This window comes from Strigops habroptila, chromosome 6 (assembly GCF_004027225.2).
Source record: "Strigops habroptila isolate Jane chromosome 6, bStrHab1.2.pri, whole genome shotgun sequence".
In the NCBI taxonomy this organism is placed as follows: Eukaryota; Metazoa; Chordata; class Aves; order Psittaciformes; family Psittacidae; genus Strigops; species Strigops habroptila.
Genome location: NC_044282.2, coordinates 29,868,925 through 29,941,013, shown reverse-complemented (window position 1 = coordinate 29,941,013; position 72,089 = coordinate 29,868,925). Strand labels below are relative to the sequence as shown.

The 72,089-nt window shown below is 39.7% G+C and overlaps 1 long non-coding RNA gene across 1 annotated transcript; it reads right to left on the bottom strand.

The window, feature by feature from the left end:
• Positions 1-38,479: 38,479 nt before the first annotated feature.
• Positions 38,480-64,707, bottom strand: LOC115609684. Its single transcript, XR_003991967.1, has 3 exons — positions 64,695-64,707; positions 53,695-53,704; positions 38,480-38,576 (listed from the first exon to the last, which is right to left on the bottom strand). It is a non-coding gene; the product is annotated as an uncharacterized LOC115609684 (long non-coding RNA).
• Between the last annotated feature and the right edge of the window lie 7,382 nt (positions 64,708-72,089).

Genomic DNA, 72,089 nt, shown 5'->3' with positions numbered 1-72,089 from the left:
AACACTGTTAGTGTTTCCTTGAACAAATATTTAGGAACTCTGATTACTATGAATTTTTACAGGAAAACTTCTACAAATGAGGAGGTCAGAATTTTAGAATTATGACTCAACCATGAATTGCCATGAGTCTATGGCCTAAAGTATTATTAATTTGATACATCTTCTGCTTATTCTCACTCTCATTGAGCAGAATGAATTAATTGCCTTGATATGTGATTTTCACAATTGTTTTTCTTATGGCAGTATTTAAATTGGAAGTCTGGATTTTGCTTTGCATTTAATCACTGACTGCATTTAATCACTTCCCTCTTATACCTTCAGGGAAGGTAGGGAACTGAAGCATTTATAGTGGGAACAATTATGCTGTTGTAGATTTATTGAATTATGCATATTTTTAGTTAAATTGAAAATAATAATGGCCATTTTAATATGGATTGTTCCCTTAATTGCTTTTCAAACAAACCTGGAACAAACCGGTTTTTAAAGGCCAGAAGATTCTTCCTCATGACATCGGTGGAAAAAGAAACAAAAAATCCTTCAGCATAGTCTTTCACTGGAATAATTTTTGTAACATAATTTTCACTGGAATAATGTTTGTTGTTTTGTTGTTTGTTTTGGAGGTATTTTTTGTTTGGTTGGTTAGTTTTCTTTTTGGGTTTTTTTTTGTTTTTAATGTACATTGTACCTTAATATGGAAAGGAATAAAAGGAAAAGAGGGTATTAGAATAATGTAGCAGGTTATATGTCTTTCTTTTATTTTATTTATTTCTGTCTCTTTTTCTCTCTTTCTCTCATGCTACGGAAATTACTCTTTGGCTACACTTCGTACCCAAACTTGCCTTACCTCAGTGTACCTTGCCTGAGCTGTTCCTTAAAATTTACAGAAAAGTAAATTTTTATTAAGCTGATTTTTTTTTTTCCACTTCACGTATAGTTGTGGTGGCATAGAGGTTGGCATGATAAGTACTCTCATCTAGATGTTTAGCAATTGGCTAAACTGACTGCTCTCATTTTTATTGCATGAAAGCATCCATAATTGCTGCTTCATTAGCTGAAGAGAAATGCCAAAAATCACTTCTGGGGCAGAATTTCTATTTGGCCAAAGAATTCAAAAGCTGATGTTCAACAACACTTCAGTCCTATGTAAATTTTGAAGAAGACAGAATATTCTACACTGAAAATGCTGCTGCCTTATAATTTGTGAAATTCAGATTTTTTTTCAACAAAACAAAATTAAGAGCTAAAATTAATCCATAGTAAAACCAGCATGTGGACATACATATTTCAATAACTACAGTGTAAGTATGTCTTTATGAACAAAATTTTAGGAATGAAAAAGAATTGTTTTTCAAAAATTAATGGGTAAAAATGGGCAGAGCTGCAAAAATAACCTTCCTTGAATTGGTGAGTTTACAGATTTTTAGACCTGCAGTTATGCTGGTATTCCCTTGTTCTGTATACTGAATTCAATGTAAACTAATGTGTGTTGGCTGACCTTGTAATATGATTTTCAATTGTTCCAATTCTTACATGACTATCAGTGTAAAACCATGTGGCAAGAGGCTGATTTTGTCACATTCATGCATTCAAACTATTTAACTTGCTCAACAAGGTTAAATTCTGATGTGCACTGGACATCTATGAAGCCCTGAGGACTTGCAGACCTTGAGACCACGGCCTATTTGCAAAGCCTATCCAGAGCTTTAAATAGTTAGTTTGAAAAGCACTTATTATGATTTCAGTATCTGAAAGCACTTAAGCATTTGATATTGTAATCATTTTCTCCTAAAGAAATATTGGTAAGTACTTATATGCAAAAATGTACATTTATGTGGCTTGAAGATTTTTTTCAGAGCAAATCACAAAAATTGGCAGTTGAAAGATGGACGATTGTAGCAATAGCCCGAATTCAGCTTCACTGCATGTATTTACTGGTTTTATTTTGTTTAGATATGGTATGCAAATTAGGTAACCTGGTGCCAAAATTTTAGGTTTCTATTTATTTGATTTTAAGCCTTGATAATGCCATGTGGGGTTGTATTTGAACACACTACATATACTGCAAATTACTTTAATGGTTTTACAAGGTCAGAGTGATTGAAAATAGGTACATGGTCATATTTATAATCAGATTATTATCTCTCAGATAATATGATGCACAGGGAAAAAGAAAGGTCAAATAATCTAATATACTCTTGTACCACTTGTAAATGTCCTCTCTAAACTATGCTACCCTAGGTCTTTTATTCTGGCTTTATTTTAGGAATATTCATTGCAATGTGATATACTGAAAAAAAACCTTCAGAATTTTTTCCTTTCTGTTGTGAAAAGGTACTTATGGAAATAATCTAAATTTAGATTGAATAAAAGTATGCTTACTTCAATTTATAATCTCGTATCTGTGTAAATGGATTTTGTCACATTTTCCAGATGTTATTTATGTACGTAGTGGAAAATCACTGCTTCAGCAAGGTTTATGAAATCGTTCTTGACTATGTGCAAAGGGAAGAATGTTATAGGTACATAGGAAGATCTGAAGTCTACACTTCTGCTGAGCTGTGCAGATCACATCTTCGAACACAACTAAAACTATCTAATATATGATACAGGAAAGTCCAGATTTCTTACAGCAGCTCCCACTCTATTTAAAGTGTGTCCTTTGTACTTTTTGAATATAAAAACTTTAGTGTGAAACAAAAGCTTCAAGGGAGGGTGTATTCCTGAAGCTGTGTGTCTGTGGCTCCCCACACAAGTCCTAGAACTTGTACATCAGTATTTTACCACCTGCACTCATTTACTGCTTCAGCAGTGACTAATTAATTGCAAATGTCATTTGCTTTTTGGTTCTACCATTATCTCGGTTTTCAGTCTTGCTCATTCTTCCTAAGCTTTCTGGAAAAGTTTCCTTTCCTCCTTTCAATTTTACTCTCCTCCTGCATTTCCAGTCAGTTGGCATCATTTCACATTCCAGTTTAAGAAAGAGGGTGCGGTAGGTTAAAGCTAGACTGGAGATATAAGGAAACAAATTACTTCTGTTCAATGTCCCCAAACTTTTGTTCCAGCAAAGCTTGCAGGAGCCAACAGCAGCCCAGAGTTGCAATGGTACAGAAGGTCCTGAGGAATCCTGGTTTGCAGAGTGACAAATTTATGTAGAACCTTCACTAGCAGCTGATACTTATGAGGAGGAAAAGTGAGATGTGAACTGAATCTGTAACTTGGGCGATCTACTGAAACATTTCTAAAATCATCTTAAACTACCTATAAATGGTAGGTGAAATTCTACCCCAGTTCAACTTGGCTGAAAGGAAGGTTTTGGAATAGGGGTCAAAATGAATACAAATGATATAAAATCCTGCCACATTATATTCTGAGTTTGTCAGAAAAAGCAGGATATTAAGCATTGTATAGTGCTGAGACAGAAGGGGCTCCGATTCTAGAGCTTGTAAGTAACAGCAAAATACAGATAACCAGAAGGAGAACAGGAGTAAGAATTGAGACACATGAAGTGACTGCAATTCTTAAGAAAATAAGTTTGTTCAACCCGTAAAAGAAATACTGGAACAATTACATGCTGGGGTCTGACTGGAGAAATAAAAATTCGATCCTAATTGGTAGAACTATGCCTCTAAAAATTACATTTTATTCAGTCTTTATGAAGAGATGTGTGATCATACCCTATATATTTAGGCAACCAATTTGGATTTATTCAGAGGAAAGGAGAGGGGAGCTAAAACAGATAAATTAAAAAAACATAACCAATATGAAGACATGCAAATTGGGCTGTAGAAGCATGCATCAAAAGTAGTACAGAGAAAAGAGGTTGGTTGTTGCACTGAGAACATTTTCCCCAAAAACTTGTTTTCAGAATTTGTCATGGGTGAATAATGCTTCTGTTCTATTGAAAAATCAACTTTTAAAAGATATCTGGAATTTTTTCAGAGGAAATAAATACAAAAATAAAATTCAGGCATTTCCTGAGCTTTTACTGATGTTTCAAGGCTAGATACATTAAGCATTCTTCTCTTCATATATGCATATATATGTCCCCGTAGACAATTTCAAGTTGCACAGTCAGTTAATGACCCAGTTTCTTATAGACAAACCTTCTTTTAAAGTAGCTTTATTTTGTATTCATTGAAGTCACCCTCTGTCTCTCACCTCTGCAAGCAGCTCTCATTCATGTCATAGGCAGTTTAACAAGCTTAAGCTCCATAGCATCTTCTGGTCCCAAATGTCTTCTGAGCACAGTATCTACAAAGCTACCCAGCTCTGCTGCATATGAAATTAGAAATACACAACACAGTAGGTAATTCTATAGAAAGAGACAATAATTGCAGTTGTACAGTAACAGTGGAAAATTGATGAAGGAACTGGGAATATGGACTCATGTGGTACCATCTCCTTAATGGTCTCTTCCTGTTTTGGATAGTTCTGTTTTTCTCAAATCACAAAAGTGAAAACATAGTTCAACCAATAGATGTAAATAGATTTAGGGCTTCGAACATGTCTTCTTGCATGTTACTTTGGAAGCAGGAGACATTACCTATCAGGTTTATTGAGTATTCGTGGCACCTAGTGTTACCTTCACTACAAAGAACACAAGAAAGGAGAGAGTAATCCTTCTTCTGTGATGCTCCTTTCTTCTGCACTTTACATGATCAAGCCATCTGTTAACTTTAATGAGAGTCTTTAATATGCAGGTGTTATCATCTTGAATGTGGGATGAAGGGTATTATAGATTCTGTTGAATTTTAGTCAGAGATGGATGGAGAGATCCTGCAAAGAAGACTGACTGCCAGTTTAATTTTTTCAGGCTTTGGGATATGACATTTTTCAAGAGTTTTTTGAGATTTCTAATATTTGCTAGATGTGTTTGGTGTCTATGCATCCAAAATAATTTATATTAAAAAATTATATTTAGCTGCAAAATCAAGTGGCTGGGAATGAGGAAGTGCCTGAAAGGATGTTTTCTGCACAACCTAAATCTTTTCTACTCTTCTGCCTATCTGCCCTCCCTTCAGCACCTGTAATAAGTGCTTGGAGAGATGTAGAGATGTTCCAGCTGCCCCAGCCATTGAGTCAGCTTCATTTGGAGCTCGGCTAAGGTGCCTCTATACAAACGCCCGTAGTATGGGGAACAAGCAAGAGGAATTAGAGATGTGTGCAAGGCTACGGGAATATGATGTCATTGGTATCACAGAAACATGGTGGGATGGCTCCTATGACTGGAATGTCGGAATGGAAGGTTACAGGCTGTTTAGAAAAGACAGGCCAGGCAGACGGGGAGGGGGCGTTGCTATCTATGTCAGTGATAGGCTAGAGAGTATGGAACTCTGTCTGGGGATGGGTGATGAGGTAACAGAGTGTTTGTGGGTCAGGATCAAAGGGAAAACAGCAACGGGGGACATTACGGTGGGGATCTGTTACAGGCCGCCTGATCAAGAGGACTCTGTGGATGAAGCGCTCTACAGACAGATAGGAGCAGCCTCACGCTCGCAGGCCCTGGTCCTCATGGGGGACTTCAACCATCCTGACATCTGTTGGAGGGACGGTACGGCCCGGCACAAGCAATCCAGGAGGTTCCTTAATTGTGTGTAAGACAACTTCCTCTTTCAAGCAGTAGAGGAGCCGACGAGGAGAGGTGCCATGCTGGACCTTGTTGTGCTCACCAACAGGGAGGGACTGGTTGGAAATGTAACGCTCCAGGGCAGCCTTGGCTCTAGTGATCACAAGATGGTTGAGTTTGAGATCCTCAGGACGGTGAGAAGAGCGTGCAGCAAGCTCACTGCCCTGGACTTCAAGAAAGCAGACTTTGGCCTCTTCAGGAACCTCCTTAGTAAGGTTTCATGGGATACAGTCCTAGAGGGCAGGGGGGCCCAAGACTGCTGGCTGATATTCAAGGATCACCTGCTACGTGCTCAAGAGTGTTGCATCCCGACTAGAAGAAAGTGCAGCAGGAGGGCCAGGAGACCTCCATGGATGGACAAGGAGCTGCTGAGGAAACTTAGAGGGAAAAAAGAAGCTTATAGAAGGTGGAAGCAAGGACAGGCGGCCTGGGAAGAATACAGGAGCATTGCCCGAGAAGCTAGGGACCAGGTTAGGAAAGCTAAGGCCCAGCTAGAATTAAGTTTGGCAAGGGATGTAAAAGATAACAGGAAAGGATTCTATAGATACGTAGCAAATAAAAGACAGGCTAGGGACAATGTAGGCCCTCTCCAGAAGCTATCAGGAGAACTGGCTACCATGGATTTGGAGAAGGCTGAGGTTCTTAATGACTTCTTTGCCTCAGTCTTCACCAGCAAATGCTCTGACCACACAACCCAAGTCTTGGAAAGCAAATGCAGGGACTGTGAGAATGAAGACCTTAGGCCCACTGTAGGAGAGGATCAGGTTCGAGACCATCTTAAGAACCTGAACGTGCACAAGTCCATGGGACCTGATGAAATCCATCTACGGGTCCTGAAGGAGCTGGCGAATGAAGTTGCTAAGCCACTGTCCATCATATTCGAAAAATCCTGGCAGTCAGGTGAAGTTCCCGATGACTGGAAGAAGGGTAATATAACCCCCATTTTCAAGAAGGGGAAGGTGGAAGACCCAGGGAACTACAGACCAGTCAGCCTCACCTCTGTGCCTGGCAAAATCTTGGAACAGTTTCTCCTGGAAAACATGCTAAGGCACATGAAAAACAACGAGGTGGTTGGTGACAAGCCAACATGGCTTCACTAAGGGGAAATCCTGCCTGACCAATTTGGTGGCCTTCTATGATGGAGCCACGGAACTGATGGACAGCGGCAGAGCAGTTGATGTCATCTACCTGGACTTGTGCAAAGCGTTCGACACTGTCCCACATGACATCCTTGTCTCTAAATTGGAGAGACATCAATTTGATAGATGGACCACTCGGTGGATAAAAAACTGGCTCGATGGCCGCACGCAAAGAGTTGTGGTAAATGGCTCGATGTCCAGTTGGAAACCTGTAACGAGTGGTGTCCCTCAGGGATCGGTGTTGGGACCGGTCCTGTTCAACATCTTTGTCGGTGACATGGACAGTGGGATTGAGTGCGCCCTCAGCAAGTTTGCCGATGACACCAAGCTGTGTGGTTCGGTTGATACGCTGGAGGGAAGGGATGCCATCCAGAGGGACCTTGACATGCTTGTGAGGTGGGCCGATGCCAACCTTATGAAGTTTAATCAAGCCAAGTGCAAGGTCCTACACCTGGGTCGGGGCAATCCCAGGCACTGCTACAGGTTGGGCAGAGAAGAGATTCAGAGCAGCCCTGTAGAAAAGGACTTGGGGGTGTGGGTTGACGAAAAGCTTAACATGAGCCGGCAGTGTGCACTTGCAGCCCAGAAAGCCAACCGTATCCTGGGCTGCATCAAAAGAAGCGTGACCAGCAGGTCGAAGGAGGTGATCCTGCCCCTCTACTCTGCTCTTGTGAGACCCCACTTGGAGTACTGCGTACAGTTCTGGTGTCCTCAACATAAAAAGGACATGGAGCTGTTGGAGCGAGTCCAGAGGAGGGCCACGAGGATGATAAGAGGGCTGGAGCACCTCCCATATGAAGACAGGCTGAGAAAGTTGGGGCTGTTCAGCCTGGAGAAGAGAAGGCTGCGTGGTGACCTCATAGCAGCCTTCCAGTGTCTGAAGGGGGTCTATAAGGATGCTGGGGAGGGACTCTTCCTTAGGGACTGTAGTGGTAGGACAAGGGGTAATGGGTTCAAACTTAAACAGAGGAAGTTTAGATTAGATATAAGGAAGAAGTTCTTTACAGTGAGGGTGGTGAAGCACTGGAATGGGTTGCCCAGGGAGGTTGTGGATGCTCCATCCCTGGCGGTGTTCAAGGCCAGGTTGGACAGAGCCTTGAGCCACATGGTTTAGTGCAAGGTGTCCCTGCCCATGGCAGGGGGGTTGGAACTAGATGATCTTAAGGTCCTTTCCAACCCTTACGATTCTGTGATTCTATGATTCTGGATATGTATGTGGAGGTAAGGTCAGCACTGGGCACGGGAAAAGTACGTTGCTACCTATAGTGGAAAAATTGCAATGAAATATCCCTTGGAAAGGCTATATTGGGACACTGTGAAGGGTCTTCAGTTTTGTCATTCTTCTCCAAGGAAGCTGGGACCAGCTATGAGAGCAGCATTTGCTGCTGAGCAGGCATGCTCTGCCTCTTGGCTTCACAGCCTCACGGAGCCACGCTTGCTGCTACTTCTGCTAAGGGAGCATAAAGCAGTGCTGTGTGTTTCTGGGAAAGGGGAGATTGCTCCCCCAGTGGCATTTGCCCTTTCTTCCCCCATCCTGTTTCACATCCTGTGGGAGGGTTTGTCCTGGTCCCTACAGAGTCAGTACTTTCTGCTGCAAAAGTAGCCTAGGGGGGGCAGGCAAGTCAGTCTATGGGGACAGGAGAACATCAAAGATCAGATCAGCTAGAATGGTAGATTGAAGGTTTATGGGAGATCTTAAAAAGGGAATTGAACACCTTCATTCACAGCTCACCAGAAGTTTCCCTACACTCTTTCCTTTTCATACTCTTTTCTTTATCTCACTGCCAAAACTCTGCTGACATATTCCAGCCGTTTGCTTTGCACAGAGCTCCTTATCCCTCTAAAACAAATAGACAAGCAAGTCCAAATCTCACTAATATTTTTTGGCCTCCCCCAGTCCTTCTTTCCATGGGTAATTAGCCTACAAGATTAACTGTGCTTTAGAAATTAATCAGGTTTGTGTAGTGCATTATGCTTTGGTTTAGTCCTTTTTAAAAGCAAAGCAAATTCAAACAGAGCCAAGAGCAAAACCTCAGCTCTTTCACAGTTGGCCACTAACTGTGAGTTAGTTTTATGTTTCTGTGTGCTCAGCATGAGATATCCAGGAGCAGATCTGTAGAAGCCTTGAGCACACAGCTGTGGCTGAAATCACTTAAAGTTGTGCTTTGAACATAGAAGGTTGTATGAAATGTTAAGTGTTCAGGAGGATGATGCTCTAATGCTGTTAAATTAGGTGTCCCCCACTAGTGAATGTTTTTGACGGCTTCGGATTTTACTTCTTTGTGCCTTACTTCCTAGTGGGTAAAGAAAAAGTAAGACCAGGTAATTGGGAATGCTGTCAAATTGAAATAATTAAGGTCTCTGAAACACTAGGTGTAGGATGGAGAAGTCAAAGCAAAACCCATGCTGAGAGCTTTGGTTTAGTGTTCAAACACTAGCTGGCTTTTTTTTTTTTTTTTTTTTTTAGAAGGATAAAGTATTATTTCTCCATTAAAAAAAAAAATCTTTCTTTTCATGATCTGGAAGGTGTTTTCTTCCCTGAGATCTGCGAAGTCAATTTAAACTTTCGTTCTTGAATCTTGCTTGGAGCAAACATGTAGTATAGTTGGTTCAGGTTTGGAAAAATTATAAGGAATGGGAAACTGGATGGGACAGGCAAGTGTCAGAGAATGCCAGCTGTACTTGTCATGCATGGGTTGGACTAGATGATCTTTAAGATCCTTTTCAACACAAACCATTCTATGATTCTGTGAAATGTTGCTATGCTGCCTTGCATACTTTTGTACAAATGCCGTTATTGCAGATTACAAAACCTGTGTACCTGTGAGTTTATAAATTCACCATTCCTAATCCTTTGTTACACTAAAACTGGGATCTTCGCAGAAGTGGAATCTGGACACTCAGAAACGGCTTCATATGGGTGAAATTCGCTGTGATGCAGAAGCACTGGCTTTGAATCCAGGCTCTTGCCAAACTGCTCATCTTCCTCTGCTGACCTTGTGCCAGAGCAAGTTCCAGGTTGCGTGCAGTGCAAGGTCTCAACAGATGGAGAGATGAACTCTTCGTCCTCTAATTACCATAAAATATTTACTTGTTACATTCTACCAACACGCCCAGCCCTGATATGAGTATTCTCATATTAACACAACTAACAACTTTTAGTCATTTGACTGTAGTCAGTATATTGACAGTGACTCTGGGATTTTCACTTATCTAATTTTCAAGCTCACCTAATTACCAGCTTTATTTCTGAGAAGCCTGCCATTTGGTTAGCACTGTAAGATATATATGCTTTACCTGACAGTCCAGAGGCATAAAACAATAGGATCTTCACTGCTCTGTTTTATTTCTGGAAGAGAGGTTAAACTTCTTTACATGAATTTGAGTTGTCAGAGCTACATACAATAGAGAGCACTAAAATTTTATGGCCTTGAAATTGTCATTCAGCAGTTTTGCTAATCTTAACAACCACTCACAACAGATAATAAAATACGATATGCTCAGAAAAAACTATGAAAAAATATGCCAACTCAAGAAACAAATTTTGGTTAAATCCTAGCACCTGATCTGAGAACTTTTCGTACTGAGTGTGTTGCTCATTATCAGGGGGCTTCTGGAAGCTTTGCAGAACTAATCCTGGTATTGAGAAATTGTTCCTGTCAACACTGAATTCTCTGTAAATCCACTGATACTGACAAAGGGGAGGATTTGTATTGCTGTAATGAAACATAACAATTGTTAGCTGTGGGGGGAAAACATTGCTGACCTTTAGTACTTTAAAATTGTAAATGCATCTAGAATTAACAACAGAACGGTCAATTCCAATCATATCAATTACCCATGTCTTTCACCTGAAGCAGCAACAACTACTATTGCGTTCTGCTTGTGGTGTGCCTTAATCAAAGAAATTTTAAAAAATATTCATCCAAATCTGGTTCCAAATGTTGAACAAATTGCCTAATTACTTCATAAAATGACCTCTGATCAGGTAGCCATTTTAAAAAAGCATGTTATGCTGGATAAATTGCAGAAATTCTTTTTAAAAGTGCAAAACTAGACCACAAAACCTGTAACTCTCTTGAGGCTAACAGCATGTGCTCCCTGAATAGCATTTACGCAGTTTTTTGAGATTTAAAAAAAAAAAAAAAAAGCAGCTGATGAAAAACCCCACATTCTTTATTCAGTGTTCTCTGATTTTATCCATTGTTCCAGGTGACTTAGATTGTAAACAGGATTTGTTATGACCATAGCTTGATAGCTTTTTTTCTTGCTAGCGGTAAAGTCTAGCACAGTTTAATGCACTGCTGCTTTGTAAAAGAGCTTCTGAATTAATTTGTAAAGCCTTAGGGCATCTGTGTTGTACTATTTAAAAAACAATTTTTAAGGAATAGCATGGCTCTAGCGTGGAAAATCCGGTTGTACTCTAGCGGAAATTACTAGGTTTCTTACACTTAATTTTCATCACCCAGAAAAATTAGTAGCTCAAATTCCAGCTAGAAATAAAAAAAAAAAATGAAGTAATGTTAATCTTTTATCTTGGATTTAACCTCTCATCAACAACATTGTTGCTAGACCCATGACAGATCCAGAAGCAGAATAATCACATTCACTGGGCATTGGGTCTAAGCTAAGTGAGTTTAAGTCACTTACGCCTTGCTGACCTGGACCCAGCTGAGTTTGTCATCTACACATAGTTTACCCACACACCATAAACATTACCTGCATGTAATAGGGAGCTGACTGTGTTTTCAGAGTTGTATCTCCCTTTTTTTTAAGAATAAAATGATATTGTTCTGGTCTTGTGGAAATCTCAGAGATTTTTTTCTCGTGCTTCTATTATAGAGATACTTTGCATGTGTTCGCAGTGAACAATGTTGACAGACTGTTGGAGCCTGACCTCCTTTTCAGAGCAACCCCATCACTGTGCCTGTCTCAGTAAGAAACTTCTTCTTATTGCCCACAGGGACTATAAGCGAAGAGTGCTGTGATTAACTGAGCACAGGGTTTTTACCAGCTGGTGGCTTGTGCCGTATCCACTAGAAGCCCACAAGCTTGTGTTCTTGGAAAGTATAGTAGGACATGTAATCTACTTTTCTGAAATGCCTTAACTTCAGCTTCTGAGGGATGCTTCCCTTTACACTCCTAACTCACTTTAGTTTCAAAGGAAATTATTCTCTGGTGTCCACAGGCTAGGTGATGAGTTGTAGACCATGCATGAAAGTGCTTTAGTTGATCTCTGCTGTTGTGTTAGAGCTCAAAGAGAGCAATTTTTTCGAGATGATGGTAATCTCATGGGATTCTCTAAAGGAGAGCAAATGTACTTCAAACTGCATTTAAAAGCATATTAAAGTTCTGATGTGTCACCACACAGTTGAACTTGACAGAAGTCACTTCATCAAGTGCACCACCAAACAGTTGCTATGGCTTCTGGGACATCTTAGAATGTCAAGTTGCATCTGTTCTAGTAATCTAATCCAGAGGATATAAAAGCACAGTGACCCACCAAGGTTTATAAACTCTACAGCTTCAACAATACAAAATAACATTTAGAAATTAAATGCATGTTATAACCAACACTGTAAGAAATAGGTGGGAAGTGCAGATACACAGAAGGGTTCTCTGACCTGTTGATGCCAAAGAAAATTATAAACAGATGCAATGAAATTTTGTGCCTTATTCAGAAGCTCAATACAGCACCCAACTGTTGCTGGGTTTTGTCCATGAATTGGTAAAACCAGATTTCTCATTCTAGAAATTAAGAAATTTCTAGAAAAAAAAAATTGCCTTAAGGAGAAGTTTGGGATACCCTAAGAGGGTGAAAATTCTGAAGCACTTCATTCAAAAGAAGTTTGAATGTTTTGTAATGAAAGTTTTTTGGGGGTATGATGTCAGGTTCGAAGTACTAGACAATGAGCATGGGCGACTGACCTTATTTTTAATCTTTCAATATAAATATATTATGCCAACAAAATAGAATGATACATAAGAAAATTGAGGTAGTCTGCCTTTTATGACCTAAACCAACTGTCCAATATAGGAACCCCTCTCTTAAAAGTTCTGAAAAACTGTTTTCTAATACTTTTTTCTCTGTTGTAATTTTTCTTCTATGAAGATATGTACAGATCTTGGTCGTCAAGAAAAACTGTGAATGAATCATTGAAAAATGGTGAAATATTAAATATTAGCCTTGTTGAAAATGCATTTTATTGATGTTTTAGTGTTTATATACATATATTAGCAGTTTTGGTTTATAGCCAGTTGGATAGGAATTTATGTCAATGCTCTGACCTTGGTTTAGTATGGATGGAAGCTTGCATGACTCACTGATTTTCAGGGAAGTTCAAAATTGTGACCTTTCTCTTGGCTGAGAAAATGCCTTTCAGCAAATTAAATACTTAAAACTGATCCCTTATACTGGAATTCAGCACAGTTTTCACAAAATATTTTGTCATGGTTGTATTCAACATTTCTACTAAAGAACTCATTTACACTACTTTCTTTGTTGGGTGGCTTTTCAGTTTTCTCAAGTTTTCTTAGTTTCAGGCTTTGGAAAGCCTGTGTAATTTTGCAGTGACATATTCAAGGAAAATAACTCAGATTAGGACAGATTTAAAAAAGAACTTCTGAACTGCTCATATCACTGAACATTCTACTTTACACATATGATGCGGTATAGGCTTGCTTGCAAGCAGTCAAGTCACTTTGGCATATTAAATTAGAACTCTTCAGCTGATTTATCAGGTGGGTTTTGTGAGAATCCAAAGAAAAGCTGAATACTCAGAATAGCAAAACAAAGCTTTTCTTGAGCCGCATAACCAGCATGATGTTGGGGAGAGGATGAATTCTGGTTTTAGTTTCCATTTTACTAAGAAAAATTATTAAGGTTTTAGCTGAAATGACAGCTTTTTGTGTTTGCAGGAATGGGTTCTTAAGATTAATTTTAGTCAAATTTAATGATAAAACAGCATTTGAAAATGAAAAAAGAGAAAGAAATTCCTTTTGCTTTAGGATTTAAATTTTATGTATGTGTATATATATACGATTTACATTATACATTATATACTTTATATACATGTATACTATATATTATATAGATACATAATTTAAATCCTGCAGCAGTAGGTATTTTCTGATGTTACAGACATATAAAGTCTAAATTTTTTGTGGTTTACACTTTTTTTTTTCATGTGAAGCAAGGGTACATCTTTTTAATGAGTTTTGAGGAGTGTCTCTTTTTAAATGGAACAACAGTTTTTGTATGTTATTGTATGAGTATTCAGCAGCAGGTTAACAGCAGTTTGTTATTTTTGCAAAACTCAATTATGAGAGTGATTGTCTTAGAACATCTGCAGGAATACCAATGATACAGTCCCTGGAAAGCACCGTTCATTGCATTGCCATGGGTGAAAAACACTGAAGCAGCAGGAATATGGATGGCATGAAGCAACATTGTCTGTAGTATAAATCATATTAGAGTCAGCCACGGTCTATTCATGGTTTCTAACCCCACTTGTAGGGCTATGATTTAAATAAACATTTTATTCCTGTTTTCACATTTAAAAAAACCTGTGGCTTTGATTACTAAGAATATATGTTCCGATATATTGCTTATCGGAAGAAGCAATATCAACGTAAACAGCTAAGATGTGTCCCCCTGTTAAAATCTGTATGACAAGCTGTAAAAAAATCCCTTCATTTCAGTACAATAATTGTCATTGCTTTAATGATGGACTCAGCATTTGCTCACCTCTGAGTCAATATTTAAGGTCTTAAATAAATGAGTCTACTGAACAACAGAAGTGACAAAACTGAACCTGATGCGGGTTTCTGCTGAAAGTCACAAGGGACCTGGATGGCTGATGCTGGAAATTGAATTGTGAAACTGTGGCTAGTGCTTTTACAAATTAAATGAATCCTAATGTATAAAAGTTGTATTTAGATGAACAGGCGTGAGAACTGCAGCCTTAGACTTTCTTTCTGAGCCATGATAACTGAGGAAGTGGCATGCAGGTGCAGGGTTGAGAGTAGATAGGTGAGGGTTAATGCTAGTTTTGTCCCACAGTCATCCTCTGCAGCCACTCTTGGCCTATCTTGCTGGTTTAGTTCTCCAGCTGTAGAAGTGTGAGTAGTACATCCTTTATAGAGTTGTGGCATTCTTACTCTGTTTCTGCACATCACTTATCACAGTAAGATACAGATATCAGATGAGAATTGTAAGCACAGATGGAGAACAAAGCTTAATAAATACAGTTTTTATGGCAAAATTCAGGTTTAGGTTATTGAACTTCTCTTGGTTGAAACTTTGAAGATTTGAGAAAACTGAAAAGCCATCCAACAAAGAAAGTAATGTAAATGAGATACTTGTGGTTGTCAAATGGCAGCACAAGGGCAGAATCTAGTTTAAAAGGTGGTTTAATCCACTCCTGAGAAGTCTATACATGGATCTTGCATCCTGATCTGCCACAGGAGCCTGCTGTAGGCAAACTCTTCTATTTTATTTATAAATTATTTTAATAGAATAGCTAAAACAGAATTGCTCCTTGATGCTTTTTGTTTGAAATGGGAAGGAAAATGGGTGAGATGGAGTAAAGATAAATGTTTGTTATTGACCACCCAGTTGCTTCTTCTTTTCTTATGACTGTTTTGCATCAGTGTTAGAGGACAACAGGTAGGCACTGAGAATGTAAGTGCTGGGGGGGGAGGGGAGGGGGGTGTCAGTGGGCATCAAAGGAAAGCAGGGACAGGGAGTGGTCACTTGTGATCTCCCCATCCCTGCTCAAGTCCAAACTCTGCAGCAGATTCTGGGGACGGAGCCAGTGTGTGGTTATTGTGTTTTACAGCAGGACAGGGGTTGGGAGCTGATGTGGAGAGCAGGTTGGAGAACCAGGGAGAGAAGAGAGCACCACACGTGGCCTCCTTCATGCAAAGCTGCTGGCTCTGGGGCTAGCAAGGAGGGAGATGGGGTGGTCACAATGGTGATACCTGTAGCTGCAGGAAGGAAGCAAGTCAGCCTGTGAGTACATGAGATTATGTCTTTCTATATTAAATCCTGTGCTGGCTCAGAGGGTTTGGGATCCAGTGTTGGTGGCAAGGACAAGCAGCTGAAAGCGGTGAAGACAGGTTCCTTCTCAAGACCTAAGCGATCACCATGAGCACAGAGGAGTTAATATTTAGTTCATGGCAACTCCATTTTTCAGCACAGAAGACATGAGACCTTGTGGATAAACTCCATAGCAAACCTCCTTTAATAATCTATTAAACTCGCAAGAGTTTCCTCTGTGCTTGCACGTGTGTGTGTTTGAGTGTGCATTTTCATTGCTTGCAGCCTCTGGAAATTATAAGGAAGTGTAATTAAGCATCACAGTACTGTCACTAGAACTCACAGTTTCCCTGGTGCCATTTTTTTATTACCCTTTTTTCCCACAGTCTTCGGTTCATTTAGATTACACAGACAGAGCACTGGAGGAGAAAATATCTGTGTCTCTTGGCTGTCTCTGGAATTAGTATGGCATCCCACACACAGCACCTCTGGAGGAGCTTCATGTCAAGTGCTTGACTTGAATAACATGCAGCATAACAGTGTGGGTACTATTAGGATGACAAAGACTATGCTGTGACATTGAACCTTCACAGAAAATGCCAGCAGTGAGGGTTAGCATCGTAAGTGTTCCAGATGTATAACGATCAGAATTAGTGCATTGCTGAGAAAGGTGATTAAAAACATAAGGTTGATTCACTCGCATCTGTAGAAAATTTTGGGTTGTGTTATGAAAAAGTTCGACTGTGACTAACCTTTTTCAGAGAACAAGGACCAAAACCAGAGAATGCCTTTTTTTTAAAAATGTCAGGTGGATTGTTTGTGTGGTTTTTGTTTTCTTATAGGTGTTTTTAAACTCTAGCTACTAACCTTTAGTGATGAATAGCATCTTGTAACAGTTACAGAAGAAAAGCCAGGACATCACTCAGGTGTTACAGAACAGGTTGATAACCTTAAATACTTCAGAAAAGAACATTGTGAGATAATCTTCCGGCTGACATGTGTAAAGGGGCATTTTCTGATTTTGGGAGAGCTGTTCCCTGCAGATCTGATCCCTTCCTTGCTAACTCCAGCTGTAAAATGTGGCCTCCTGCTTTCTTGCAGCATAGCATCTCTGCTATAGTGATGGATGAGGAAGAAGGTGCCCCTGTGGGTAGTTTATACTATAATAGTCCACTCCAGCATCCATTGTGACAGTTGTTTCAGAGAACAATGCTAATTTTAGTCTGAGAAGGGACAAAGAAAGGAAAACCTGGGTGTGACCTGTACCTATCATTATAAATCCAGTTAGTGGGTCACTATGCTGTACAAGAGATCTCATGATAGTGGGTCACTATGCTGTGCAAGAGATCTCATGATCTCTCTACATAGCACCAGGTGAAAAAGGTAGTATTGTTTCTAGGATGTTGTATTTGGCACACTGCAGGGGTGTAAACCAGAGCTGATAGATAACCTGAGTACAGGCATACATATAAAGCTCAGTGTGATTCATTGTGGTTATTTTGGGGTGTTATGAAATGTACTATGGCTATATACTGCACTCTGAATACTGTGCTGAGGATAAGCAGGTCATCTGTTGCTCTGAGGGGAAATTTTTATCTCTTCAAACTCCCATCTTTCTACTGTGGCATTTCCTGAGCACTGTTTGTGTTGCATTTGTCCTTTACTGTCCCCACTTTCCGTGCTCCTCTGGGACACGTTGTGTGTGGAACTAGTTATGACTCCTGTAATCTCTAAAGTCTTTGAGTTTTGCAATAGACTCTCATATCATTAAAGACATCCTTTCAGTAGCCTTCTGCCATGCTTTGCAAGGAAGCACAAAGGTGAGAAAGGTTAGTACTTCGGTATGAATAATAGCTAAGTGTGTCTGAAAGGAACTGAAAATTTTATGCCTCTGCACAATGGTTATGTCCTTCCTCTGTTAGAGTAGCAGTGCTCTTGCATTCTGATATCCCAGAAGCCTGCAGCAGGCAAGCTTCTCTACTTTATTTATAAATCCTTTTTGAATCCAAGATAGCTGGAATCACAGGATTTGCTTCATGGACTTTAAATAATTTCTGGTTGCCCCACAATCGTAGTTCTCAGTCTCCTCATTTGCTTGCTGCCTTATTCTTGCAGCACAATCTAGTTCTTTACCTAGAAGAACAACATATTACTCCTGACACTACCTGACTTTAGTCAGGTGTTCTAATTATGCCAGTTCCTTCAGCCAAGTCAGCCAAAAACCTGAGACCTTGCCAGAACACATATGAGCGGACCGTCTTTTTCATAATGTGCATTTCCTGAGGATTCATTGTATTCCTTGAGTCAGGATAATTAGTGCTTTTTATCAACTGAATCTCCAGTCTGTTTTGTGATTCAGAAAAAGGACTAAAAATATTATATTTGTTTTACTCTTTACAGAACTATTATTTGACTCTGTTTCTATTTGGCTGCATTTTATTATCATTTTTGTGACACACAGTTAGCTGTGCTTTTTAGAGAGCTTTGACTATAGGAATGGTATTGAAATGTTCATTAAAATGTTTGTTCCTAGGGACACATACTGCCAACCCTACTCAACTTTGAATCTCTGCATTTCTGTTTTACTTGGCAAGCCCTATCCTGAGGGCTTGCCAAGAGACAGAGATCATACCTCAGGATGAAGCCAAAGGCCACTAAAAATTACCAGTGGTCAATTCCTGACATTTCTTTTCAGCAGTTGGGAGCAACTCTGACATCCACAGCCATGAAACCTTGATTTTTTTAGTGCCTTCAGTTACCAGCCTTTAACTTTGTTCTTTACTTTTCCCTACTGAACTTTTTTTCTTTGCTAGGAAGAAGCCATATGAAGGAACAAGTTTTGAGTCAATAAAAGACCTCAGTTAAGCTTATCTCCATTGAGCTAAATCCTCTACACCAAAGATAAAAAGGTCAGGTCTTTGTGCAGCTCAGGTTGAACGAAACTGTATCCCCTACCTACATTATATTACAGGAGTTAATACTTTCTTGAAAGTTCATGCTCTCTGCAGGTGTCCTCAGCTTAGAATGGTCAGTTGGCATACTGGAAGACTTATTCCTACCCATATGCCAAATTTCTTGTTGAAATTCAAGAGGAAAACAATTCCTACATGAACTTCAAAGGGGAAATACGCTTTTCTTGAGGATCCTTGTTGCAGTGATTCGTGATCTGAAAGTGAGAAGGGGGGGAATCACAGAAGTTGAGTGTGATCTCAAGGCTGAAAGAAGTGGCAGCTACTGCTCTGTGGGAGACTTTTTATCCTATTCCTAGTGGAGTCTATAATTATTTCTCTCAGACAGCTCTCCTCTCTTGAAGGTGCTCAATCTGATTAGCCCAAGATCTTGTGGTCCCTAAAAAGAATTGCTTTCTTGTTTCCTTTCTATGTTGGATGTTTCCTCAGAAGTGTTAGTCCTTCAGCATTCTGACCATGTTGTCACCTTTCCAACCTCTTTCTCCAGCTTCTTTTTATGTTGGCAGAAAATGGCTGCATCAATATCTGACTTTGGTGTCTAACTTGTATTTCCTGACAGAATTTATTGTAAATGTGATGCCTCCTACAGTGTCATCAGTTTCAGCAGTGGTGTTCACTGTACATGCCCTCTGGCACTACTCCTCATCAGGCAGCCATCTCTGCTTCAAAAGCTAGGATATTCAAGGACAACTTGGGTTTTCTTGTATAATGTAAAATCTAAGCCTTGTAAAATCTAAAGTAAAATCCTTAACATGTTTCCTTAGTCTAAACCGAAGTGGAATAACTTCAACTTTGTTGATTCCCAAGTTGTGAAAGTTATCATCCAAAACTGATGCTTATTTCCCATTGTGTTTCTTATATCGTCACCTATGTTACGCATCTTCAATTTGCGTAGCCTTACAGTGAGTCTCTTAGTGAGGAAAAGGAAACATACATAAATTCCTCCTAGAATCATCTCTGGTTTGCTCTGTAGCTTTTCTAATTAATTTTGTACTCCTAAAAATAAAAACAAAAAAGGAATTTTAGCCTTTGTTGAGCTTCCAAAATTCTACTTTTTACATGGTAAATCTAATGATTCCCATCAAGTTAAATACAGGAGTATTTGTTGGGGTTTTTTTGGGGGGTTTTGTTTTGTTTTTTTTTTTTTTTAGGAAGGCAAGAAGGAGGACTTGCTCAGCAAATGATTAACCATTTAAAGATTTTTTTCACATTCTACTAAGATAAGGTCTTTTTCTGCCTAGGTACAACGCATATCTTATCAAATAATTTTTGTAAACTCAAAGTATCCTAAAAATTTGGAAGTGGAAGGCTGATTCAGGGAAGCTGATAGTATATAACTTCCAAAGGAGCCAGAGGTCTGACACGTTAGGTCTGTCTGATATTATCTATTCTTTCTTCCTCATGAACAACTCTGCCATCGTCAATTCTCAGTGTCTACCACAGTCCAGTTCTGTGTTTCCTAGACACTTTCTGTGGCAACAGTGGCAGGTCAGCTATCACAGGTAGGAAGCTGTGAGAGCCTTAAAACTGAGCTTGTCCCAAACACCACTTCTCAAACACCACGGACAAAGCAAACAATAAGGATGTTAACTTTCGATACTGCATAGGCAAGATCGTTCTGATCCCCTTGTTTGAAGCTGATAAGCCTACACAGGACAGTGAAAATATGCTGATTCAAAGGACAGGCACAATATGAGGGACCACCCAGAGGACCCTCGTGGAACCCCAACTTTCGAACTGTATATATGTTCACTAAAACATGCAAATTATGGAGAACACCCCAAAGAACGTGAACGTAAGAGGCAGGTCTCAGGTTAAAAGGTGAGCTCCTACCACTGGCAACACCCTGGATGAAGAGGACCAACAAGAAGTCATTGGATCCATGGGCGGTGACTATCTGCTGGCACGTCTTCTTATCTTTGTCCCCTCCCCCTTCTCTCTCTCACTGCTTTGATCTCTCCAGGAATAAACACTTAAGTTTGTTACAGAGTTTCAGCATCTGGCTTCGTTTGTGCCTCAATTCCAACCAGGCAACAAATATATGGACTTTGACCAGGTCTGAGTCACATATGTCTTTTGACCAGGTTGAGAGAGAAGCCCACTCTAAGTTTCAATGCCAAGTATGGTCCATCAGGCAACAATTTGAAATAGGTTTTTATAACTTTGCATTAGTGAGTATTCACCCTCTTCTCCCAACACATGTGCTCTAGTCTGACAGCTGAGGGGCTGATGGAAGGAAATGAAATATGTCCACTTTTTGAATGTATGCCATGTACCCACATCAGATACTCTAAGCAAAGATCTTACCATCTTACCTAGGACTCCACTGTGGTCTTTCATCTCAATGGGAAGGAAAAAGGCACAGCACATCTACTTTTAACAAGAGGTTAAGAACAGTCACAAGTCCAATATGACCGCTGTCCTGTCCACAGTCTGTCTGGAAGGTTGTTGCAAGGTCTCATGTGTGCTTGTGGCAGAGAGCCATTCACCAGCTGCTATACTGCTGCCTTAATAGCGTCCTGTCCTGAAAGTGTCTTGCCTAATTGATAATCCAGTGCTATAGTTCTCATAGGAATGATATTTAAAATTGTTTGCCCTTTGGGGGATTCAATCTTTATCTTCTACATTTTGATTTTTCTTAACTGATGAAATCAAGCTGTTCTGTCTCAATAAAAAAATCAGCTTTGCCTTAGACCACTAGTAGATAGGAAAGGTGATTCTCTGTGTGTCTGATTACCATATACTTATCCTTTTACTGCCAAAACTGCCTTTGGCAAAGGGCTAACAAGTCAACTAAAAGTAGTCAAGGCCTGTAGGGATCCTGAGTTGACATGGGTAGTTTTGTCTATGTTTTTACTTTGAGGAAATCACACAAAAATAGAAAACTAACTTTTTTTAGTGGATATGAACTAGATGAATGAAGAACTAATTAAACCAGCACTAAGGGCAATGACTAGAGCAAAGACAAGAGTTTGTACATCAGTCCATTGTTAGAAATCTTCTTTCTCCTTAGGGTTTCTCTTAGCAACTCCCAAGGACTTGCACATGCAGTGAATTCTTCATAGTTGCCTGTGCATTCTAAGGACAAGTCTTTCTTTCCGCCTTTTCTAGAGGGCCAGCTCTAGTTTCCTCCCTGCCAGTGGCCTCCACCTCCATGTTTGCTTGGCACCTCTCTCTCTTCTGCCTGTCTCTGTCCCTGGGAAGCTGCTTGCTCTTGGAATGCTTTGTTATTTTCACAGTAGGCAAACTCTTGTACTCTGTTCAGGGGGATCAACTTGATTAAAAGCACAACTGCCAGGACAAGACTTCCTTCCTGCTGTTCAGTTGCACCACTGCAGAACAGTATAGGACACAGTAGATGATGATCCAATTAACAAAATGCCATTCATGACAAATCCTGAGGACCCAATCTAGAAGATTTACATAGGTTAAAAACCCCATTGGTTACAAGTTGCATTATGTGACGGTCTGAAACCTTCTTTTGAAGTAGTATCTGTCTGGAGAAATACCGTACGTATTCCTACCTGCAATGAATGTTTATACAGAAAAAAGAACAAAACAAAATCCCTGCAAGAAGTAAATTAATATGTAATTTTCCTCTGTGTTGTTAAAGTAACTTAAAACCACACCAGTGATAAGATCTATTATCTATTTTTTACTTTTTAAGCAGATCATTTGCTTCTTGAGAGATAAAAAATGCATTCTTTTTAAGAGTTTTTCAAGGCTGCAGTCTTCAAACCATCTGTGTCATGCTGCAGTGCTCCTGGACAAGCCATGATTTGGCAAAAAAAACCAACCCAAAAGATACATCCCTTACTGGTCACCAATCAGAATACTTGGCAATTAAGAAGTTGCCAATAAATCTGAAAGCAGGTGTTTGTTATAAGATCTTCCTAGCTGACACCATCCAGCATAAAATGGGTTTCTATTAGAAAGGAAAATGCAGGGTAGGTAGATTGCGTAATGCTGTTTTTCTCTCTCTTGTTCAATGTTTGTTATTGATTTCATTTTGAAAAGAAGCTGTGAATATTTTGAAAATGGTAAATCCTCATTGAAATATCTATTGACAAAAGGCTTCAGAAAGCGAACAAACGAAATTCAGAAGATGCAGACTGTATGGTGCCAAAGGTTTAAAACAAACTAGACAATAATTTTTTCCAAACCACTGAAGATTTTTTTTTTTTTTCCTAAGTAATAGCCTATTAGAGATGCACTAAAGCACTGAAGCATTGGACAACTAATCATACTGACTGACGAGGCAAAGTATATGGTTGACAACTACCATTCAGTAAATACAGCTTAAAGTTAAATTATGTGTTTTGAAAAACAGTGTTTCCTTTCAGGAACTTTTAATCTATTAAACTCTTTGTCACAAAGTATCATTGATGCCAAGAATTTACTAGGTATCAAAAATGGTGAAGCATTTATGTGGATAGAGAGACACCCATAGACAGGACTAAAATTTTTCTTTTTTTTTTTTTTTTTTTTTTTTTTGTTAGGAATGTGATATTTGATCTTCTAGTTAAATCAGTGAGAATGGCTTAGGACTATAACTCATGTTCAGAGAATAAACTAGCCACCAAATTTATGGAGAAGAGTAAAAAAGAATCAAGCTATTCTGCAGGTCTTTATTGTAGGATTTCATGTGACTTCCTGTCAAGCACCTAGCACTAGCCAAGTTTAAGAAAAAAGTGATGCATCATTTGAAAGCCATTTCAGTAAGCATAAAGTTATAAGTATTGCACCTTGATTTTCATCCCTCTCTCAACAGGTTCTATTATGAAGATTTGCGATTTTCTTCTTTTCTGTTCCCATCCCACAATTTTCCTTCATTAGTTTCTCTTAGCACTGTGTTGAAACTATTTTGAAATATATTCGTGTTTTTCTTACCTGTAATATGTGAAATTGCTGTCACTTCTTGTTTTCTTTGTTTTATCATTTGCTCAAATCTTGTTTTTTCTAATCCTAAGTCTACTTTTTCAAATATCTTAAACATTTACTAATTTTAGGTTTTTGGATTTTAGACTAGCTCTCCCTTTTTCTCAGAAAATTCATGTTTTTTTTCTGTCACTGCTCTAGGCAAAGATGTTATTCAACTGTTAGTCTTGAAAGGATTTAGCAAAGGAGAAATTAAACTAAACATGCGTAATTTTTCCCCCTAAATAATGGTATAATGTCTTTCCACAATGTTGTTCTCATGTAGCATCCTTGCATTGACAACAGTAATAACACCTGTTAGTACTCAATGTTCCTGTAAGCTTATGATGGTTAATAAACTACAGTTTTATGGCTAACACATAGAGTGTCTATATGGTTCCTGTGGGTTATTCAAGCCTCTACTTTCACACACACGAAGAACAGAAGACGCCTGTCTTTTCCTAATAGATGAATTTTCTTCTGTTGTCATCTTTCATTTTTCCGAATCTCTTCAAAATAGCCATTAATAGGATGAGTTTTGTTTACTATCCTTGCTCCTGGAAACTGCAGTAATGCTAGTATAAGTGCCCCAAAACACTGATCTGAAATAATGGGATTTGCTGTCAGAAATGGAAAGGAATTGCAACTGGCCCTTATATTGGCTTTTCAGTTTACCCTTCCAGGGTTTGCCATTTTGCCTTTGTTTCCATGTTTAAAGTTCACTTTAGAGAACATAAATGGGGCCTTCTGGCATGGATGTCACAGTAAAGAAGAAACTAATGTGTTTCTCCCACTACAAGAATGAGAAGGCGTCTAAAGGTATCTGGCAACAGGTTTATAAACTCAAACTTGACACACAGGTAATTGCAGTATCACAGGATATTGCAGATGGCCAAAATATGAAGAGATTCCCATTTAGCATTATACGAATTTATCATAATACAGTCACCAATGACTTTTTAAGATATGTCTGAGTACACCCTCTGGTTCAGGAAATCTCTGTGCTATGGGAAGTATTAACCATGAGGTGGATCATAGAATCATATAATTGTCAGGGTTGGAAAGGACCTTAAGATCATCTAATTCCAACCCCCCTGCCATGGGCAGGGACACCTCGCGCCAAACCATGTCACCCAAGGCTCTGTCCAACCTGGCCTTGAACGCTGCCAGGGATGGAGCATTCACAGCTTCTTTGGGCAACCCATTCCAGTGCCTCACCACCCTCACTGTAAAGAACTTCTTCCTTATATCTAATCTAAACTTCCCCTGTATAAATTTGAACCTATTACCCCTTGTCCTACCACTACAGTGCCTAACAAAGAGTCCTTCCCCAGCATCCTTATAGGTCCCCTTCAGATACTGGAAGGCTGCTATGAGGTCACCACACAGCCTTCTCTTCTCCAGGCTGAACAGCCCCAACTTTCTCAGCCTGTCTTCATACGGGAGGTGCTCCAGCCCTCTTCTCATCCTCATGGCCCTCCTCTGGACTGACTCCAACAGCTCCATGACCTTTTTATGTTGAGGACACCAGAACTGTACACAATACTCCAAGTGAGGTCTCACGAGAGCAGAGTAGAGGGGCAGGATCACCTCCTTCGACCTGCTGGTCACGCTTCTTTTGATGCAGCCCAGGATGCTGTTGGCTTTCTGGGCTGCGAGTGCACACTGCTGGCTCATGTTCAGCTTCTCATCAACCAACACCCCCAAGTCCTTCTCCACAGGGCTGCTCTGAATCATTCTCTGCCCAACCTGTAGCAGTGCCTGGGATTGCCCCGACCCAGGTGTAGGACCTGGCACTTGGCTTGGTTAAACTTCATAAGGTTGGTGTTGGCCCACCTCACAATCATGTCAAGGTCCCTCTGGATGGCATCCCTTCCCTCCAGTGTATCAACTGAACTGCACAGCTTGGTGTCATTGTCAAATTTGCTGAGGGCGCACTCAATCCCACTGCCTATGTTGCTGGCAAAGATGTTGAACAAGACAGGTCCCAACACCAATCCCTGAGAGACACAACTCGTTACAGGTTTCCAACTGGACATTGAGCCGTTGACCTCTTTGCGTGCGGCCAGCCAGCCATTTCTTTATCCACCGAGTGGTCCATCTATCAAATTGATGTCTCTCCAATTTGGAGACAAGGATGTCGTGTGGGACAGTGTCGAACACTTTGCACAAGTCCAGGTAGACGATGTCAACTGTTCTGCCCCGTCCATCAGTTCCATAGCCCCATCATAGAAGGCCACCAAATTGGTCAGGCAGGATTTCCCCTTAGTGAAGCCATGTTGGCTGTCACCAGCCAGCTCATTGTTTTTCATGTGCCTTAGCATGCTTTCCAGGAGAATCTGCTCCAAGATTTTGCCAGGCAGAGATAGATAGCTCTATACCTCTGCTTGCTTCATCTCTATCTCCCTGTAGCTGGCCGCACTCAAAAGCAGTAGACTGGATGCATGAGCCTTTGGAGTAACAGTTGTTACAGCATGTTTGGAAACTTTCATGTTGATGTTCTTTCTGACCTTCTTCCTTAATCAATACGTGTCCTCTCTTCCTGGTTGTTCTTTTTCTGAATACAGACAAAATGACTGTTGTAAGTGCGGAATAAGAGATGTGAACTCTTTTCACTGAACAGAAGTTTTGTAGTTGGCGTCAGTAATCATGTCTGTAAATTGGAAAACCCTGATACTTAGGGGAGAATGTATCATTACTATTTACTTTCATTAAAGGACATTCAGTTACTTTTGTATACCTACAAATCTATGTTACTTCGCACTACTCAAACGGCTTCTGAACCTGTTAGTGAAAAAATACTGTCTAGCAAAAATGACCGCATTCTCCCTCTTGCAAAGACTGTGCTCCTTCCTTCCTTATGCTCTTTTAATTTGGTACTGCCCATCTTCTAGTTTTCGAATATTTTGACATATGCAGAAATACTTTATTTCGTTTGTTACCATGCATCAAGTAATCATAGGGAGAGTGTTCTCAGAAGGCTGAGGAGTTGCAGTTTTGTGAAAAATGGTCCATGACTATCATAAAAGTATCCCCTATATTAATTACAGGCTACTCCACTGTTAAAACACTAAAATAAACAATACTGACATGTATAAGGCTGGGACTTACAAAGGATATCCATAGACAGAGTGAGAATACAATATTCAATAACAGAATGCAGTCATGAAATTCATATTCTACACTTACAGTACAAAATATCACCTTCTAAACTTAGACACAAAAAAAACCCCAAAACAAAAAACCAAAAATGTAATCTGAAAAAGAGATTTAAATTTCAAAATACTGCAAGAAAGTTGCCAGAGAGAGATTATCAACTAAACTGCATGTTGCATAAAGTTCTGATTGAAAGACTAGTAAAACATCAAATGGTTGTGGAAAATAGTTTAAACCCATACTTTTGCCAACCAATCATATTTATTTGGTGTTATGCCTGTTCAAAATGAAGTATAAAATTAAAGCAGTAATTTGTGTGTTTCATAATGCACAGATGGGCCCACATTTGAAGCAGCATGTAATTATTTTGGCCTTATGAGAAGAATAGTTGAGCAACTGAAGTGAGCCACTGAAGAAATATCAAATATATCTGTGTTATAAGCCCCCATGAAACTTAGATTTCTTTGTGAAGCCTACCACCCAAATAAAGTGATCGTGCAGTAGCATCGAATACAGGTTGACTTTACATTAGGTACAGAAATTCAGGGTACTTTTTCTAGTTGAATGAAATCACTACCAAATTGTTTTGCAGTAAGATATTTGTCCTAACTGTTCTTGTTGAGAAAATTCCCATGACACGTACTTTTTACCCCCTTTCTTAGGGGATTGGACTGGATGAGGGGGTTGGACTAGATGTCCTTTAAAGGTTCCTTCCAGCCCAAACTATTCTATGATTCTATGATACCCTGATCTCAATGGGTGCATAAATTTGCTGACCACATGCAGAGCACCCTGCAGAGACAGCGTGTCCCACAAAGTTAAGACACAAAGAATTTTTCTTGGCCAGTTTGATTCAAGCTTGACCGGGTGACTGGTCAAGTACATAGTGTTGTATGCCAAGCCATCATATTCAGACATGAAATGGCTGAGATGCTGCCATGAAGAAAAGCCCTGATGGTTTGTATGTGGGGAGTTCACACTGCAGGGGTGGATGGTGGGATGTGAGGTGGTGGAGACTCTTCTTCCTTGTCAGGGACCCACCTTTCAGAGGCAATTGATGCTACTGGGCTGACCTACACACACAAAGCTATTGAATGGGAAATCCTCGGCACATCCTCAGCCTGCCTTACCTTGGTGCATGAAGCAGAATCCTGCAAAGCAAGGAGCTGCCAAAGAGCCTGCTGTACCTCAGCTGGACAATAGAAGGTGAATCCTGACTTTTTGGCACAAGGACAAGGACCTCAGTGCCAGTGGCACATCAGCATAGCACAGCCTGGCATCATGTTTTGCTCTCTAAAGGCTAAAAGGGGCATAACACAAGCACCTCCCTGTCAGCCCTTGTGGAGTACAGCAGAGCATGTCCAGCTCCACTGTTCCTTGGAAACTCATTTCATGCCAAGTGGAAAGGTGAAGTTGTTTTATTTAGCTTCCTAGACAAAATGCTTCACTTCATTATCTCAGATGCTTAGCAAAGCATCCACTTACATGGATTTCACACTGATCTTTGGGGTATTCTGTGCTGTATGGCAACACCTGTGCTGCGTGTAACAGGAATATCACCTTAGGAAGAAAAGACATACAGGAACTGAAGAGCCCAAAGTGATTAGTGATGCATGTAAATATCAGCTTTTCTTCTTATGGACCTGTGTCAAGTTGCAGCCATGGTATGTGAATATGAAAAGTATCTGCGTGGGGCTACAGAGGCAGAGTGAATTAGAACATGGAGCAGAGTTGCAGGCCAGTGTTTTTCTTTATACTGCTGGGTGATTTTTGTGCTGTTCAAGAGGATGAATTGGAGGAAGAGCAGACTCTGTCACTTGTACTGTATTTGTTCGGTATTCAGTATACTGGAGGATATTCGTTTAAGATAGATGAACGAAAAATGAGATGAAATTTTGGCTCCCTCAGTTTTCATGTGCACCGAGCTGCTGAGGTCAGCACACGGATTGAAGACACTGCCAAAACCATGCTTGCAGTTTCTCCTGAAGTAAGTGGCTTAAAGCAAATCAATCCTGCTGCTGCAGATGGATTTATTTATACTCAGGTATTTAAATGACCTGAGTGTACAGTTGTGCTTTGTTTCAGGGAAAGGAGAAGTGCTTAATCAGACAAGCTGGTGGTGCATTTTCTAAGGAAAAGCTGTGTTATAAAAGTTGCTTAAGATTGACTGCTAGTTAGGCTTGCAGTTCATTTGGCGATGTGATTCATTACAGGCCGATTTCTGCCTCTGCAGTACTAAATACCATCTTGCAAAAGCAGGGCATTTGTATGCATCTCAAATCTTTATTTACTAGGTTCCACTTTCCTCTAGAATAATTTGATTTATTTCTGCAGTGTGTCAGGTTAAACTCACTGGCATTAATTATGTGAAGATTTTCAAAGTGTTGTCTTTCTCTGAGTGCTGTCATGGAAGACTGCATTTTTCTTCTTAAAAGTCTCAGCTCTGTAGCCGTTGAAATGCCTCTGTTCCCCTTCAGACAAAGTTTTAAGTATGATTTGACAGATCTCACTGGTGAAAAAAAGATGCCAATAACTAGCTCAAATAATAAATGAAAGCTTTCTATGAATGTTTCCAAGTGAAATTCTACTCAAGGTTACATTTAGTGCAATATCATCAATGCTTGTGGTTTTTTTCTGAGAACTGGGGAAAAGGAAACAATTTTTCCCTTTAAAATAGTTTTGATGATGACCTGAAGAGTGAAGGGGCAGTCTCTAGGGATCTGTGACATCAGCATCTTGAAATACTCAGAAGAAAGTCAACATAAAGCTTGAGGATGAAATCTTGAATAAGACAAAGCTAAACTTATCTAAAGTTATCACGGCTGCTCTGAGCCCTAGCAAGTGTCCCCATGATGTTTGTTAAGATTTGAGAGTAACCACAAAAGACAACAAATGGTGTGAGGATTTTTAATCTAGCTTTACAAGTTTTAGTTTTCTTGCTTCTGCAAAAAAATTTCAGTCTTATAAATATTGGTTAGCCACTCACCCAAGTGTTGCATTGGGTTAATTTGTACAAATATGTTCATCTGAATAAACTGTTACCCTTGTCTCACATGAATATCAATTCTTCCATCCCTCAACTCTGTCTCTTTTAATTTCATATGCATGCAAAGTCTTTGAGAAATATTATCAAGATTTTATTTAAAACTAACTCCAGTTTGAATCTGTGGTAAGGCATCTTTTCTTAGTGGTGATACTAACCATTTTTATTGTTTTCCCTAAAATAACCTCCAACTGTCAATCCACCCTTTCTTTCTCTATCAGGACATGCCATGGTAATGTTTATTGCTACAACTTCAACCTTTCTTATCAATATATTTTGCATTGCTTGCTCAACTGAGTGTATTTTTTTTCTGAAAAAATTGTATATTCAGAAAAAAGAAATTATGAAAATCAGCTATTAAATGAAATTTTGCAGCCAACTCACTACAATTTTTGTTGTGAGAAATTTTTTTAAATACAAAATATTTAATTTAATGTTTGAAGGAAAATTTTAATCTTTAAAGGAAGATTTTAATCTTTAATCATTATCGTCCACAATAAAAATAAAATAATCTTACAGAAAAAGTTTTTAAAATAAGTCTTTTCGATTAACCTACTTTTTCTTTCCATTCCCTTTTAGCACTGCTCAAATTCTGCATAACACTTATTTCAGTTCAGCTCAAGCCACTCTTCTCTCTGCCATTCAATCACCAAACTGAAGCATCCTGTATTCCCTAAAGTCTGGCTGTTTGCAAATTCCAACTTTTTATGTCAGCTTCACTTCATCAGTTCATACATTTGAATGCCAACAGGGATCACTAGATCACTTAGCCTGAGCTACATGTTAAGCTCTGTAGTAAGCCAAATAAGTTGTAATAGCTCCAGCTTGTGTCCCAGAACAGCCGTCAGTCTTGATTTGAGGTTTTCAACAACTGGAGAAATATCATCACTTTACTTGATGGCTTTGATAGTTAATCTACACTGCAATTAAAAAATTGCCTCGTTACAAGTTTGAATATGTCTAGCTGCAAGCTCTAGCCATTGATTTTTGTTATGCCTTTCTCCACTAGATGAAAGAGCCCATTGGTGTCCAACATTTCACTCAGTTCTGCCTAAAGCATGCAGCTTTAGGTCAGTCTATGCCAGAATAATGCAACAAGTCTTAAAAGATGTCACATTTGAGAACAGTTAGGCATTAATATTTGAATGCTTTCTTTACTATCCAGAGTCTGCAAAGTCTGCTTAAAAAAGACATTTTGGATGTACTGTTTGGCATCTAGTTAGATGCATCATCTCTGAGAACACAAGTATTGATATTTTTAGCCATCTTTTGTAAGGAAATTAGGCTTTTTAAATAATACTATTTTTCTGTCCCTTTCCTCTTCTCCTCTCTCTTCACAGAGAACTTGGGAACATACTGGGTAATTCCAGCTGTATGTGATAGTTCAGTAGAGATCACAAAGGTTTTTGCTCTTTCAGTTTCTTATAGAAGACAGAGAGACGAGAGAGACCTCTGTTCATTTTGTTCCTCTCCCCCCTTCCCTCACCCACTAGAGGAATAGCTGCTGTAGCCTATTTAATTTGAGCTGGTTAATTTGAGCTGGTGCTAACAAGCCCATTTGTATCTGAGTGGTTCAGAACGGCTCATATTAAATGCCTCCTTGCCATCCAGCAGCTAGGAGCTATGGGAGCAACTTAAACAGTGAGGAAGAGAAAGAGTGGTCCGGGCATGGTGGTAAGAGGTACGGCAGGAGGCAGGGATCACAAGAGTAAATGCTGGAATTTCTGAACTGGGGCAGGTTGGAAGGGATTAGAGGGTCACAGGAGGCTCCAGGAGGAAACCATTTTTCTTTAGTTTCTGACTCAGATTGTCACAACAAGATATTTCTGTGAAAAGTCAGGGTTCTAGCTCTGTATCTGTCAATAAGCCCCACAGTATATTTGGCATTATTTCAGTAAAGAGTCTTTTCATGATATTATGCAGCTTCTTGCTCTAAAAGGAGTATCAGATAATTTATATATGCAGCTTATAGCCATAAGATAAATTTCTGATGTCCACTTGGTATGCAGCGTGGTTGGAATGCATTTTTTTTAAACAATTTGCACAGCTTTAATCCTGGTTTTGTGCAGAAAAATATCGTTAGCCTTGTGCTGTTATCTTCAGAAACTTCTAGGCCCAAGACATAACTTTACAAATCAAAAAATAAGGTTTCTTGCTCTCTTATTTTTTTACCTTTTCTTTTAAATATCTGTTCTGTCAGTCTCATTTTACAGGTCATAATTTCCTTTCACAACTAAAACATGTGAAAAGAAAATAACCTTTTGGAACTAATTAATGAAGATTATAGTCAGTGGGTTAAAATTTGTTTGCAACCAGTAAATGGCACAAGTTGTGCCATTTACTGGTTGGAATTCTCACAGCTTCTTATTCTTTTCAGTAAAGGGTTAGCCTAAAAGTTGTTTGAGTATAAATAGGTGTCTGCTGAGTTCCTGACAGAAACTTACAATGAACTTATTTTACTTCCAATTCAAAGCAGAGGTTTCTTTCTAAAGATCTTTCTACTGCATAAAACTCATACTGGAAAAATAACTGAGGACTTTAAACATAAAAAGTTTCCTTACTGAAGTACTCCCTTTCTGTATGAAAAGGACACTTCACAGCATCATCTGGTATATGTAAGAAAAAAAATCAACTTAAGCATGGGAACTGAGAACTGGACTTCTGGCAGAATTGCTGCACGAGCATTTCTTTCTTACACTTCAAGAATTCAAGAGCAATTCTTATACTTTAAGTAATATTCTTGGGGAATCTGAGAAGAGATCATTTCTCAAATAGGGTTTTTCCTTTCTCTCTGCTTCTATAGGACTCTTGTAATTCATATCACATATTTTTCTTCAGTCTGATTGCTCAGAAAAACAGTGAACCCTTGAAAACTATTTTTCAAAATAACATGAAAAAAATTTCAAAGGAAAATTCAGATTTGAACCTCTACTGTTGGAGTAATACATTTCTCAACTGTCAAAACTTGTAGAGGATTAATGTAATTTGTAAGGAAACTAATAGGAAAGGCAAACCTCCATCCTTAATATTGTGTATAACCCTTTTTAAATATGCATACGTTTGAGACCTGTTTTGGTTTAGATCCAGTCAGCAACTAAGTACCAAGCAGCCGCCCCCGCCGTGGGATGGGGAGGAGAATCGAAAAAAGGTAAAACCAATTGGCTGAGATAAAACAATTTAATAATTGAAAGAAAGTTGGAAAAAAACCCCCAAAACCCCAAACAAAAAAGCCCACCAATCTCCCCCCAATAATAATAAATTGTAATGAAAAGGAGAAGGAGAGAAAAGAATAAAACCCCAGAAAGACAAGTAATGCACAGTACAATTGCTCACCATCCACTGACTGATACTCAGCTCATCTCTGAGAAGTAGTTGGCCCCTTCCAGCCACACTACCCACCAGTTTATATATGCCCATATGTATATGCCCAGTTTATATACTGGGCATGATGTGCTGTAATATGGAATAGCCTTTGACTAGTTTGGGTCATCTGTCCTGGCTGTGCTCCCTCACAGCTTCTTGTGCTCTTCCTCACTGGCAGACCACGAGAGACTGAAAAGTCCTTGATTTAGAGTAATCACTACTTAACAATAACTAAAACATTGCTACTACAGACCAATCTAAATATTTTTTTAAATCAGTAGAAAAAATTCTCTTAAATGTATTGGTGAATGGCTTAGTCACTATTTCAAGTACCTTATAATTACAGAATATCATTTGCACAGCTAACATGGAATAATGTGTCCCATGTTAATCTTTGTTACCCAGCCTTCCTATACAATACAATAAAGAACAAATAGACAAAACTTTAGTATTCCTTTTCTGGAGCAGCCTCTTTCTAAGCAGAAAACAATCAAACAATTTCACAATTTTAAATAACTGCTAAAATTGACCCTTTACTTTTCTAAACCACTCCATCATCTTTTTGTGGTGTATTTAGCTTAGTCAGTGCCTGGATTTCAAAAGCACTTCATTCAAGCTTCTTAGATCATTAAAATTTACATTAAACTTCTTTGCATCAGTTGCCTCTGATTGCAGCCAAAGTAGTATTGAAGGAGAATGGTGTATGGCAGAGCCAGACTACATGATGGCCAATTTAAAAGGGATATAAAACCCCACCAAAATGAAGAGTAATTTAAATGTGACAGTGGATGAAGTAATATCAAGCAGAAAATGAGAGACCACTGAGGAAGACAGTGCTAATATTGATAACAGCAATAACTGGGCTGCAATGTAATTAGTGTCTAATCAAAGACTGGACAGGCAGTGGTCAGTTAAACACACGAATCTATAAAGTATTTGTAAAATAATGGCAAGAGTATGGGCAGCTGAATGGAAGAACTCACAGCAGGGGTGTAAGTGGTGATATTCAGTGTGGGGTGGCCTTACAGAAATAGGACTGGAAAGCAATAACTGAAACTGAACTAAAAGAACTGTGTGTTGCTCATGAAAAATGAAATGGTGTGTTAAGTATTCTCTTTTATTGTCTTTAATTTACAGTATAAAACTGGAAGCATTTCCACAGTTAAGATGATATAAACCTTCTGAACTGTAATAATTGGGGGAAGAATAAAGAAAAATTCTCTTGCAGTAGTGAGCAATAGAAGCCTGCTGCTGATCCCCAGTAACACATCTGGCTATAGTACAGACTAATTTTTCTGCAAGAAAAAATGTTGTTAGAAATTTTATTCTTATGTGAAATATTAACTTCCAAAGCACTTGTTAGGCAATACAAACCATTGCTAAGACTAAAGTCTAACGCTTTTGCTTGTAACAAGATTTTTCAGTGTTTCATTAATTGAGCCATGAATTAAGAACAGGTGACACTGTCTTGGACCTCCTTTAGATAAATGATTCATGTATAATATTCTAACTATAAGCAAAGTTTGGATCAATTGATAGCAAAGTGATTGTTTAATTTTGATGGAAACACAAACAGGACTAGTTCTGTCCAGATTTAAATTTCCAGAGGAAAGTTTAAAAAAATAAGTCTAAAAGGGCTCAGTATTTGAGTGCAGAAAAGGTCCAGCATTCCCCAAAGTTAAAGGTGCTTATACTACTAACAACTTTATCTTAGTCAAGGGAAGAGTTTGCAGGAGAGGGCTCCAGAGAAATAGAGATATTAAAAGAAGATATTAAAAATAATTAGGGTGCATTTAGAGAATAAGAAAGTCTATGAACTAGGACAGAAGACTGCCCAAGCAGTCAAGGAAGGAAAGAAGGAAAGAAGAAAGGAAGTAAGAGAGGAAAGGAGGGAGGAAGGGAGGGAGGAACTTCATATATATGTATATATAATATATATATATTTTATCATGCTTCATTTATCCTTTTCCTTGACAGAACAACTGATCTTGGTACTCCATTCTCTTCAGCCCTTGATAAGCCTTGATAAGTGAAAATTGTCCTGGTATTTTCAGCCTACTGGCCTGAGAGAAATGATATTGGTGATTCCACTGTGGCACATTCTGGATGTGTCTTCTTTTACATTTATACCTACAACATTTGTGGAACAAGAAAGCTAACAAGATTTAGATCATCTTCTCATTCACAAATCTCAGTTCAGCTGTAGTCTGTAGTATCTCAAAGAGCAACTCTTTTTTTAAATGTTCCCTCTCTTAAATGCTCCCTCTAATAGAAGGTCAAAAAGCTTTTGTGAGCCTCTAATAAACCATTGTTTCTTTACAGCAGTGAACAACCAGCAACCATTTAGCTATTTTGGACTCCTAAGCTAAACATTTGTTTGTGTACTGAGAAAAAACTGTGACAGTATATGTGTGGTTCAACACAACACTTGGAGACATCTGTCACAGCAATATGTTTTACCAGCTAAGACCACCAAGGAGCTACTAAGAGCACTAAGATAGCCATCAAGGCTGACTGTAAGACGTAGCTCCCTGGTGTTGTAAACTCATCGCTAATTTGGGATATGACTTCTGGGGGCTGACTGCTGTGAATAACTAATGACAATGAAGGCTAAGAAAATTGGGGCTGTTCAACCTAGAGAAGACTGTGTGGAGACCTCATAGCAGCCTTCTAGTATCTGAAAGGGGTCTACAAGGGTGTTAGAGAGGGACTATGCATCAGGGACTGTAGTGATAGGACAAGGGGCAGTGGGTTCAAACTTAAACAGGGGAGATTTATGTTAGGTATGAGGAAGAAATTCTTTATTGTAAGGGTGGTGAGGCACTGAAACAGGTTGCCCAGAGAAGCTGTGGCTGCCCCATCCCTGGCAGTGTTCAAGGCCAGGCTGGATGGGGCTTCAATTTTCTTTTCCATCCCTTCTGCTGTGTTATTGACAGTGTCTGGTCTTGTTTTGTACAGCCAACCTTAACACTGAAAAGACAGCAGAAGACTATCTTTGTCATAGATCACTAATAGTGGCCTGGAGTTTGATGTGAGGGCTAAAACTGAAATTTTTTTTTATCTCCAGATTGCATTGGAAAATCCCTCTCTGAGCTTGCTGTATTGTCTGATTTCTTCTGATAGTTTTGCACCATTCCTCAGCTTTCAAAATGTCAGTCCACCCAGGAAACATTTCAATATTCCCAGCCAGAAAATGTCACTCCAAGCTGGATTTCTTTGTGAAATTATGTAAACAAAAGGCCTTCATAGCTGGTGAAATTGAAAATTCTGTGAAGTTAAACACATGTCTCAGAGGCACACTTCCTGCCTTCTGGCACTGATCCTAGGGAGCACGAATACTCCATGCATATCTTCTAATAGTGTATGCTAAAATTAGTCTATAGTAATAGTAGCAGGGAGAGGTGTACTGGTGATAAGGTTAATTTGTTTTGAACACTGTGTTTCATTAAGATGTAAATATGTTAAGCGAAGGAAGAAGTAGAAATAATCATCCCTGAAGTAAAGGAACCTTTCCAACACATATTCTGCAGGGACCATCCATGCAGCCAGGTTGCCTTCATAAAGAAATAAATGCCAAGAGGAATTCTTCAGAAACCAGAAGAATGAACTGCATTGTATTAAAACACACACAAAAAAATTATGAAACGGTTAGATGTTTCCTTTTCAATTATTTTTCATACGCATACATGAGGAATAAGCTCCCCTTGAAAATATACAGTGCAATGAGACAGTAACTGATCTGCTTAATGATCTCTGTATTTTTAGTGATCAATGCTCCTTACTTTGAATCTTAACATGAGCACCAAGATGGGGCAGTCAGGACGTTAGTGCCTTCTGAAGCAGCCACCCATTTGGAAGGACACTCATTAACAGGTTGCCCTGAAAACTGTGCTATGGTAAAGGTCTGTGGGAAAAGGTCTGAAAGTACTGGTCTATTTAGGAAATAATAGGCAAGCTTTGGGTTACAAATGCCCAGAAACTGCAAGTTTCAAAGACAAATATACACTGAGAAAAAGTGCTTTGAATTTAACTAGACAATGTTAGTTCAGCCACCAAAGGGGAAAGGTAGCTGTGAAATGCAGGGGGTAGGACATGGAGGGAGAATAATAGTGGGAAAAAGTGCGAAAGAGATTATCTTGTGTAAATAAGAGAGTGAGAACAGGTTATCACCAGTGGTAAATGGAAGGGCTGTCAAGAGCAGCAAGGAAGATTATGGTGTGTTTTAAGAATAATATTCCTCTCCAGTCTGGGGTTTTTAGCATCTTGTACAGTTGAAACTTTCTTGTGCTTGTTTGTTGGGTTCTTTTTGAGGTGTATTTGTGCTCTCCCTTGATGATCAGGAGGAGGAGTGATTGTTTCATAAAAACCAGATAATTCCCTGTTTTGTATGCTTTGTGAGCTCCTTGACAGAGTTGATTCTGATGGATAGCAATAACATCAATTTTTCCACTCACAAGAGTATTCAGTAGTTTGCTAGAGCGCATTGTGTTATGGCAAGTGTGTGTTAGATCCATCTGTAGGAGTTTGGTAGTTCTCTTACAGGCAATACTACAGCTGGGGACAATGACACTGTACCTGTCATCTGCAAGATTTCATAAGGCACTTTCTTTTCCTCCCTAAACAATCTGTGAGGAGAAAATATGGGAATACAACAGGATATATGAGAACTTCAAAAAAAAAACAAAAACAAAAAAAGATATCTTTTTGTCCTGGGTTCAGCTGTAACAGTTATCTTTCTCCATCTAAGTAGCTGGTGCAGTGCTGTGTTTTCAACTTTAGCCTGAGAACAATGCTGATAACAACCAATGTTGTTAAGTAATGACTACTCTGATCAAGGACTTTTTCCGTCTCATGCTCTGTCAGTGAGGAGGGGCACAAGAAGCTGGGAGGGAGCAGAAACAAGACACCTGACCCAAACTGGCCAAAGGGGTATTCCATATCACAGCACACCATGCCCAGTATATAAACTGGGGGGAGTTACCCAGAAGGCCCAGATCGTTGCTCGGGTTGGGCTGGGTATCAGTTGGCAGGTGGTGAGCAGTTGTATTGTGCATCACTTGTGTTTATTGTTTTCTTTTCCTTTTGCCCTTCTAGTTTTATATTCTCTCCCCTTGTTATTGCCCTTATCATTATTACTATTGGTGGTAGCAGTAGCGGTTTTGTATTATACCTTAGTTACTGGGCTGTTCTTATCTCAACCCGTGGGAGTTACATTCTTTTGATTCTCCTCCCCATCCCTCCAGGAGCTGGGGGGGAGAAAGGGGAAGGAGTGAGTGAGCAGCTGCATGGTTCTAAGTTACCAGCTGGACTTCAACCACTACACCTTTAATAAAAATAAGTTGGGAAGTGAAACTATTTCTGTCTGTATAGATAAATAATTTGCACGGGGAAGAAACAATCTTGATTTTGCATACGTAATGACAGGCTTTGCACTAACTGTTGCTGCTCAAGAATGGACTCTTCAGCATGAAAAGAGAGACAGTGAAAGAAGATAAATGTCACTAGTGACACAAAGGCAGGTGATAAAGTACAGTTAGTTATTGCCTTCACAACCAGAACTAAAGTGTATTTGGCAATTTCAAAAGGAAAAAAGAACACCTATCTGATGCTAATTGATAATGCGCAGTTATGTGTACTGGAGATGCTGCTAGTTGCCATGGCTTCAAAGAGCCTTTGAAGAATTTGTGGAAGAAAAATGTCTTAAAGACAAGAATGCCACATAGAATCATAGAATCATAGAATCGTAAGGGTTGGAAAGGACCTTAAGATCATCTAGTTCCAACCCCCCTGCCATGGGCAGGGACACCTTGCCCTAAACCATGTGGCTCAAGGCTCTGTCCAACCTGGCCTTGAACACCGCCAGGGATGGAGCATCCACAACCTCCCTGGGCAACCCATTCCAGTGCTTCACCACCCTCACTGTAAAGAACTTCTTCCTTATATCTAATCTAAACTTCCTCTGTTTAAGTTTGAACCCATTACCCCTTGTCCTACCACTACAGTCCCTAAGGAAGAGTCCCTCCCCAGCATCCTTGTAGACCCCCTTCAGATACTGGAAGGCTGCTATGAGGTCACCACGCAGCCTTCTCTTCTCCAGGCTGAACAGCCCCAACTTTCTCAGCCTGTCTTCATATGGGAGGTGCTCCAGCCCTCTTATCATCCTCGTGGCCCTCCTCTGGACTTGCTCCAACAGCTCCATGTCCTTTTTATGTTGAGGACACCAGAACTGTATGCAGTACTCCAAGTGAGGTCTCACAAGAGCAGAGTAGAGGGGCAGGATCACCTCCTTCGACCTGCTGGTCACGCTTCTTTTGATGCAGCCCAGGATATGGTTGGCTTTCTGGGCTGCAAGCGCACACTGCCGGCTCATGTTAAGCTTCTCGTCAACCAACACCCCCAAGTCCTTCTCTGCAGGGCTGCTCTGAATCTCTTCTCTGCCCAACCTGTAGCAGTGCCTGGGGTTGCCCCGACCCAGATGTAGGACCTTGCACTTGGCTTGGTTAAACTTCATAAGGTTGGCATCGGCCCACCTCACAAGCGTGTCAAGGTCCCTCTGGATGGCATCCCTTCCCTTCAGCGTATCAACCGAACCACACAGCTTGGTGTCATCGGCAACTTGCTGAGGGCGCACTCAATCCCACTGTCCATGTCACCGACAAAGATGTTGAACAGGACCGGTCCCAACACCGATCCCTGAGGGACACCACTCGTTACAGGTTTCCAACTGGACATCGAGCCATTTACCACAACTCTTTGCGTGCGGCCATCGAGCCAGTTTTTTATCCACCGAGTGGTCCATCTATCAAATTGATGTCTCTCCAATTTAGAGACAAGGATGTCATGTGGGACAGTGTCGAATGCTTTGCACAAGTCCAGGTAGATGACATCAACTGCTCTGCCGCTGTCCATCAGTTCCGTGGCTCCATCATAGAAGGCCACCAAATTGGTCAGGCAGGATTTCCCCTTAGTGAAGCCATGTTGGCTGTCACCAACCACCTCGTTGTTTTTCATGTGCCTTAGCATGTTTTCCAGGAGAATCTGCTCCAAGATTTTGCCAGACACAGAGGTGAGGCTGACTGGTCTGTAGTTCCCCGGGTCTTCCACCTTCCCCTTCTTGAAAATGGGGGTTATATTACCCTTCTTCCAGTCATCGGGAACTTCACCTGACTGCCACGATTTTTCGAATATGATGGACAGTGGCTTAGCAACTTCATTCGCCAGCTCCTTCAGGACCCGTGGATGGATTTCATCAGGTCCCATGGACTTGTGCACGTTCAGGTTCTTAAGATGGTCTCGAACCTGATCCTCTCCTACAGTGGGCCTAAGGTCTTCGTTCTCACAGTCCCTGCATTTGCTTTCCAAGACTTGGGTTGTGTGGTCAGAGCATTTGCTGGTGAAGACTGAGGCAAAGAAGTCATTAAGAACCTCAGCCTTCTCCAAATCCATGGTAGCCAGTTCTCCTGATAGCTTCTGGAGAGGGCCTACATTGTCCCTAGCCTGTCTTTTATTTGCTACGTATCTATAGAATCCTTTCCTGTTATCTTTTACATCCCTTGCCAAACTTAATTCTAGCTGGGCCTTAGCTTTCCTAACCTGGTCCCTAGCTTCTCGGGCAATGCTCCTGCATTGTTCCCAGGCCGCCTGTCCTTGCTTCCACCTTCTATAAGCTTCTTTTTTCCCTCTAAGTTTCCTCAGCAGCTCCTTGTCCATCCATGGAGGTCTCCTGGCCCTCCTGCTGCACTTTCTTCTAGTCGGGATGCAACACTCTTGAGCACGTAGCAGGTGATCCTTGAATACCGACCAGCAGTCTTGGGCCCCCCTGCCCTCTAGGACTGTATCCCATGAAACCTTACTAAGGAGGCTCCTGAAGAGGCCAAAGTCTGCTTTCTTGAAGTCCAGGGCAGTGAGCTTGCTGCACGCTCTTCTCACCGTCCTGAGGATCTCAAACTCAACCATCTCGTGATCACTAGAGCCAAGGCTGCCCTGGAGCGTTACATTTCCAACCAGTCCCTCCCTGTTGGTGAGCACAAGGTCCAGCATGGCACCTCTCCTCGTCGGCTCCTCTACTGCTTGAAAGAGGAAGTTGTCTTCCACACAATCGAGGAACCTCCTGGATTGCTTGTGCCGGGCCGTACCGTCCCTCCAACAGATGTCAGGATGGTTGAAGTCCCCCATGAGGACCAGGGCCTGCGAGCGTGAGGCTGCTCCTATCTGTCTGTAGAGCACTTCATCCACAGAGTCCTCTTGATCAGGCGGCCTGTAACAGATCCCCACCGTAATGTCCCCCGTTGCTGTTTTCCCTTTGATCCTGACCCACAAACACTCTGTTACCTCATCACCCATCCCAAGACAGAGTTCCATACTCTCTAGCCTATCACTGACATAGATAGCAACGCCCCCTCCCCGTCTGCCTGGCCTGTCTTTTCTAAACAGCCTGTAACCTTCCATTCCGACATTCCAGTCATAGGAGCCATCCCACCATGTTTCTGTGATACCAATGACATCATATTCCCGTAGCCTTGCACACATCTCTAATTCCTCTTGCTTGTTCCCCATACTACGGGCGTTTGTATAGAGGCACCTTAGCCGAGCTCCAAATGAAGCCGACTCAATGGCTGGGGCAGCTGGAACATCTCTACATCGCTCCAAGCACTTATTACAGGTGCTGGCAACTGACCAGGAATGTTGGGATGGATCAATGCTCCCCTCCCCCAACACATCTAGTTTAAAGCTTTCCTGACCAGCCTGGCAAGCCTCCTACCAAAACAACTCTTCCCCTTCTTTGTCAGACCAGCTCCACCAGCCTCCAGTAGATCTGGCCTCCCAAATGGAGCCCCATGTTCTAAATAGCCAAACCCCTGACTATGGCACCAGCTTTCTAACCATTTATTAACCTGCCAGACACGCCTAGCTTTTTTAAGGTCCTCCCCTTTGCCCTGGAGAATCGATGAAAAAACTGTCTGAGCTCCAGAGCCCCTAACCACCTCTCCCAGGGCTCTGTAGTCCTTCTTAATGTCCTCCAGGCAGCTGCTGTCTATATCTCTAGCACCCACATGGACCACTAGAAGGGGGTAATAGTCAGCAGGACTTACTAGAGCAGGCAGCCTCTCAGCAACATCCCTGATCCGAGCCCCCGGCAGGCAACACACCTCCCTCGAGACTGGATCAGGCCGGCAGATAAGCGCCTCTGTGCCTTTCAAAGTAGAGTCCCCTACTACTATGACCCTCCGCTTCTTCCTGGAGGCACCAGTAGCGATCCTCTTTACTGGTGCATCAGCAGGGTGCTCATTAGGTGTGGTGGATGCTTTCTCATTAGCCTCCTGCAGAACCGCGAAGCGGTTCTGGGTGGGGACATCAGATTTAGGAGGAAGCCCCTTGTCGTTAATTGTCCTCTTCCTCCTTTTTTTGTTCGTTTTTCTCGTGACTAATTCCCAGCTTCCTGGGTTGCTGCCCTCCTTCTTTCCTATACGAGCAATGCTGGACGTTTGCAGCCCCTGCGCAGTTTGAGCCTGGAGCAAGCAGCCCAGCTTCCTCTCAGCTTCCCTGGCATCTTTTAGCTCTCCAACAGCCTCCCGCAGCTCAGCCACCTGCTGCAGGAGGACCTCCACCAGAGCGCACCGAGTGCAGCCCTGTCCATCGTGCACCCCCGCCTCACGAGACCAGTCGAGGCACTTCCTACACTCCGAGGTCTGCGCCGCAGCCTCCCCTCTCATCGGCTCTGTCTGGGTGCCTACGCTGGCCACCGCCGGGGCAGAGCTCCCACAGCGGGCCCTGCTCCTAAGGCGAGTGCTCACCATCCCGCTCGCTGCCCGCGCAAACTGCCGTGCCACGCCCTGGTCGCCGCGCTCCTGGTCGCTCGCGCTCCCTGGGATGGGTTTTACACACTGGGGGCTGGTGCCGTCACTCCTGGCGCCGCCCCCTGTGAGTCAGCTGCTCGCGTCAGCTGAGCTGCCGGCTCCTGGGCAAGTCCTGTCGAGGACTTGAGGCTCCCTCGGTCGCTCTTGCCGCTCCGAACTGAGGCTCCGGGACGCTGTGCTTCCCCCCGCTCCGGTGTTAAAGGCGTCCTCTCTGGAGATACTCACCTCGGCATGATGCATGAAATTCAGGAACTGCTGGGGCTTAAGACAGATAGAAATCAAAAGACTGTCCCTGGGTACTGGATTAAGTTAGACTTCTGCCTCATTCAGTAAATCCATTTTTCTCGTAAGTTTTCTCTTATTCAGTCAGGATGCCCACTGAATTACGTCAGGGGTCTCAGCAAGTGCCTTGATTTCTTTGCACAGTCATACAGCAAACTGCTGATGGCACCTCTTCGGTATTTCCCTAGCACAGATGTCATGAATATCTGTTAGGTGATATTATAGGAATTGCTTTGAAGATAAAAAAACATTTGTGGGTTACTTTATCATAGTTACTCTTACATCACCTATCTCCTTACCAGCCACTATGATAATCTGTTTATGCAAGAATCTGAATGTAAACTAAGAAATTTTAATTTTGGTCAACTTTCTGTCCATTTCTATAGCAGGAAGGCTTTTACAAGCAGAATAAATTTTTCTGGCTCTCATAAAATTACAGTGAGTCTTGGGTGGAAAAAAAAAGTGATCTGGTCACATGATTACTTCAGAATCTCTGCTTTTGCTTAATAAAAACCAAGTTTCTTGAAGCTTGAAAAATGTGTCGGATGATAAATAGAAAGAGCCTAGCGAAAAATACCTAAGACTTTCATTTTTAAAATCCTATGGCAAGGAACAAAGAAATTGGGAGTTTCATGGTTTGTAGCACTGAATAAAATGTCCTTGATCCACAAAACATTATTGATATTACTGGTAGACGCATTTTTTTCCATTTAATAAAAATTCTCAATGACAACAAAAATGGTGATGAGTTACGTCAGTGCTCCTTACATTACATAAAACTCCTCACATGACTCCAAAAAAGATACAGTTAGGACATAAAATAAATACTTATGTAGGTCTTGTGAGTAACTGTATAAAATACATGATGTTTTTATTGTCACTTTGTCAGAAGTGCAATGCCTACGTACTCCAAGATAATTTAATCTCCCTCCAAGTGCCTTAAGTCTTAATAGAATATTTTTAACATGCGGAATGCATTGCATTTTCGTACATGTCATTTAGAAATGCATAACATGCAATACAGAAGTACATTAAATACAGAACTCCTACATTGGGCTATATTAACACCAATAAAACTTTTTGCTTTTAATTTCACATAAGGAAAGGTATAGAAGCAAAATGCTGCAAAATGTTTGTAGGAGAATTATGTCAGCTTTTGCTCCTCTCCATAGCCTGAAAACAAAATGATACCTAGACCATATTTAAGCAAACATGCATTTTGGCAAACGCATCACACCTTCTTTTGAGACTGCTGAACTAGTCAGAGATTCAAGATATAACTCTTAGTTGTACAGCACCAGAATTATGGTTTTGGCATCTGCCTAAAATCTAAATGATTAGTAACGTATTGTAGCAATTTCTCCACCCAGACCTATTCATGGCTTCCCCATCAAGTTTGCTTCTACATTTCACTTCACAGAATTATATTGCATGACATCAGAAGAAAACACAACATTGCTCACTTGGTCAAGAAACTGGAACCAAACAGTATTAATGGTCTGTTCCAATGTCCTATATGATAAATTTCAAAATTAGAGTGAACGTTTATACATGAGGCAAATTGAAAAGGAGAAATGGGACATAGACCACCTCAACACTTTGTTGGAAAGAAAAAAAAAAAAAATAGTTCCAACTCTGCCTTCAAATCCAGACTTTTGTATGTTCATATGTCAAGTGGACAGAAGGAGGACAGGCTGTGCCTACAGATTCTCCAAAGGTAGCTTTTCTTGTCGTGATAAAACCAGGCATGGGATAGGACAAAAAATGTTTACTGTAGAAGGATCCTTGGAGACAGCCAAAACTGAAAAGGGAGTGAAGGATGCAAGAACCTATTGACCTGAGAAGGAAAGGAGCATACTAAGACCTATTTGACATGTGTGGGAAGTTTTGAAAATAAAGTGAAAAAGGGCACAAAGAGAGCTGCGAGATAAGAGTTACTGATCGTTATTGGTCCTCTCAATTCCTAGCAGCTATGAGGCATGAGGTGCAACAAGTGCTAAAATGCTGCTGTCAGTAGCTCTGATAAAACCATTGTATTGATTTGGCAGCTCTATCTGTGGGATGAGACTTTGATGGTCAGCTGCTGAAGTGTTCAGTATCTTTGTTTCATATTGGACAATCAAGATTGTGGATGCAGAAATCAAGTTAGCTATTCTGGCAAAATTAATTAAAGAGTTGCAAACCTTTTGGTAACTGCACTCTTTTTTGATTTTGCAACAGCTGGAGAAAGTTTGTATGTCAAAAATGTTTGCTACACGCTAATTCGCTAATCATTATTGAGCTGGGAAGATTGCCAATAAAAGAAAAAGCAGTAATTTCAACAGCTGAAAACAGACTTATGTAGCTCATGCCCCAGCTTTTCTTTTTTGTTGCAGTGTTGAATGTCATACTGGTATGCTGTTTTTGTAAATGACCTGTTCTAAGCAATATGGTCAAGAATATCTTCCAGAGTCAGCTCCCTGGAAATTTCATTAAGCATGGCCAACTGGTTAAGCAAGCAGTGGCTCTTACTCTAGCACAACTTAAACCAGGCAGTTTTATTGGTACCTGGTCTACCTCGTACCTTGGTGCCTTGTCATTTTACCTAAAAATGAATAAGGACAGGGATTGAACTGTGTGATTACTGGTTGCAACATTCAACGGCATGATTAAAAATGAAGAATTTTTGGATAAACAAAATATATTTTTGGATAAACAAAATAAAATAGCACATTAGAATGATACGGAGTATTTCCAGTTCTGATATTTCTTGCTTGTAAAGGTCAAAGTCCCAGATGCTTGATTTGATAAGAAGCTGACTTTAGCTGATTAAAAAAAAAAAAAAAAAATCCTATTCCTGTAATAGCTCAGTTGAGTTGTCTGAACCTCCATACTCCAGTCTGAGAAGGAGATTTTTTTTAACACAAAACCAGATTTTAAATCAAATAACACTCAAGTAACTTTTGCCCAGTTTGAATCTTCTACTAAATAACTACTTTGTATATTGCATTAAAATCTGAACAGTTCTTAAAATGCGACTATTACAGACCCAAATCTCTTCCCTAAGAGCTTCCATTTTGCAAGAGGTGGTAAAAGCAAAGTAAGGATTGAGTCTCCATCTGCTTCTCTTTATGGTTAGTTTTCCTACTGTAGCATCCTATGAGAAGTACATTTTTCAGGGATACAAAAGAGCAGATGGTTCAGCCAGACCAGTACCTTGCATAAAGGGGAGTTTTCCATCTGCAGAAAAACACCAAAGACTGGGGACTTGAGATGGCTGTGAAAAATTCAGATTGTCAATAAAACTTTTCTAGAACTTAGTAAGATCCTGCAGTCAGAAACAAGACAAGGGGATCAATGCAAGGATTCAAGGTGTAAAAATATTCTTGCCAGATCAAGAGAATATTAGTGGCTGCATTTTGAATAGTTAGGAATTATATGTGCCTTAGCACAGAGGAGACACAGTCTTAACAAATGCAACCATTGTAAAATATTTACTTGCTTTTTGACCTTTCTCACCCTAAATAATTTCATCATCTTTCATTCAGCTACCAGAAAAGCTTTAACCAAGACTTAAAGCAAAAACTAATTTCTATAGGATTGACAGTGCCCAAACAGAATAATGAATGACTTGTACTTGCTTCATATAGGAAAACTAAAGAAAGAAAGGACAGTTTTGTTTGTAAATCTCAAGAACAACTGTGGAATGAATGGTGAACTGTATCCTTGCCATAAATGCCTGGGGAGATTCAAACTTGCAGAAAAGCATATTTTTTTTTCTTAGTTCTGCAAGTTTTAGCGTAGTTTCCATAGGCTTGTTTTTTTCTGAAGAACTGTATTAGTTCCTGCTTTATTTGGTGTGATCTTTTTTTGTTTTGTTACACATAGATATGAAAAATAACACTATGCTTATAGGTAATATAACTCTAATAGGGCTAAAGCCCACAAATGCCACATTAGAAAATGGTAACATCAGTACTATTTACAAGACACCACAGCATTAAGTATGCATTTATTTACCAGGTCCTGAATATTTGCTGATACTGACAGTAATTAATTAATCAGCCATAAGGTTTGCAATAAAGAGATCAATGCAAAAGAAATTATTTTCATGACCATTTCATATACACATATTCACAACAGGGGCAAATCAATATAAATAAGATTTCTGTATTAACAGGACAGAATTTTGTCTTTTGGAGTTAAGATCCTTGCTTATGGATATCCAACCTAACAATAACCCCATAAAACAACCTAAGTTTTGAGCAGGAGGCTAGAGACACAACTTCCTGATATCCTAAATTATTCTGTGTTTTTGTGATACTAACTGCCCTACATATGTATATATTTTCAGAAAGTCACAGTCTCAACAAACCTGAACATTATTATAAGCTACCCTAAAAGATGTTGGGTTTTAGACATGTGATACTGTTTTGCTGATACGTTCAACTAAAATATAAAGAAAGCCCAGGGGCCTTTAAGTAGGTCAGAATACTTGATTCTCTTTCCACTGCCCTCCTTCTGTGTCATTCTGAAGTACAGCTACTTTGATCGTCTCTTATGTCTTTGATTTTTTGGAATAATAAATATAACTTTGAAAAACACTGTCTATAGAAAAGTTTGATGCTGTTGTACTTAATATTTCTTCCCTTCCCAAATGATCAATTCTAGTTTATCTGAAATAATTAATACCAAATAATTAAGATTACTGTGACTGCTATGAAGACATGACTGTTTGAAAAGTCTATGTATAGTTAATGCATCCCAGTGCAAGATTATGAGGTCTTTCCCATACATTATCACAAAACAAGCTTTACTTTACTTGTATTGCTCCACTTTGGGATGGCAGTAATGCTGGACTAAGTATAGAAGGTCATTATGTCTCCTATGTAAACAGAAGCTCTCTTGGACAAAGAAGATGGCTAAATTCTCCATCCTCAGTCTTCAGCCTCCGGCTTTTGTTGGTGACTTTTGTCTGTTTGCTAAACTGAAGAAACTTCTGAAGCAGCTTTTCCACTCCTACATATAAGGTTTCTCAACTTTCTCTCTAAAGGGAACCAACCTCCTTAATCTTACTAAAAAAAGCATATATTCTAGTTTAGTGGCTCTTCTTTTAACTCTTTGCACCATTTTATCAACATCTTTTAAAACCGGGATTTCTATAGGCCCCAGTACCAGGCAAAAGTATTTCAGCAGGAGTACCATCAGTGCCATCACAGAGGCATATATGGCTTTTGTTCATCCTCTCTGGCACCTCCCTGCAAAATACCTAGCGAAGATTAGACTAATTAAATTTTCCAGTGATTTAATGCTTCATTTTTACATTTCTTTTTTTTTTTTCAGAAAAAAGTATCTTTAATCCTAGTCTGTTTCTATTTGACTCTATGAGGCTACATATGTTGCTCTGTGTGTCCATAACTTTTGAGAGCTACACGTCTTACAGGCTTAGATTACTAGAACTGTATTGATTTAGGAAGGTGTTGGTGTGGATTAATTAGTATTAAAAAAAAAAGTAGAAGAGATCACAACAGTATTTCACCCCTTCTCTGACCCTTAGATCACAGTTAGCCTTCCAAAGCAGGATGATAGAGTACATACAGTTGCTAACTTAAGTGGAACAGATGCTCGACTCTTGGTCAGCCTAAACTCCATGCCTCCTAACCACAAAGCAGCACTGTCTAAGGACCTTCATGAATACAGATGACCACAGGTGTTAATACCTTGCTGGATGCCGCTATATCATGTGGCAAGTCCTCAACAGAGAAAGGAAGATACTAATAAACCACCTCCCAGGTATGAGTGCAGCTCTAGCAGAGAAGCGGGAGCATCAATGTGGAGGAAAGAAAAATGGTCAGTAAAACCACAGAGAACCTCAGGGTGGTGTCAGGCTGAAAGGATTTGAGGATGGAAATGCTGGCTTCAAGGCAGAACATATGGTGTATGGAGTCCTCCAGTTGTTGGAAGAAGTTCTTGCACTGTATGATGTTGTGGGGTTGAATAACAGGTGCTTGAGGAGAAAGGGCTGGGAAGAAGGTGGTTGAAGTATTACATGCAGTGACTTGACTAGGTAAAAAATTACCAAAAGATCTCTAAAAACAATCATCTTATTTCTAACATGCTGAAGTGGTCTTATCCTCTTCCATGAAATTTTCACAATAACACATACACTTACTTGTCAATTAGGTGAAGACCTTTTCGTTAATAGTCACATCATAAAACACAAAATCCCACGTAGCTATTTGAGCTAATACATTTTAGATAACGTCTACTTTGGGGACTGAATTTTTCAGTCAGTGATTTTTAAAACGTGTTTTATGAAATGCTGTATAAATTAGCACATTGCATTGAAGACATATTTCACCTCTGCTCTACACTTTTACAAACTGCATTTGCTGTAAAACTATAGAAGTTTCATTCCACTTTCTGGATTGTAATACAACATAGTGTGCCTCTGAAGTGTTCAGTGCAGAGCAGTGGGTCACCATTGCTCAGTCTGTTTTACTCTCTCTGACATAATTTCTGAAAGAAATGGGAAGAAATTTACTCTCTGTACTCTGCTGACATTTAGAAATCTGTGTCCCATTACTTTTCATACATTTCCAAGTTCATTCATGCTGAGTGAACCTTCTATCTTTTAAAATGTTAGAGGCACAACATAAGGGTAGATAAAGCCAAAGGAACAGCACTTGATGACTCCTAAATTGCTGGTATTTGAAAGTTTCAGAGTAACATTCCGAGATATTTCTCAAATTCACCTAATAATTTTCAGTTGCTACTGTTGAATCCAACTTTCACCTCATATAAGGAAGTTTGATACGGTAGGATTGAACTAAATCTCAAGAGGCAGAAGAAATTCTTTTCCTCTACAAGAAAAGAACAGTGAAAGATGTAAATTAACTTTCTCCATATTAATCCCATGTTATTTCCTTTTGTTCTAAAAAACCTTCTACTTTTCTTTAAAACATCACAAAGTTTTAATAACTTCAAATATATGAAATAACCAGAAGTTTATGCCATATGAAAATTTAAAAAAATATACTTTTTTCTGCAGGTACCCCCTTCCCTCATGTCCCTGATCCCTTCAAAATTTCTTTTTGTCAACACTGTTTTAAACTCTATCAAAAGATATTTAATGCTCTCACTGAGTTAGGCTTCAGCTTGTTTTCTCTTTCAAAGGGCCTCCTCATGTGCTTTCACTTCATGTTGTAAATATTGTCAGCACTGACTTAAAAGTTTAAAGTGCTGATTGTGAATAATCAATGACACCTCCAGCAACTGGTAGAAAATGCTGTTAGTCAGAATATTCTCTCCCATGTACCCTGATTCCGGCTGCTGGCCTCTGTCCAACCACCTTGGCAGTGGCACATCCCATCCAGCACTACAGCAACCAGCCTCACTGGCTTGCTGCTTCCCTTTTCAGAAAGATAAACTGGGATGAGCAATTCTATGGTGGAGGTGTTCATGGCAGTTGTGTGGACTCCTGGTAGCTAAGGCAGGGAGTAGAGCAAGCCACTCTCCATCTGGGTTAAACTAAAAAGGATCATAGAGTCATAGACTGGTTTGGATTGGAAAGGACCTTTAAAGGTCATCTAGTTCAACTCCCCTGCAATAAGCAGGGTCATCTTTAACCAGATCAAGTTGTGCAAAGTCCTGTCCAACCTGAACTTGAATGTTTCCAGGGATGGGGCATCTACAACATCTCACCCTCATCACTACCCTCATGGTAAAAAATGTCTTCCTTATATCTAGCCTGAATCTCTCCTCATCTAGTTTAAAACCATTACCCCTTGTCGTATTGCTACAGGGCCTACTTAAAAGTCTGTCCCCATGTTTCTTATAAGCCCTTTTGAAGTATTGAAAGGCCAAAAGGAGCCTTTATCTTCTTCTGCGGTTCCCTCATGAGCCTAATAATGGTTTAATTGTTTCTAACTATGATCTGCTTCAAGCAGCAGAAGTTAAAACATAAAATGTCATGAAAAGGAGATTCTGCTGTCTCATTTATGTGACCTGAGAAAGGCAGTGAAAACAAGATTATTTTTGCCTGAGCAGAGGATAATAAGACCTGTGTGTTAGAAGTGGAGTGGGAATTCTCTATGCCCTGCCCTGATAAGGGCAATTAGAAAGGCATTATCACAGTAAAACTAAGTGTTCTCCCATAATCAGGTGCACTTCTAGTGACTGTGCTGGTGCTGACAAATCACAGCCTGAAGAAGGAAGAAGCAGATAAGCTGGTGTTTGAGCATTATCTGAATGCACATTTTCTTTAACGAAAGAGAATTTGAGCAAGAAAATATACCAGTTAAATGAGATCACTTAGAAGAAGAATTTGCCGCCAAGGACAAGAAAAAAGTGGTCTGAATATGGAAATAATGAACAATACGATGGAAAATAAACATAAATAAAAATTAAACATAAAATAAAAATCTTTGAGTAAGCAACATTTTTTACCATGAGAATGCCTATGTTTTGGAGTATTTTCGTGCATGGAGTACCAAACCCTACGAGCTATCTGAGACAGTCGTTTCCTGTTCAGAAAGTGCTCTTTCTGTATTCATTTTCAGTTTGAAAGAGTTTGTTAAAACTTCTGTTTTTACAGTATCTTGAAAAAAGGGATGGAACTCATCTTTGAAAAATTATATACAGAAAAATAAAATGGTTAAAATGTTGCTAATGCCTTTCCCAGGTGGTTTAGGAAAGCCAAAAGAAGACTGCACCTAGCGGACCTTTTTTGTCTCAAGATACCAAAACTAGAGACTTTTATACCATTTATGACAGCTGTGCAAAAACTGGCAGATGTTTTCTGCCAAAATTAGCATGCTAATAAGAGCAATACTAAATCATTTCTTTCATCACATACCTATTCATCTTCATAGCTCAAGTCAAATTATGGCTCTTGGCACACTGTTCTCTAGCACAGGGCACAAGTGTCTCTCAGGGCACAGGGCACTCATCTTGTCCAGAAGGAAAAATAAGGCCTTTAGGAATCCACACATTTCACATAAGCTCTGTGGTTGCTTGCTTCTTTTTGCAATATTATAGCTTTACTATCCATGTGTTTTTCCATGGCACTGGAATATTACTCCTTTAGTCATTCATTCATGTTTATAGCTCTCGTCCCAGCCTTCTCGTCAGAGAAACTGAGACCCGCCCATGCTTAAAAATTCCTCTCTCACTGCCACCCTGACCCTGTGGCCCCTGGCATGGATGAGGACAGGATTAAAAGCTCAGATCTCAGCTTCCTAGAGTTCTCAATTTTCAGACTCAAGATCCAATTCTAAATGCTGTGTCATGAATATTCATGTGACATACTCTTTGTTGTACTAAGAATATGGAACCAATCCTGTTTCTTGCATATTAATCACGTAAGAAACGTGTGTGGTGGAAGAACTGAGTATAAATTTGAAACACGAAGGGCCTCTGAAGCCAGCGCAATGACTGCTGCTGCAGTTATTGACAATGCAAAACAGAATAAAATAGGTCGGTCCTTTGCATAAAAAGCATACCTCTCCTACTCAAGGTGAAAACATTCAGTTCAAGTATTTTATGAAGCAATTACTTTATTAATATTTGTCCTAATCAGCAAACAGGGATAGATTCAAGGACTACTATACTAATGACCAATGAACACAACAACTGTCTTGAGGAATGATACAAAAACTTTATGCAAAAGACAGACAGAAAGAAACGAAATAAGAAGGTGGAAACTCAAAGGGCAATAAACAAAAAATAGAGGGTGATTTTCAAGTAGTTAGAAAGGGAGCTTCAGGAAACAGAATGTGAGTCTTGTAAATTTTAAAAATCCCAACATTAAGAAGAGTAAAAGGTGTGGATTCAAGCTACAAGAGCAATAGGAATTGGAAAGGCAGTACCTAAAGACATAAAGAGAAAAGATAGATTTCGCATTTTCACAATCAGGAAACCTTTCAGCAAATAAATGATTCAGATGGGCTACCAAGAAACAGAATTATTTCAGAGAAGCTAAACTCTAACCTGTTAAATCTTTCTCCTGAGTAGTTCCTTACACCTTCAAAAGCCCCATTGATTTCAATTACTGATTTCCTAAGGAACTCCACTGGAAAGTACTGTATGAAGTGATTATCATGAGCTAGCCCAAATAATTTGTTTTCTTCAGTCCGTTGTGGTTAATAGAAGAGAATAACAGGAAGGCATTTGTGTAGAGAATACATAGTCATTGCTGGAGTAAATATTTTCTGAGATGTAACACTTCCGCGCTCAGGTGTTCCATCATTATGCAGTTAACATCCCTACTGGCTCTGCTAGTCAGAAAAAGAATGGGAAAACATAGACAAGCATTATGTTAACCTCAGAAGATCTTTTATCTGAGTGACGTCTAAAGGAATAAACATATCACATCAAGTCAAATGATCAATTCTGGTCTTATCATTATGGAGTAGAGTACTGAGTCACAGTTCGTAGAGATACAATGTATGTGAATCAGATTGAAGGAAAGTATTTAATGATATTTGTCTTAAATTCAGATTTTATTGACACCGATATTAATCAAACTAGTAAATTGAAAGTGTTCTACAGCCAAGCTTTTACATCAGGAGATAAATAATGGCCTAACGATTATCTATAAATATGAAAGATATCAAGAGAGAAAGGTGGAAATTAAAACAAGGAGAGAAGGCTATTACTGTAGTGCAAAGAAACAAGAAAGGATGCATGGTGGTTTGTTATGCAAAGGGATATTCTGAAAGCAGGAAGAAAAAAAATCCTGTGTCTTATTCAAAGTGAAAAAGGTACAGTAGCAAGGGTTTGAGATCTATAACTGGAAGAGTGGGAGAAGGGAATGGACTGCTGTGACATAAACCAGAAGTTCAAATTCTGTGGAGGTCAAAGTCTGAGATTTGGCAGTGTGATCCAGCTTCATGATTATTTTCATGACTGGTATCAATATCCGTTAAAACCTCCCAAAATAATAACACCCCCGCCACACCACTGGTCATTTTAACTATCATTCTGGTGGTAATTTTGGGCTGCTCTTTCTTCTAAACTCCCTTCATCATTCAAACAATACACTTTTTCTTTTATACTAATCAGTTTTATTCAGAAAATAATTAAGCATACTACACATCTGCTTTACCTCACAAAGTTTTAAATACTATTTTTTGGTTTTTTAGAATTACAATCCCAATTTCAACCCGAGATCAAATCACAGTCATATAGAACCAGTTCAATGGTTTATGTGAAATGGGCAGTGGTCTCTCCTTCCAGTGTCGCTTGACATAAATAACTAGCTTAGGTACCACAAAAAACCATCAGAGTTCCAAAGGAGCCTGTTCTCACTAACGCAAGTCTCAAGTCTCAGGATATCAGAAAACGATATCCCCAGCTGCCTTCAATGTAAAGGTATTTTTCAGAGATGTGCTCAGAGATCTGAGAATAAATGAATACAAATACCAACTTTTGTCTGGAAATATTTGGCTTGTGCTATTGTTTACCTAGCTTTCTTCTTACAAGAAGAAAATTCTGAGAACTGAAGAGAGCACAACACAGAGTCTCTGAGCCTGGGCATAACCTTTAGGTAACTTGGGAGTCACATTTCTTCTAGCTATCAAAGTTTATTTCTTATGTATACAGATAACTTTCAACTGGTTTAACATTACAACTAGTAGATGGCTGACCCTCATATATGCTATGCTCCTATGCTTACTGTGAGATAATTAACCTCTATAACAGAAATCCTTTTACTGAGTCCCAAATCATAATCCAGTAAATCACAGTAAACAGTACTTACAGCATTAATTTTTAAATCATAAAGTCACAGAATAATTATGTTGGATATCTAATTTGTTGGAAGTATCTTGTCTACCACCCAACTCAAAGCAGAACTATCTTCAAAGTTAGATCTGACTTGAAATTAGATCAGGTTGTTCAGGGACAAAATCTGGTCTACACAAATACTTTTGGAGGCAGCAATTCATGACAAGAAGATATTCTGCATCTTTGGCAATTTCCTTCTTTCATAAATACTAGAAGAGCACACAATCAGTCCAAACCAGACAAAAACTGGATAATGAGTAATAACCACTCCATATTTCTGAAGTGTAGGATACACTCTTTCTGGCTGCAATGTGGCATTTTAGGATATTAACTCCTTTAAAACAAACTCCATCTAGACTCTCAATGACATGTCCAGAAAGTTCATTCTCCAGCTACCAGAGAGGAGCGCTCTCTTTCATGTTCTTTTTATATATGAATTTGTTTTATATGTGTCTTTCTACGGGTTTTATATGTGCAATTAGAGATGCAACTTCCCCCTGTACCATGCAGGCAAAGAACAGCCATGAACACAGGTACAGGTCTTTGCAGCATACACAGTGCACAAGTCTTGCGTTGACTTAGCGCAAATATTGGAGACACCTTTGAATGAAAAGACAAAACGATCTTAGTGAGCAGCAGAGACTAAAGTAGACATGGATATATCAGTAGTTGAGTCCCTCAAAACCTATATTCACTGCCTGGATCCCACTTTGCTTCCAAGAGACACCATTTTAAGCAGAGTATCTGTAAAATAAAAGGGATGGATAGATAACCTTTAAACATTAAATATTTTATGATGAAAAATAACTGCTGCAAATTACTGTAAACGTCCTGTGGTACAATAGAAAAGCTTGATTTGAGATCCTTTTGAGCTCCCCTTATTGCTTTTCTGTCAGCTGTATAATTACCAGTTTCTTAATCAGCGTTTGTTGCTTTCAGTGAATTAATGTCTCGCATCGTTGTACTGATCATGTTACTGCTGCCTGGTTTTGTTCTTATTGAACAGGCTTGGTAGGAAAACAACCTCATTTCAGAAAGAGGTCCAATCTATTGCTGATTTATGTTAAAGATTAAAGGCACTCTGGCTTTGGAACAGCAAAATTTGAACAATACTGTTCAATTTCAGTGACAGATTTTCCACAGTGTGATTTTAATAAGGTGCAAATAATTCGGTATGATAGTCAATACGTACAAGAGACACTTTATATTATCACAATTGAGGCACCTTCATTACATACTGTAAATCCTTGTGTTTGCCTTCTAAATCAAAGGTCAACACCCATAGATACCATTAATGCACATAATTTCACTGAATTTTAGAGAACTGAATTAAAGTAAATCCAGTTTAGAACTGAACTGTTGAAAGAATTTACATGAAAATGACAGACTATTAAGTATTACTGAAGTTTTCCAAAGAAATTTCAGCAGCAAGTTAGAAGCTTCAAATGAATTTTAAGATTCAAATAAAATTTAAGATACGGCATGTTAAAAATGTTGAACTTTGAAGAAAAAGGGCTTTTTCTTTACACTGGATTACCAACTCTTTTACATTTTAATTAAACATTAAAAAAAAACCCCAAGAAGGAAGTGCAATTGCCAAATTCTATATTCACTGCTATGAGGGAAGTGAAAGTGTTTACAGAGAGTGCAAGGATGCAGTTCTTGACAAAGGTCCCTTTGAACCCAAATTATTCTAAGATTCTATGATTTTGGAGTTTGAAAAGAAATATTTTTCTTTTCTTCTACCTTCTCCAAGCTCAAGTTATGAATACTTTCCAAATGCCTAGTAACAAAGTATTCCACACCCAAAACTCCAGTGGTCTTGACTATTAAAGTGTTCGGACCACTCTGGAAGAGATCTATGCCAGTAGCACATTGATCTTGATTACTGAGACTAACTTAATGCATAAGTTAGTTTGGAAGCTGCTAACAAAAGGCGTTTTTCAGTGTCGGTTTAGCCAAATGAACCCTCATTTTCCATTGAATTACACAAAATAGGTATAATAGGTTCAAGAAAATGTCACTCAATGCCAGTATTGTGTCTCCCAAAGTAATTGGCACCAGATATAGAGAAAAGAATATAAGGCAAATGCAAGCATATAACAACACTTTTTCTCATATACTGTAGCAAGAGGCTGTACCTCTTGGCTTTTTATTCTATGGCTTTTTCTGATTGCTTTTTGAATCTTCACAAACTCTTTGCATTCACAGTATGTTGAAGCAATGAATCTTAGGGTTTAAGGGTACGTGGTGTGAAGCAGTTCCTCCCCCTGTTCACTGAAATCTTTCACCCAGTAATTCACTCCTGCCTCCTATTGAGTATGAACAATCCCCTGGTTTGACTTTTCCGGGATTATGTAGGCATTCATCATCAGCTACTGTACAGGTTACAGGCTGCTGGCTTTCTCTCATACTGCTCCACAGACTTGCTTTTCCTTGTGAATTTTCTGTGTATCTTTTTCTTTCAAGACATAGGTATGCTGTGAGTTCATAATGAGAAGATCCTTTACTCCCTCCCTCCCTCCCTCCCTCCCTCCCTTCCTCCCTTCTTCCCTCCCTTCCCCCTTCCTCCCTTCTTCCCTTCCCCCCTTCCCCCCTTCCTCCCTTCTTCCCTTCCCCCCTTCCCCCCTTCCTCCCTTCTTCCCTTCCTTCCCTCATTCCTTCCACCCTTCCTTCCCCCCTTCCTCCCTTCCCCCCTCCCTTCCGCCCTTCTTCCCTTCCTTCCTTCCTTCCCCCCTTCCCCCCTTCCCCCCTTCCCCCCTTCCTACCTTCCTTCCTTCCTTCCTTCCTTCCTTCCTTCCTTCCTTCCTTCCTTCCTTCCTTCCTTCCTTCCTTCCTTCCTTCCTTCCTTCCTTCCTTCCTTCCTTCCTTCCTTCCTTCCTTCCTTCCTTCCTTCCTTCCTTCCTTCCTTCCTTCCTTCCTTCCTTCCTTCCTTCCTTCCTTCCTTCCTTCCTTCCTTCCTTCCTTCCTTCCTTCCTTCCTTCCTTCCTCCCTTCCTCCCTTCCTCCCTTCCTCCCTTCCTCCCTTCCTCCCTTCCTCCCTTCCTCCCTTCTTTCACTCCTTTAACTTCACATTTAACTTCAAAAAACTGATGTTCCTTTGTGTTTCTTCTATTACTGTTATTAGTCAGCTTCCATACTGCAAACATTTTAACCTACAATTTAGTTTGTCTCTGAGTTTTTCTCAGAGGTGAGAACCTTGAAATACTCTGCAGCGGCTTGTAATACTTTTGAATTCTGGTTGATTTCTTAATCATGATAACAATGTTACTGCCAAGAATTTAATTTCAGTAAACAGCTGCAGGTTCTAATAACACAGCTGTTAAGAGTGGTATTTGCTAGAAATTGGGGGTGGGAAATATTTTCCATATATTTCGCTGTAAACCAAAACTTATGTCAAAATGTACTTGGTTAGTCTAAACCCCCACTCCCAATTAATGTCTTGGTCAGTTGTTGAAACTTTTAAGATCGTGTAAATCATTAAAGCCAAAATGATATGGGAAACTGAACTCTTTCACATCCTCTATGTTTCCAGATTGGATACTTTGTGTCAAATTACATTCTGTCTTCAAACAGCAGTCCTTGGTGTCATAAGCTGTTCTGTTCCTCTGGTGTTCAGATCAGAGGCATCGTCAATGTGACCACTTACAAACGCAAACCATGTATTTCAAGTCCACATGGCATTTCCAGAACTTAGGAACATGGTGTCTCAATATTAATTTTTCTTCTCAGCCCAACAACATCAGAGAAAAATTTGAATTCTCCCCTAAGGACATGTGTGACTTCTTTTTAGTAGAAAAGGAAGTGCAACATATCTGAAGCAAACCATGGGCTATTTTTCGTCTTCTTTTCGTCAAGATCTGCTTCTGATTGATTGTAAAGCTCTCAGCACACATTTGACTTGAGATCCACTCTGGAAAATATAAGCTAGTGTTTTGGGGTTTTTTTTTTAAGTTGTCTTCAGGGTGTATTTTAGTTTCAACAACTGCATTTTCCCACCTAATCTCGCATAACCAAACCTCCTCCAAAGTCATGCAGTCATTGCTTGAGTCCTGTAAACCAGTAATTTTATGCTTTGTGTTGATATGTTTAAAAGTAATGGTGGTGTTTAGTATTTGATTCACAGGGCTTGATTAGTATTTCCCAGCTTACATCAAACCTCCTTTGTCTATTTTATATTCAGAATTGACTACATTACTGACTCAAGCTTTATCTGTAGGCGTTAGCTATTCCAATGGAATCATTATACTCTAAAAGAAGCCCATTAAAATGAGTATTGTGTTATATATTCCAGGTGGCACCAAATTGGCAAAAGAAAGATGGAAAGATATATGAAGAAGGCAGGAAGGTGAAATTGTATGAAATCAGTTGAAAAGCCTCGATGCTTTTTCTAAAATATTTTTCTAGCATTGTAACTCTAAATTTGAACTTTCTGTTTGAAATTAAATAGAAGTGCTATTGCACCTCAACAAATTGTCTCCACTGGTTTTCTGTTTTGATTGAAAACCTGGGGTTTTTTACTATGTGGAATTTTTCACTAATTGTATCTACTTTTGATTTTTTATTGAAAATATTTTTTTCAGTTCTTAGCTTGAAAGACATGGGATCTTCAAATCAAACTACTTCTCACTTTATCACATGTTTCTGAGCTACTCAGCTTGACTTCTTTTCCTTCTGTGAATTTGCCTGGACTACAAGTTGTCCAGCTTCACTTTTGTTTTTAGGAAAACTTCGGACTGAGCTGTCTTGGGACACAGTTTTGACCACATGTAGAAGAAAAGTTGACTGGGAACAGACAGAATTAATATCTACCAAGAGTAAATCATACCTGTCAAACCTGATTGCTTTCTATGTATGATAAAATGACTGGAGAAAGAGAGGGGAAGACAGTGGATGTCATTTTCCTCAACATGAAGACAACTTTCTTACACTGTCTCCCAGAATACACTTGTATCCAAGTTAGGTCATTACAGTCTAGATGGATGAACAACTAGATAGATTGGGTGGTTGGATGCTTGGGCTCGCAGAGTAGTGGACAACTTGGAGGCTGATAAAAGGTGTTCTACCATGAGAGGCTCTCCTAGGACATAGCCTTTTTGACATCTGTATCAGTGACATAGACGAGGTGATGCACTGCACTGTTATAAAGTTTGCAGAATACTACAGGCCCCTCTTAATATGTTTGAGGGCAGGGCTGCCATTCAGAGGGGCCTAGACAACCTGGAGGAATGGGCAAACAACAACTTTACAAAATTTCGCAAGGACTGATGCCAAGTCCTGCCCCTGGAAAACAAGACCCCCTTGCAGTGGCAGGCTGGGAGTACCTGGTTGGGGAGCAGCTCTGCAGGAAAGGCCCTCAGGGCACTCGTGTGCAGCAGCTAGTAACACTGAGAGCCAATAGCATCTTGGCCTATATCGACAGGAGCATGGCCTATTGATGAACAAAAAGGAATACCACCCTTCACTCACACCAGTCACGTCTAGGCTACTGCAGGCTTGTTTGGGGTTCCCTGGTATAGGAAAAACAAAACAAAACATATAGTGGAGCAAATTCAGTGGAGACCAACTAGATGGTCATGGCTGGGTCTCTCGCCCTTTGAGGAGAGCCTGAAGGATTTGGGCTTGGTCAGCCTGGGAAAGACATGCCTTTGGGGATATCTAACAGCACCTTCTGGTGCCTACAAGAAGGACATCAAATGGACAAAGTTAGGATTTTCACAGTGGTGCATGGTGGAGTAGGAGGATTAAAGACCACATGCATAAGTTGAAAGAAGAGAGGTTCAGACAATATAAGAGAGATCTTTTCTCCATGAGGCTAGCCAAGCAGTGAAGAAGCTTGTCCAGATAGGTTGTGTGGTCTCCATTCTCAACATTTACAAGACCCAAAAGCATTAAGCCTGGTCTGAGCACAGAACTGGTTTTACTGTGAGCAGAACTTTGGAATAGATGACCTCCAAAGGTCCCTTCCAACATGAATTATCCTATGATTTTGTATTTACATGAAAAAGCAATATATATAAAAGCAATATATATATATTTCTGGCAAAGTCATTACTTCAGAGCTGAATTTCTTGAAAGTCAAAAACCAGATGTTTCTAGTCAACTCAGCTTAAAATTAAATGGACCCCTTGTCTGAAGATTTCCAGAAGAATGGAAATTATTATTAATCAAGTGCCAGCTATGCCACCTTTTTCAGACACTTTCACTTTTCTGCTAGGTGTGCCTCAGTGATTTTCACAGGAGATGTCAAAATACAGATTCCAGCTCTGTGGAAGTCCCTGTGTAATGAATATTTATGGTCAGCTGAATTAACAAAGTAGGGAAATTTTAGCCTGTGCTTTTGACATCTTCTCAGTCTGCAAAATACATATTAAAATCTTCACATGGACAAAACCAGTTAGCAGCATACCTCATACTTTTGAGAGATGAGGACACGAGGTGCACTGGAAGTAAATCACATGCAGGAGATGCCTGGTCTTCAGAGGTTCCTGTATTGCATGGGATGGGATTGGATGAAGCTGAAACCTCAAAGACTAACATCATCATAGCTTAAAGGCCCTTAATTTCTCACAGGAGAAGGTTTAGATTTTACAGTTGTCACATCTCATCCCAGGCCTCATGCTGCTCATGGGAGACACAGGAAACCCTCTTGAAGTGCTTGAGAGTTACTGGTTTGGCACTGCTGTCTTTGGCAATAGGAATTTTATTATCTGAGTTATTATTTTATTATTATGAAGTTAAATTCTGTGAACGGGGTTTGCATGAGAAATGCCGATTCTGTACAGAGAGGGGCAGAAACTTTATCTGCTTGGGGAAGGAGAGCTCCCACAGGTTGGGTTTTGCATGCTGTAGGCTGGAAGGTGTTGCAAAAGAACATCATTCTCTTTTCAATGACTTCTGAATATTTTTTTAATCCCGGTAGTCATCACTTCCTTAAGGTGTCTTCTCCCCTTTCCTCACTCTCAAATACATAAAAAAACCCAACAATAAATAAATAAATTAACCCCCCCGCCACCAACCAACAAACCAACCAAACAAAGAAAAAAAACCTTGCAAAACCAAACCAAATAAAATATCCTCATCCCCTATGCTAAATGCTGAACATATGGTAAATCTGTTAAGTCTTTAAGTCATTTCCCTATAATCTGACAGTTCCCTATTTTGTTTTACTTTTTCATTAATAGAAATCTACTTCTGCAGTTTGATTTCCAGGAAGAAAATAAGACTCAATGTTTGAAAATGCTTTTAGCTTCAGACAATGCCAGAGGAGAGTTCTTGCTTTCCAGAGAGCTTACGCTGGACAAAGGAAACAGATACATTGAATACAATACACTACTTGCTGTGTTACCATGTTTAACTGTCTCCATTCCTTTATGACATTTAATATAGTGAAAATATGTACACCTCTACTTAAAAACAGTTCTACATGTCTTATGCATTTGAAAATAGTGAAAAATGAGTGTCTGTAAGACAACTTCTAAATTACTGCCTGCGGTTATGGACTAAGGGAATTTTCTTCAAAACTGCATCAGGCTGTCAGAAGGAAGGCCAAAAGTGGCTTTCCTGGTGCCTTTGTACCATTTGATTTCTGGGTTTTGGAGAGCTGCCTGATCAGTGTCAGGTGAACCTCTTGCCCATGTTACTGCTGGGGAAGATGAGGAATGCTGGTGCAAACTCCACTTGCAAAGCTAAATCTCTGCCTGGAGAAGAGAAGACTCCAGGGAGACCTTATTGCAAAAGGGGCCTATAAGAAAGATGGTGAGAGACTTTTTAGCAGGGCCGGTTGCAACAGGACAAGGGGAAATTGATTTAAACTAAAAGAGGGGAGATTCAGGCTGGATCTGAGGAAAAAATTTTTTATAGTAAGGGTGGTAAAATACTGGCTCAGGTTGCCCAGAGAGGTGGTAGATGTGCCATCCCTGGAGACATTCAAGGCCAGGCTGGATGTGGTTCTGGGCAACTACATCTAGCTGAAGATGTCCCTGCTCATTGTAGAGGTTTGGACATTTAGATGACCTTTAAAGGTGCCTTCCAACCCAAATTATTCTATGATTCGAAATACAGAATACTGGGACTATACACCTAGAGAAAGGACTGCTATGCATATGAGAAATGGAGTCATAGAATCATAGAATGGTTTGGGTTGGAAGGGACTTTATAGATCATCTAGTTCCAACCGTGCTGCCATGGGCAGAGATACCTTCAGCTGTATCAGTTGCTCAAAGCCGCATGGCACAAAGATCTATTTGGACCCAGAAGTCTGCTTTCTTTGTTAAATGGATATGAACATATTCAAGGCTTGTTTCATCTTTCTTTGAAATATAGAAAAGTTATAAGGCATCACCCTTTAAAACAGTTTGTTTTAAAAAGAGATTTGCAAGGTTTGGTTCTTACCGCAGGTATTTCAGTGATTCATAAATTCGCTGCGATCTTGATGGTGTCATAAATATAGATGCCATTAAATACGCAAATAAATGACTCTTTAACCATCTGAATAAAGTACCCCATATGTAAAAAGAATTTATGACTTGGTTGAGCTACAAGTGAATATTTAAATTGAATAGCTTGGGTTACAAAAAGACATGCATAAGAAGTGACTACTTGCTTTCTGCAAGCTGACACCTTTAACATCTCTTGGCCATCACAATTTTTCAAGTCAACATTATAAGCATGAAAGGGATAGCAAACTGCTAGCAAGTTCTTGCTTTGTTAGAGCTCTTTTTTACATAATTTAATAAACAATGCTACTATTCCTGCTTAACTTCCACTTACAAAAGGATTTTTCTGTATCAGGTTTAGCTTGAAAGATAAGGAAGGAACCTAGCAGAAATGATAAATGCAAATAGGGGTCAACATGCACTCAATTTAAAATGACAGTAAACAGTGTAAGTGCTTGTCACAGTACACATGGATCGTAAACCTTATGCTGCCAAAGTAAACCATGCCCAGCTTATACCCTCTCTTGTGACAAGAGAGGACCTGAGAAGAAACACTATAGACTATAGTCTTCTAGACTTGTAGAGCTTCTCTTAAGAACTGTAGCATAGGTAAAGTCTCTTTGGGGAACTCAGGGTTGGGACAGTGTCTCTTCTAAAGTGAGGCAAGTCCCCACTGTTCAAGAAGGAAGATATATGCTGTGCTGCCATGATTCCTTAATTTAATATTTGACATGTTTATTTTCTTACCTAGAACAGTGAATATTCTGAAATTGATCAACAGATACCAAATTAAGCTACCATGAAAACAACCTGCAAATTTAGCTAATGCTTTTTGTGAATAAGAGCTGAAATGAGAATTTTTAGAAGCAGATTCATAACAACTTTGTTCATGTACTCTGATCAAGCCTTTTGTATTTTTGCAGGCTTTGAACAATGTGTATAAAAATAATCTCCTAGCTTGCTTTCCTGGTTCTCGATAGTACACCCAACCTCTGCACACATACCTTTTCCCTCAGCCCTCTGTACCACGTGAGGTTCCTCTGCACCTCTGACTAACTGAGCTTTTCCTGCAGGCAGGGTTGGCTGAAAAGTCCTGTACACCTACTCTTGCACTCCCATCCATACTTAGGCCTGGCAAGAAATGTGAAGTTCTCCAAGAACCATAAGGAGATGCTGAAACTTGCCTGAAAATGAGATTGCTGCCTTATGGCTTCAGTCAGAACATTTTTTGAGGGGGTGTGGATTGCAAGGGGGAGTGTGAGCAATGCCAAAGCTAGACATAGAAATGAAATGAGAGGTAAAAGTCATGCTGTACTAATCAGCAACCATTCAACTTCATGAAACAGCAAGAAGCTAAATAGAGCATATTGCCTGAAAGAGCCAGAAGGAGATAGTTAATAAAACAGTTTCCAGAGCTTTAAGTATCTGTGTCTGATTCAGGTTGTGAGGCCACAGATTTATTTTTTAAAATACTTACTCTTTATCTTCCCCAATGGCCCTGGCAATCCCAGAGGCCTCTTCAAACTAAAGTAGTGGAAGAGAAACTAGTCTGCTCACTGAATAGACCCTGTTCACCTACCTACCCAGTAAAGAAGACACAGTTCTTCCTTGCTCAGTGTGGACAAGAGCAGCAGCACACAGAACTAGGTAGTGAGTGCCAGCTGTAATTGTGTTTTGCATAAAGCAAATTTTATACCTGGAGCATATAAATGCTTCCAGTGCAAAATGCATTTTTCTGCAAAGCAGAAAGCAATAGAGGTATTTAAATAGGGAGGAAAGAAAAGCGTGGAGAGAATATTTAGATTTATTTCACTTACAGTACAGCAGAAGTCCACTGTTGAGGCCAAGTGTAGAGTGCTGTGAGGTTGTATTGTATATCTTAATTGACTGCCTTTAGCAGAAAAGGCCTATGAAGAACTCTGATCTCATACATATATCTTAATTCCTTTAAATCAGGTAATGGTTTTGTACTTGAAAAAAGGTGTGTGTGCAGCTGATTCCTGAGTCATCAACAATAGTAATATTTTAACAGATGGGAACTTTTAGTGAGTCCTGAAATAATTACAGGACAAAACCTTCACAATTCTATAGGAGTTTTTGTTTAATTATGAAGTTCTGACTAAAAAAAAGTAAATACCCAAAACAAACAAAAAACCCCAAACTTCGTTCCAACCACAAAGACAAACAGAACAAATTTAACGACATTTCAAATCCTAAACCCTGTATTTTCAATCACTGAGGGGAAACATAATAAATCATATTTGTTACTTAAATATTTATTTGGATGTTTACCTCCTGTCTCCAAATAAGGGTATGCCATGGTATTCACAGCATATCTAAAAATCTGTAAACACCTAAATAGATGTTTGGGTATTTAACTTTAGACGCACACATTTTAGAACATCAGTGATATTGTGTAGCACAAATATTTGAGAACAGGGATTAGGATGTTTATGTTCTCACCTTCAATCTCCTACTTCACACTTGGGTGTTTCAGTGAATGCAAACTGCCTTCTTTGTGGATATGCAAAGTTAATCCGTAGTCCTTTTGGCTATTCATACATTTATTAGACGATAGTTTCTAAAACTGTTATTAAAAATATCTTAACAAGGCTCCAGATGACTAAGGCATTACATATGCACTGTTCTCCCAGTTTGTAACCATTTTATCTTCACAGGGGGACAGTTTCCTAAGACACATTACCCAGTAAATCTCACAAAACCTTAATTTAACTTGGAGCCAAAATCTGACATTGGCGCATAGGTCACGCTTCCACTGATTTCAAGATGAAATTTGGCTATTGGAACTTGACTTCTAAATTTGCCTTTCTTTTTGTCCTCACCAATAATGGTAACACCATTTTGTTCCATTTAATTGCAGACATTAATATCAATTAGCTCTCTGACTGTTTAACTGTGCTGCCCCATTGGGATAATGTCTCTCTACTAGTATTAATATCTAGACTTAATAATGTGTGAAAAAATGCAGCTGAATTTATTTGGCCACAAAATAATATACTTTTTAAAATTGCCTGTAGAGACCAGCCTGAATCACTTGGATGGTATCTTCTATCACTCTTTTTTCCTTCCAGCTGTTCACACTTTACCTTTCCTCTTTGAATTTGAATCTTTTTCCACTTTTTTAAATGATAGTTAACACAGAAAGAATGCAAAATTTAATTTTGAGATTACCCTAATACACTTCCCTATTCTTGTTTGGTTTTTTGTTTTTGTTTTAGGTTGGGGTTTTTTTGGTGTGTTTCTGCAGATAAGTTCAGGCTTATGTTGATCTTTCTTTTGTTAAAATACAGTTTCCAGGGCAAAAAGTACACATATTTAATTCCCTACCTGTACTAAGCTATTAGCTTTCAGGAGAAATGTGTGTTGAATCACAGTAATACAAGAATAGCAGAATAATTAAATGACAATAATACCTTAGTACTTCTACATTTGTCTTCCAGACCATGCAGAACAATTATGTTTCCTAAATCACAGGGGACCAGGGACATACAATTAAAGGAATAATTCTTCTCTATTTGCTCCACCATCTATTTGCAGCTATAATAATCTGTACATAGAGGTCTTTATTACACCTACAGGACTATTTTCATCCCAGGCCACTTAAATGATAGCAATAGTAATGCAAAAAATTTACTTCGTGTTGCTTGATAAGCATTTATGATCCTGAGAGACACTTAAACAACAACATTTCTGATATTGATGCTGCCTTTTGACATCTGATCACAATAACTTCAAGATTAAAAGCATATGGGTATAGCCACTTAAGTATGTAAGTTTCCTAAACTGCATAGTCTAAGAGAAAGTAGATGGGTCTGGTAAACATTAACAATTACCTGAAATATTTCTTATATTAAAATAAACAAATAGAGATCGCACATGTGTATAATAGCTTGTAACAGTAACCAACATCAAAGCTTGGTATTTTATAGGAGAGTTCTTTTCATCACACAGCCTCAGAGGTTGTGCTATATTGTTTCATGTGTAAAAGAAATGACAAATGTGGTCTGTTCATTTGTCCTACAGTTAAATGGTACTAAACGGTGTGAGCTACTCAGCTAGAGAACATGGTTGTACTGCTGTGTTCATTGTTACCTTTTAGACTAACCAGGATTTGAAACTCACATCTTTACTACTGTGAAAATGAAAGCATATGAAAATGCAGCAGTGCATGCACCAGGGATCTGGATTTCTCCTCTTACTAGAGGAGGGCTAGACTTTCCCTCCCATGCTTGTATACCAGTGAGGTTCCCAAAACAGACTAGAACAGAGGCACTGTTGCCACACTATTTTAAGAGCTACAGACCTTAAAAGCAGTTGTCTTAGCTTTAATTCTGTTGTCTACCAGCAAAGGAGTTGAGCCTTATAGACTTAACACTTCCTAAATGAGGCTATTTCTAACAGCTCAGATCAGGTGAGAAACGTGATTTCTATTAGGAATGCTATTGTGGATTCCTGAGACTCAGCTAGTTTCAGAATCTAAATTTAAAACACAGCCAGTCTCAAAATGAGCAGGTCAACATTAGTATCCTTCCAGATTATGTAACTACTGGCACACAGCAAAGTGCATTCAGGTTTAGACAGTGCCTTTTTAAGATGAGAGCTAAGTTGCTGTAATCATTAAGTGTGAGTGGTGTTAAACTGACTCAGTGGGTAAACTATATTAGCACATGCCCCAGTCAACCAGTATTTGGAGGCCTCATTTTGACTGGGGCTGGGGCATACTAGGTGAAAGCAGGCATGGATTCAGTTGACAGACACAAATAACATGAAAATCACAGAATCACAGAATCATTAGGGTTGGAAGGGACCTCTGGAGATCATCCAGTCCAACCCCCTGTCAAGGCAGGGTCACCAAGAGCAAGTTACACAGGAACACGTCTGGACTGGTTTTGAATGTCTCCAGAGACGGAGACTCACAACCTCCTTGGGCAGCCTGTTCCAGTGCTCTGCCACCTTCAACATAAAGAAGATCTTCCTCATATTGAGGTGAAAGTTCTTGTGTTCTAGTTTATAGCCATTGCTCCTCGTCCTGTCACTGGGCACCACTGAAAAATGCCTGGCACCATCCTCTTGGCACCCGCCTGTGAGATATTTTATACGTTAATGATACTCCCTTTCAGTGTTCTCTTCTCTAGACAAGACAGGCCCAGCTCCCACAAACTCTCCTCATAAGAGAGATGCTCCAAACCCCTGCTCAACCTTGTGGCCCTCTGCTGAACCCTCTCCAGTAGCTCCTTGTCTTTCTTGTACTGAGGAGTCCAGAACTGGACACAGATGTTGCCACTGTAATTCAAAAAGGCTTAATTCTGTATTTGTACCTTTTCATTGATTACACCAGAGCATTATTCAGATTGATTCTTTCAGCTTATTTCCATCTCTAGTTTCTTCCTAATAATTCTTAGAAGAAGAGGAAAAAAATTATGTGAGAAGAAGAAACAGTTATTTTCTAAGAGGGAAGCACATGAAGCAAGAAAGACATCAATTGCTGCCACTTTCTCTTCTTTACCTGGGAGTTATCTCTCCACTTGTACATACCTAAAGGGTTGAATGTTGCTGCAGGTGATGTGATCCCTGATTGTGATGCTCCATCCACAGACTGTACAGCAGCACTCTGAAAGAAAGTCCTTCATCTGGTTTTTCACTACTCTCATGCAACAGCACACTCTCACATCCTTTGTAATCTGTGAAAGAGATCACAGAAAGAGAACAAAGCGGTGTCTTGAAAGAATCTCTTCTCACTTTCTTGTTTTTCAAAGGATACACAATTTGTCTTGGAAATGAAGAAATGTAACTGCTGCTGCTGACTGTAATACTTCTGCCTCCCTCAGGAGAGGAAGTAGAAACTAAATATTGAAGTATTATTTTTACTGCAGTTTAAAAGAGCTACAGTGTAATTAGTCCAAACTCTCACTGTGAGAAAGCACATACATTAGTCAAATAACATCTGCCATTCAGTGTCTAAACCTAAATATGTGGGCTGCTGCCAGGAGCCCACAGTTTCCCTTAGGGAGTGCTAGCGGCCACAGCAGGCAAACAAGGTGTGATATGGCCGCAAGGCTGTGATGTGTCAGTTTGCATAGAAGTTCACATGGAAGGGCATGCAGGAAGGGTGCTAAAGCCCTTCCAGCTTGATCAGGAAGCAATGGTATCCTCCTGGCAGAAAGGCATGGCCTCTCTAATCTCTGCACCCACCATGACTGACACAGCTCCCAAGACAGAGCTCCAGTGGGAACATGCTGCAGGTTTAGTGGCAGACTTGGCAGTGCTAGGTTAACAGCTGGACTTGATCTTGGAGGTCTTTTCCAACCTAAATGATTTTATTATTCCATGATTCTATGATTCTATTCTGTGAGGTATGTATCCAAAAGCTCTTTTGGCAATTTCAAGGTAGTGTACTATAACCAGCACAGAAATATATAGACAAAAGCAATAGCAGTGCTGATATTTCTGCTCTGGTTACCTACAACCTGTAGACCATCTGCTGCATTTTTGAGAATTAGGCAACTTTTAAACAGAATAATGGTAAGGTTCATATCATGGCTTAATGTTACACTGGCTACACATTACTTGCACCAGTTCAATTTCATGTGCACTAAGGACATCATATGAAGACTGAAATTTTTTCTATGTTTTTCAGCTGATTTTAGATTGCTAATTCACAGAATTATTAATCATCCATGAATGGAAGCAAATATCACTTAGCTACATGAAATTTCCAGTACCTTAAATATAGGTTTTTTGAAACAGGAAATCATTGGGATGGAGCTAAATGTTTATTTTAAATCAGTCTGCATTATTTTCTACATTCTTTTCGAGCATTATAATCCAAGAATCACCAATGAGTGTTTATGAAAGAGCCTAGTATCGTAATTTTGAAAACCCTCAGTAGAATCCATAGTCTAGAAGATAATGGATCTCCGTTGGCTGAAACAGGACCCTTAGAAAACATTTCAGCTTAAACATCTGGAAACTGAGATGCCACACTTCTTAGCTACATTTTTAAATCTCATTCATCTACATGCAGAGAGCTGCCTGTATCATGAGAACTATGTCATATCATGGTAGACTAAAGCTGCAGTGCAGTGTCTGAGCCCCTGTGTACTCCAGCCTTATTTCACAATACTGAGGCAGGTAGAGCAGGGACCACCCCTTCCTTTGTGCTTGCACAGCTCCGTGAATGGACCCTGAGGTGCTATAGCAGCACAGTCTGTCAGGTAGACTGTGACAAACGCATTTCTTTCTTGCCAGGCAAATATTCCATATTGATATCCTTGAAGTCATCAGAGAATGTCTCCTCATGCTTTTAGTCCCTTTCTGGGATGTCCTGGTGTAGCTGTAAGATATTACAAATTTGGAATCACAGTTTTGTAGCATAACAAAAATAGCTCTCTAACTGGTTTGGTTTTTTTTTTTTTTGATGGGAGGAGGTGGAGAGGAAGAAGTATTGATTAGCTTATTTCCATTGTATTAATCATTTTTTATCCCACGCTGAAACACTGCATGTGAAATGAATTGAAGAGCCTATGAAGACTATTCCCAACACATCACAAATTTGAAATAATCTTTATGGCTTCTTTCATCTTTAAAGTGTGGATGGGTACAGTATTTTTCAGATTCTCTTGAGGTATGCTGGTCTAAGACATATTCTAAATGTACTGGTTCAGAGCAAATTTTGTCTCATATTGAATCCTCTATGTTTCTGTCTCTGATATTGATATAAGTGGAATTACTACACCTGTAGTCAGATCTACTGTTTAGCGAAGTACTAATATATTGTTACGACAATATAGAATTTCCTTGATGTATGTTATGCTATTTGTCCACTAAGTGCACATTCCTGCTTCCAAAGGGCAGAGACACAATATAAAAGAAAGCACCTTTTATAAATATCTGCTCCATGTTTATGTTCTTTATTTTTGGTATTCTCCAGCTAGGAAGTTGTGAAATACTTGGCATACTATACCATTTCTATTTCCTATAAGTTGTGAAGTGACTTTACTGCAGAAGTGAGCTGACCCCAGTGTAGTAAATTTGATTGCACGACTGCTAATATATTTGTAGCCTAACCCATAATAGTCTCTATTACTTCAGTCTTGGGTGTCTACTGAGTAGAGGCTGATAGTAACACTGAGCCTGCAGAACGTTTGATACATTTTTGGTGTGCATGACTGGAAAAAGAGCATATGGCCAACAAACCAATTTCCCTAGATCAACTTACAGCCAGAAATGACAGGTAATTGCACTAAACTAGGACTTCCTGCTGGTTACCATGAGTTCTTGACTGATATCTGTTTTCCCATATATTCGTTGTATATTTTTCTATTCATATTTTACCCACTATCTCTGATAAATCCTAAAATCTAGTACAAAATAAGTATGTCCCTTAAAATAAGTCTTTTCCAAACTCACCTCAAATTTCCTACTAACCCTTCTCCAAGGGTCAGCTGATGACCTCTGTAAGCCAGGAATACGA